The sequence below is a fragment of the Lissotriton vulgaris genome, chromosome 11 (genome assembly GCF_964263255.1).
Source record: "Lissotriton vulgaris chromosome 11, aLisVul1.2, whole genome shotgun sequence".
Taxonomy (NCBI): domain Eukaryota; kingdom Metazoa; phylum Chordata; class Amphibia; order Caudata; family Salamandridae; genus Lissotriton; species Lissotriton vulgaris.
The window spans coordinates 710,629,259-710,701,347 of record NC_141699.1 but is presented as its reverse complement, the minus strand read 5'-3'; the positions used below and the strand labels follow the sequence as shown (position 1 = coordinate 710,701,347).

The following is a 72,089-nucleotide window of genomic DNA, read 5'->3' as shown; positions in this document are numbered from 1 at the left end:
TAGTCAGGCTTGTGGACATGAGCAGACAGGCATGACAATGGTGTGCCAAAGGTGTGCAAGTGATGCAACAGCGCCGCAAACACTACTGAATATGCTCGGGAGGGAGGAGCAGCAGTGAGGCTATGTAATACACATTGATGCCGTTCATTAGCAACAAGCTGGACATGTCATACAGGAATCACTAAGTCACACATATATCACACACCAATGACCCAGTGAGCCTGCCAACACATCATGCAGTACGAAGTTTTGACTCATGTCTCTCTGCACTGTCACAGGTGAACAAGGCTATGCACTCTGTGTTTGGATGATGACACCCCTCCAAGCCCTGAACACTCAGACCCAGAGGCAGTACAATGTTGCCCACAAACGCACCAGGGGCATCGTGGAATGCACATTTGGCTGGTTGAAGTCACATTTCAGGTGCCTGGACATCACAGGTGGAAGGCTCCTATACAGCCCAGACATTGTGTGCAAGATGATTGTTGCATGTTGTGTGTTGCACAACATATGTGTACGCAGCAATGCCCCATGGATACAAGTGCCAGATGCACCGGACGACGCTGATGATGATGAGGCTGGTGGACCACACCCCACTGCAGCCGCAGCAGGAATAGCCCGTAGGAACACCATCATTGACAATTTCTTCTCATGTTAACGTTGCATTGTGACAGTCCTTATCGATCATGGGACAGTACGATGAATGACCACAGGCACAGCATGTGCAAATAAATGATTTCCAAGACATATTCCCTGCAAGCATGTCACTCATCTGTACAGGCACATCACTCAGACAAGCGTGAGTGCGACATGTGGAGCTAGTAATTTTTCAATTTGTTAATGGATGGTGGGTGTGTCTCCTCTGTGCAGAGAGGCTGTTTAGGGTGTCATGTATTCGAACTGCCAGTTCTGTGTGTCACAGTTAGTATGGTATTCCACTTTTTGGCCTTTACCATGTGTCCCAAATCATTCAATTTTGGTTGTCATTTGTGGCCTACAAGTGACAACAGGGCTTCTTTTGGGCTCAGATATGTGGCACCGTGATGCAGGGATGCACCCTGTGACTCAATTCCCAAGACATGGGCAACATGTATGTAAGGGGGAGTCACTGCCCCTACATTCGTCCATTCTTTCATAATTGTTTGATCATGGACATGGCACTGACTGTGTGCAGGAGGTGTTGATTGTCCCTCTGCAAAGTGAAGGGGAGATGCGGTTTCTCAGTGTGTTCCATGTATGTTTCCACATTGGCGCTGTTTAGATACGGCATGCATGTCAATGTACATTGTGACTGTTTGTGAGGAGATGCCTATCTGATGCGGGACAATGGTCATTTGTTCTACGTCACGGCTGAGGGGTTGTGCTTGTAAGTTGTCATCTCACCGATTTTTTACTCTGCTTATATGGAGCATTTTCCCGCATGACGTGTGGGAATCGCAGGCCTGTCACTGGTTATCGCTGAAGTTTGTATCGCGATTGGCCTCATCGCTCCTATTTTTTGCGTTAGTGTTTCGCGTTTTATCGGCAGTGTGTAGGTTTTAACAAGGACATTTGACGTGTTATCGTGAGCCTATTGCATGGTACCGCCGTGTTGAGAATGCTACGTCAGCACAGCATTATTTTCCCACGATAGATAGCGATGTGTAAAGTTGCAGTAAACTAATTTTGCGATGTTTATCACACGTTCTTGTGAATATCCCCATTATTTGTAAAAATAACAAACATTTTTTAAGACTTTTAAAACATACTTCATTAATACATCGTGATTATATGTAGTGAAGAGCTATGAACAAAAGCGATGACGCTTCCAAAAGATTCATGAAATAACCACAGCAAGACAGTGCTCTCAGGAGTAATAAAAATGATGGCATTGCATCAGTTTTCTCAAGCCACTATGAATTATCAGTCAAATACCAGATTCCAATGTATTCTGGGAATGCAGACATTCTGTCATCTAACACCAGTTTGTCTTCTGAAAATACACTGATTTTTTACTTAAATATCAGCTTGCTATTTTACTGACTTCACTTATATAGTGTTCTGATACTGACAATAGGTATCCAGGTGTCAGTGGCCTAATAGCTTCACCTTTGGAAGAGGTGTGCCTTGAAAAGGTGTTATTGCTGGTCAAATCGGTGCTACCTACTTATTAATTGACAGACTATTTCAGATCAAACTGGGCAGGTTTGAAAAGCAGTGCTCATCCTTGGGAGTTTGTTTCAAAGGAATCTCAGAAGTGAAGCATCTGTGGGAGATCCTCTGGGTTTTTTGGGAAAATTAAGCTCCCCAATTTTGGAAGCCTGATAGCCTGGTGCCATACCACAGAGACATCTTCTGCTCAATCACGATTTCTCAAATCTGATCCTAAGCTTCATCGAGCGCCAGTGGAATAAATTCTTGGCTCCAATCACCTAGGGCTAGATGTAGGTAAAATAGATTTACCGATTTTTAATTACCGAATTCTACCGAATCGGTAATTAAAAATCGGTAAATCTAAGCTGTGGACATGTAGGTATTCCAGATGTGCTGGAATACCGAATCGGAAGTAATCTGTATTTACTGATTCGGAAGCCCATAGGAATGAATGGGCATTACCGATTCGGTATTTACCGAATCGGTAAATACCGATTTCCACAAGGGTGCAGGGGGTGTCACTTTGACACCCTCTGGCACCCCCAAAACAGGCTCGGTGCCATGTGGCAGGCATACATGCCCTAAGGGCAGGTCTGCCTGTCACATGGCATAGGTGTGCATGCACACATGTGCATGCACACCGGAATCGGTATTTTACCATCAAATTGGATTTGATGGTAAAATACCGATTCTGTAAGGCCTCTGGGACTCAGAAGAGTCCCACCTACATCTGGGAGCCTCAGATTCGGTAAATTTACCGAATTTTTATTTTACCGATTCGGTAAAATTACCGATTCAGTAATTTTACTGAATCAGTAAAAAAATGCCCCCTACATACCTGTCACCCATTTACCGATCGGTAACGGCCAAAATCGGCCGTTACCGATCGGTAAATGGCCTGAAACGGCCACCTACATCTGGCCCTTATTCTCTACCTGAGCTCACAGAAAACCCATAAAGCAGCATCTCGGCTTTTAGAAAGACCAGCATGAAAAGCGTTTGCATACTCTAGAAGATCATTTGTTGCTTCATCCAAATCTACGGCTGTGTAAGACTGCAAGAGAAAGGGAAAAATAGTTTTGGAAACTCGTAACTCACAGTAGAAACATCGGATGTCACAAATCTGCCCTATTTACTTGTTGAGCCACGATGAGCTTCACTCTGAGGAGTTGCAAATTTAAATTTCACACAGGAAAAACCATACCCTGGTAGACAGTTAGAAGTTGTCTCTGTGGAGAAAAATCTGTTTAAGAGGATGTCATGATCCACAGTATCGAATGCTACCGAGAGGTCCAGCGTAACCAGTAGAAGAACGTGCTCCTCATATGCACAATTTAAGGCACCACCAGGGCTAGAAATCCAGCACCAATAATTAACGTAGACTCAGATTGTAATGGGGAGAGACACTAATGCCAATGGAAGAAGGACTTCTAATGACCAATATCTATTTCTACAACAAATTTGACTATGATAGATCATGTGGTCGTTGTAATATAATTAGCAAAAGTGTGGGGGTCTGCATTTTGTTTCTTCAGAAGTGGGATCATCTGTTTGCAGTAGGACAGAAGGAAAAGAGATATCATATGGAGAAGCCATTAAGTGTACTGATCACAGATAGTTGTAGAATGTTCTTTTAAAAACCATGCTAGAGTAGAGTTTAGAACTAAGTAGACTCAAATGATGATAGTAAGAGAAGAATAAACAAATTATTTACAAGTTGGAGCTCTGTTTTTTGGTGAAGAGTGTTTTGCTCTTGAAGAATAACTACGTACTTAGCAGGCATTCAAATATTTTGTCTTATAGATGATATTTAAACAGGAAACAATAATTTAAGGTCTTTGCAAACTTACTGGGATCTGTAGGAGGGTGTATACCTGACTATGGTTACCCCAGATTGTTCTGCCTAGTGTTTAGCTGGTTTTCGACTTAGTTGGCCTGGGATCCTGCTAATCAGGGTCCCAGGCTATCTGCTCTCCCTGTAAAATGGACACCATGCACCCTAGGTGCATAAGCAATCTGGTACTGGACACCTTATCAGCCCCTGTACAATGCACAATAGGTGCCCAGGGCATAGGTGCATCCAAGGCCTACCAGGGGCTGCAGCATATCTTTTGCCACCCCTTGCTGGTCCTTAAATTGACACAACTGGCGGATCACTCAGCTGGGGCAAGGTGGTGTAATCACCCCTTGCTTAGATATAGTATACCTATATCTAAACCTATATCTGGGCACATATATACCAATAAGTCACTCCTATGGCAGGCCTTAACAATCCTGGAGGCAGAGTGCTTGGTTTTATATGAGATGGTGCTCTAGCATGAGCTGAGCCTGTCTGCAGCTGTCGGGACCAACTCCCTTAGCTGTTCCGGGATATTGCCATACCATATACTCTTAAGTGCATTATAATCCTTGCGGTTATGTGCTAACTTTGGTTTGACTTTATCAAAACATGTCGTGTAAGGTGTCATATGATTTGGAATATTACCCCCTCGCCAGTCCTAGCGACGGGGGTAGCATTCCACCCTTCAAGAGGGAGAAGACATGTTACTTTGCTAAAACGCGGTTAATTCTAACCAGAGCCTCAGCATCACAAAATGGATGCTGCTGCCACCGATGCAAGTCTGACCTCCTGCTGCTGACCGAAACTTGGCAGAGGAGGCCTGGACAAAGGGTTTCCTGTCGCAGGGAGGTGCTACACCTCCCCAGACAGGAGATAGTGGATTGGGGCAGGGTGGGCTGAAAGAAACTAGACACTGCCTGGGAAGCACAAGGCTTCCCTTGCATAATCCAGTGAAACCGGTTCTGGGGCACACCAGCCCCAGTCCTGGTGCGAAACTGGACAAAGGGAAAGGGGTGTAACCACCCCCTTCCCTGGTCCCACCCATAGGAGGGACCTTACAGGTGATCCAGCCCACAGATTGGAATAAAGGTGGGAACAGTGCTCACGCACTCAGATTATCCTGACTGAAACTTTTGAAACAAACTCTGGACCCTTCGACATCCCACTCGACGTGGAAGACTGAAGAATCTCCCTTGTGGTCAAGGAGTGACCACCCTGTGCAAACAGGCACCATCAAGCGCCTCACCGTTTGCTTTTTGCAGTTCCCGCCGGAACGAGAGCAACAAAGATCAACAAGACCCAGCTTTCCCGCCTTCCAACAGCCCAATTCACAGTTCCAGCGAACCTGAGACCCTTGGAGGCGACTTGAAGCGTGGGGCCGGCCATCTTGGAAAAACCACGAAGTGCTGTCCGTGCAGCTCCCGAGGCTCCCTCGACGCTGTGCATTGGGGTTCGAGAAGCCCCAGCCCCGAACAGCTTTTGCACCAAAGCTCACCCCTTCACACTCACCGAGTGCTGCGTGGAGCCCTTCTGCATTTTCCTGCTCAACGCGTTGGTCCAGTTGCTTGCCCGTTGGCTAGTGGCCCCAGTACCAACAAATCTTTAAATTTACACTATTAGTCTGGTTGCTCCAGAAAAGCTTCACGACAACCACCTGATTGCGCCCGACATTGCCTGGTTCCTTCCTGGATCCGTCTTAGTCACTGCTGAGTGACCCAGACTCTGTCCCCTCTGCTTTCAGGTACTCTACATCTTCGATCCACCCTTGGATCCAACCGGACACTTCTCTTCCGGACGCCTGCAGCATCTTCATCTCCAGGCACCATCAGACTGCGTGACGAAACCCGACACACTTTGGCACCTGTGCACCCGCTTCCTGTGGGTGATGTAACTCGTGAACGCCAGTGCTCCTGCATTGGTATACACCTCTAGTGTCTAAGTATAAAGTTTGGTAATTCTAGTCCAGTCAGAAGACTCCTAAAACAGTAACTTTGTAACTTTTATGCACCATTGACTTTGCATTGGTGCATGCGTGTGCTTTTAGTGCTGCACCCAAGTCCCGCGGGCTTTTCCCGACTACACCACTGTTAGTTCCGGATATCCCCAGCGATTCCCAAGGCCCCGGGCCTTACCACTGTTCGATTAGTGATACTTATACCACTATTTTAGTATATGGTTTGAGTGGCCCCCCGGCCTCATGCATAATTGTGCAACTTTCATATGTTTTACTATGCTTTTGTTTAAACGCTTGTGCTTCTAGACTCATAAAGAGTATAGAGGATTATTCTGAGAATAAGTACATATATTTTTATAATATATAACTTGTGTGGTGTCCTTTCATTTGATATTACAGGATTGCATTTGATAAAACAGCTGACTTCACATGCCCTCTTGAGTTTAGCCTAAAGGCTGCTTAGTCCATGTTACCCCTAGGATAGCTTGTCTTTTTAAGGTTGACTTACAACTACCACCATAAGGGATTGTTTGGACTGATACAAGGTGCCCACAGAATTGTGGACATCATATACCAGGCCAACTTCTCACATTGGTGTGCAGCGGTTGGGATTTGAGCTTGCTGTTGTTTTACCATTGCAATCTTTTTATCAAATTGAAAGATCACATTAAGTACCTAGGTACATATAAACAAAGCTTACATATTTTAGTTCTACTGAACTTAGTAGTTGTAGATCAAAGGGCTTAGCACACCCTGCCTACAACTCACTAGCAAGGTACAGTAGGAAAACACTTAGTGTAGGTAAGTGCACCACTTACACCTCACTGGAATCATGTCTGGCACAGGTGAGCAACCCATTGCTCTGCCTGTGGATGGTGAACTTGCCAAGGCACCCTCCAGCTATGACAAACTCAGCCATAAGGACTTGAGTACCTTGTGTACTGCAAGGAGGCTGAAAAAGGGTCACAACCCTACCATTCCCATCCTGATAGCCATCCTGAAGAAGGATGATCTTGAGAAAGCTAGTGTAGTTCCCTCAGGGTCAGGAGATGGAGTGAATTCCCCGGAGACTGTGAACACCACCCCAGAGGTAGAAAATGAGGAAGTGAGCCCTGAATCAGAAGGTGAAGAGTCAGATCAGGATCAAGGGGATACACAGGTACCAGTTGGGAGGCTTAGCCAAGTCAACTTGTTCCTACATGGAAATGAAGAGGGCTAGCACCTCCCCAGAGTACATAACAGAATAGTTCCAGGCAATAGAAGAGTGCGATCTCCCTCAAGGGATTCTCACATTTCTAGTGCCTCAAGAGAATCTCAAAGGGGAATGACTTTCCCCCAGAGAAAAGAGCATAGGGCCAGAATGAGGGCTGTCCAACTCCAGATAGAGAGGGAAGAGGTAGCCTTGGCCCAAGCTAAACTTGCTTTAGCAAGGGAACACAAATTGAGTGGATTAGATTCCACTGGTGGCAGCAACATAACTCCTAAAGAGAAAGACAGGTCCTATGATCATAGAAACCTGAGCAAGATTGTGCCCCCCTACAGAGATGGGGATGACATCCACAAGTGGATAACTGCTCTTGGGAGAGCCTGCATGGTACTGCAGGTTCCTCAAGACCAGTGGGCTGCAATCTTATGGCTCTCCTTTTCTGAGAAAGGGAGAGATAAGCTCCTCACTGTTAGACAGGAGGATGCTAAAAACTACACTGTCCTGAAGAGTGCTCTAATTGATGGGTTTGGCTTAACCACTGAACAGTACAGGTTAATGTTCAGAGATACCCAGAAGACAAAGACTCAGGACTGGACTGATTTTGTAGATTGTGCTACTAAGGCTCTGGAAGGTTGGCTACTTGGCAGCAAAGTACATGACTATACAGGATTGTATAATTTGATTATGAGGGAGCAGATCCTTAGTAATTGTCAAAACCAGCTTTTGCACCAGTACCTGGTGGACTCAGATCTGGCCTCTCCACAAGAATTGGGTAAGAGGGCAGACAAATGGGTCAGAACCAGGATTAGGCCTAAGAATCAGGGTAATGACCAAAAGAAGGATACTTCCAAGGCTCAAGAGAAGGGTGGGGCTAAATCTAAAGACAAGTCTCCCACAGGGCCCCAAAACTCCAAGGATGGGGGTGGGTCCCAAAACAACTCCTCTAAACAGATGAAACCGTACTGCCATGCCTGTAAACAGACTGGCCACTGGAAAACAGACAGCTGTTGTCCAAAGAATAGCAATAAAGAAAATATACATCCAAGTAACACTCCAACACCTCCTGTTACTGTTAGCAGTAATCCCCCAGGTGGTGGGAGCACCCCCAAGAATTTGGTTGGGTTTACTTTTGGAACTCAGGTGGACTCTGGCCTCACCAGGTCCCCTACTACAGCTACTCTTGTCTGTGACAATGGCATGGGGTTTGCCAATTTCACTGATTGCCCAAACACTTTGAGCAAGTATAGACAAGAGCCCCTCATCAATGGTCTGAAAGTTGAGGCCTTTAGAGACACAGGGGCTAGCATCCCTATGGTGGCTGAGTGTCTAGTCCTCTCAAGGCAACTTTTACCTGGTGCCACATACCAGGTGACCAATATTGATGGAATACAAACCAATCATCCCATGGCAGTAGTAAATCTCAGCTTGGGAGGTGTCACTGGTCCAAAGAGAGTGGCAGCGTCAGCAAACTTGCCTGTAGATTGTCTACTTGGAAATGATTTGGAAATCTCAGCCTGGGCTGAGGTGGAACAGAAAATCCATTCTACAATGATAAATGTCCATGGAAAGGTTAATGGGGCTGTAATGGCTACAGCCCCAATCCAAGATGTCCTTCCTGAAAAGGTTGGTAGGGCTGTGCAAGACTCAGCCCCATCTTCAGCAGAATCCCTTCCTGAACAAGTTAGCAGAGCTTTTATGGTAACAGCCCATACCCAAACTAAGTCCCTTCCTGAAAAGGTTGGTGGGGCTGTGATGGCCGCAGCCCAAACTCAAACGGATTCATGTGTTGTGAAGCCTGAAACTATGGATCACTCCACACAAACAGAGAGCATTGAGGAGGAAGAGAAATCTCCCTCCCACCAGACATTAGGAAAGGGTCAGCCTCCTTAGGGAGCTGATCTTACCCCTGATGAAGGAACTGCCCCAAAGGTGGTTAGGCCTAGCCTGACAGAGCCCCTGATGGCAGTGGACCCTTCTCAGGTGGGACTCAGTCTGAAGCAGGTAACCTGCCCCTCTCTACCTTGCCTTAGCCAGCCCAGGGCTGCAGAGGTCAAGAAGGTCAGTGAGCCCCAAAGGGTCCCCTGTCAAATAAAGCACCCCCATCAGCAGATTAGGGGCACCAAAGCTAGCAGCCCTAGCAAGGTGAAAACTTAAAAAACTTCTGAGGGATACCCCTTAAAACTAGTTAGGGACCTCCCCCAAATGGGCACTGTTGGGCACAGCCAAACCTGGGACCCCAAGGCCCCAAACCTGACCTGTCCCTCCAGTAAGCCAACCAAAGGGACCCAGCCTCCAGCTTTAGGTAGCCAGAGGTTGACCCTGAGAGCACAGTGCAACTTAGTCAAGGAAAGAAAGGCACACATGGTGGAAGATGATTGGAGGAAGCTGAGCCCTACATTAGTGGAGCATCACTTCAGTACTCCATATCAACACCAGCCTTTTACTTTGCCAAAACACACCACAGATAGTAATTCCCCATGGTGGAGACCCTCTGATACTCCTGATGCAACCACCACTATAAGGGATTGTTTGGACTGATACAAGGTGCCCACAGAATTGTGGACATCATATACCAGGCCAACTTCTCACATTGATGTGCAGCGGTTGGGATTTGAGCTTGCTGTTGTTTTACCATTGCAATCTTTTTATCAAATTGAAAGATCACATTAAGTACCTAGGTACATATAAACAAAGCTTACATATTTAAGTTCTACTGAACTTAGTAGTTGTAGATCAAAGGGCTTAGCACACCCTGCCTACAACTCACTAGCAAGGTACAGTAGGAAAACACTTAGTGTAGGTAAGTGCACCACTTACACCTCACTAGAATCATGTCTGGCACAGGTGAGCAACCCATTGCTCTGCCTGTGGATGGTGACCTTGCCAAGGCACCCTTCAGCTATGACAAACTCAGCCATAAGGACTTGAGTACCTTGTGTACTGCAAGGAGGCTGAAAAAGGGTCACAACCCTACCATTCCCATCCTGATAGCCATCCTGGAGAAGGATGATCTTAAGAAACCTAGTGTAGTTCCCTCAGGGTCAGGAGATGGAGTGAATCCCCCAGAGACTGAGAACACCACCCCAGGGGTAGAAAATGAGGAGGTGGGCCCTGAATCAGAAGGTGAAGAGTCAGATCAGGATCAAGGGGATACACAGGTACCAGTTGGGAGGCTTAGCCAAGCCAACTTGTTTCTACATGGAAATGAAGAGGGCTAGCACCTCCCCAGAGTACATAACAAAATAGTTCCAGGCAATAGAAGAGTGAGATCTCCCTCAAGGGATTCTCACATTTTTAGTACCTCAAGAGAATCTCAAAGGGGATTGACTTCCCCCCAGAGAAAAGAGCATAGGGCCAGAATGAGGGCTGTCCAACTCCAGATAGAGAGGGAAGAGGTAGCCTTGGCCCAAGCTAAACTTGCTTTAGCAAGGGAACACAAATTGAGTGGATTAGATTCCACTGGTGGCAGCAACATAACTCCTAAAGAGAAATACAGGTCCTATGATCATAGAAACCTGAGCAAGATTGTGCCCCCCTACAGAGATGGGGATGACATCCTCAAGTGGATAACTGCTCTTGAGAGAGCCTGCATGGTACAGCAGTTCCTCGAGACTAGTGGGCTGCAATCTTATGGCTCTCCTTTTCTGAGAAAGGGAGAGGTAAGCTCCTCACTGTTAGACAGGAGGATGCTAAAAACTACACTGCCCTGAAGAGTGCTCTAATTGATGGGTTTGGCTTAACCACTGAACAGTACAGGCTAATGTTCAGAGATACCCAGAAGACAAAGACTCAGGACTGGACTGATTTTGTAGATTGTGCTACTAAGGCTCTGGAAGGTAGGCTACTTGGCAGCAAAGTACATGACTATACAGGATTGTATAATTTGATTATGAGGGAGTAGATCCTTAGTAATTGTCAAAACCAGCTTTTGCACCAGTACCTGGTGGACTCAGATCTGGCCTCTCCACAAGAATTGGGTAAGAGGGCAGACAAATGGGTCAGAACCAGGATTAGGCCTAAGAATCAGGGTAATGACCAAAAGAAGGATACTTCCAAGGCTCAAGAGAAGGGTGGGGATAAATCTAAAGACAAGTCTCCCACAGGGCCCCAAAACTCCAAGGATGGGGGTGGGTCCCAAAACAACTCCTCTAACCAGAGGAAACCTTACTGCCATGCCTGTAAACAGACTGGCCACTGGAAAACAGACAGCTTTTGTCCAAAGAATAGCAATAAAGAAAATATACATCCAAGTAACACTCCAACACCTCCTGTTACTGTTAGCAGTAATCCCCAGGTGGTGGGAGCACCCACAAGAATTTGGTTGGGTTTACTTTTGGAACTCAGGTGGACTCTGGCCTAACCAGGTCCCCTACTACAGCTACTCTTGTCTGTGACAATGGCATGGGGTTTGCCAATTTCACTGATTGCCCAAACACTTTGAGCAAGTATAGACAAGAGCCCCTCATCAATGGTCTGAAAGTTGAGGCCTTTAGAGACACAGGTGCTAGCATCACTATGGTGGCTGAGTGTCTAGTCCCCTCAAGGCAACTTTTACCTGGTGCCACATACCAGGTGACCAATATTGATGGAATACAAACCAATCATCCCATGGCAGTAGTAAATCTCAGCTTGGGAGGTGTCACTGGTCCAAAGAGAGTGGCAGCGTCAGCAAACTTGCCTGTAGATTGTCTACTTGGAAATGATTTGGAAATTTCAGCCTGGGCTGAGGTGAAACAGAAAATCCATTCTAGAATGATAAATGTCCATGGAAAGGTTAGTGGGGCTGTAATGGCTACAGCCCCAATCCAAGATGTCCTTCCTGAAAAGGTTGGTAGGGCTGTGCAAGACTCAGCCCCATCTTCAGCATAATCCCTTCCTGAACCAGTTAGCAGAGCTGTTATGGTAACAGCCCATACCCAAACTAAGTCCCTTCCTGTAAAGGTTGGTGGGGCTGAGATAGCCGCAGCCCAAACTCAAACGGATTCATGTGTTGTGAAGCCTGAAACTATGGATCACTCCACACAAACAGAGAGCATTGAGGAGGAAGAGAAATCTCCCTCCCACCAGACATTAGGAAAGGATCAGCCTCCCTAGGGAGCTGATCTTACCCCTGATGAAGGAACTGCCCCAGAGGTGGTTAGGCCTAGCCTGACAGAGCCCCTGATGGCAGTGGACCCTTCTCAGGTGGGACCCAGCCTGAAGCAGGAAACCTGCCCCTCTCTACCTTGCCTTAGCCAGCCCAGGGCTGCAGAGGTCAAGAAGGCCAGTGAGCCCCAAAGGGTCCCTTGTCAAATAAAGCACCCCCATCAGCAGATTAGGGGCACCAAAGCTAGCAGCCCTAGCAAGGTAAAAACTTAAAAAACTTCTGAGGGATCCCCCTTACAACTAGTTAGGGACCTCCCCCAAATGGACACTGTTGGGCACAGCCAAACCTGGGACCCCAAGGCCCCAAACCTGACCTGTCCCTCCAGTAAGCCAACCAAAGGGACCCAGCCTCCAGCTTTAGGTAGCCAGAGGTTGACCCTGAGAGCACAGTGCAACTCAGTCAAGGAAAGAAAGGCACACATGGTGGAAGATGATTGGAGGAAGCTGAGCCCTACATTAGTGGAGCCTCACTTCAGTACTCCATATCAACACCAGCCTTTTACTTTGCCAAAACACATCACAGGTAGTAATTCCCCATGGTGGAGACCCTCTGATATCCCTAGGGTGAGGGATTACTTGGTGGACCATGACACAGGGGGTAACCATGCCAGTGCATGTTCCTCCTTATATGGCCACTCAGGTAATGTAGGCTTACCTGGCCAAGGATAGCCTTATCTCCTTTCGTTTGGGGGGGGGGGGGGTATGTAGAAGGGTGGATACCTGGCTATGGTTTCCCCAGATTTTTTGCCTAGTGTTTAGCTGGTTTTTGACTTAGTTGGCCTGGGATCCTGCTAATCAGGGTCCCATGCTATCTGCTCTCTCTGTAAAATGGACTCCATGCACCCTAGGTGCATAACCAATCTGGTACTGGACACCTTATCATCCCCTGTACAGTGCACTATAGGTGCCCAGGGCATAGGTGCATCCAAGGCCTACCAGGGGCTGCAGCATATCTTTTGCACCCCTGGCTGGTACTTAAAGTGACACAACTGGTTGATCACTCAGCTGGGGCAAGGTGGTGTTATCACCCCTTGCTTAGATATAGTATACCTATATCTAAACCTATGTCTGGACACATATATACCTATAAGTCACTCCTATGGCAGGCCTTAACAATCCTGGAGGCAGAGTGCTTGGTTTTATGTGAGATGGTGCTCTAGCATGAGCTGAGCCTGTCTGCAGCTGTCGGGACCACCTCCCTTAGCTGCTTCGGGATATTGCCATACCACATACTCTTAAGTGCATTATAATCCTCGCGGTTATGTGCTAACTTTCGTTTGGCTTTATCAAAACATGTCGTGTAAGGTGTCATACGATTTGGAATACTACCCCCTCACCAGTCCTGGTGACGGGGGTAGCATTCCACCCTTCTAGAGGGAGAAGACATCTTACTTTGCTAAAACGCGGTTAATTCTAACCAGAGCCTCAGCATCACAAAATGGATGCTGCTGCCACCGACACAAGTCTGACCTCCTGCTGCTGACCAAAACTTGACAGAGGAGGCCTGGACAAAGGGTTTCCTGTCCCAGGGAGGTGCTACACCTCCCCAGAAAGGAGATAGTGGATTGGGGCAGGGTGGGCTGAAAGAAACTCAACACTGCCTGGGGAGCACAAGGCTTCCCTTGCGTAATCCATTCAAACCGGTTCTGGGTCACACCAGCCCCAGTCCTGGTGCAAAACTGGACAAAGGGAAAGGGGTGTAACCACCCCCTTCCCTGGTCCCACCCATAGGAGGGACCTTACAGGTGATCCAGACCACAGATTTGGAATAAAGGTGGGATCAGTGCTCACTCACTCAGATTATCCTGACTGTAACTTATGAAACAAAACTCTGGACCCTTCAACATCCCGCTCGACGTGGAAGACTAAAGAATCTCCCTTGTGGTCAAGGAGTGACCACCCTGTGCAAACAGGCACCATCCAGCACCTCACCATTTGCTTTGTTGCAGTTCCTGCCAGAACTCGAGCAACGGAGATCAACAAGACCCAGCTTTCCCGCTTTTCAACAGCCCGATCCACAGTCCCAGCGAATATGAGACCCGTGGATGCGACCTGAAGCGTGGGGCCGGCCATCTTGGAAAAATCACAAAGGGCTGACCGTGCAGCTCCCGAGGCTCCCTCGACGCTGTGCTTTGGGGTTTCAGGAGCCCTAGCCCCGAGCAGCTTTTGCGTCAAAGCTCATTCCTCCACACTCACCGAGTGCTGCGTGGGGCCCTTCTGCATTTTCCTGCTCAAGGCGTTGGTCTGGTCGCTTGCCCGTTGGCTAGTGGCCCCAGTACCAACAAACCTTTAAATTTACACTGCTAGTCTGGTTGCTCCAGACTGGTCCTTGCTCCCCTGTAAAGGAGCACCCGCTCTGACCTTGCTGGTCAGAGTAAGAAGCGATCTTCGACTCCTGTGTGGGTTGCATTTGCCAAGGTCTGTTTGCTCCGATCCGGAAGCCGACACCGCCGCCAGCGAGAGCCTTTATGGGACAGCTTGTGAGCACTCCTGGACATCCTCGGTGCCCCAGTCCACGTGGCAGCGGAGACAAGCTTCACAACAACCACCTGATTGCGCCCGACATTGCCTGGTTCCTTCCTGGTTCCACCCTGGTCACTGCTGAGTGACCCAGACTCTGTCCCCTTTGCTTTCAGGTACTCTACATTTTCGATCCACCCTTGGATCCAACCGGACACTTCTCTTCTGGACGCCTGCAGCATCTTCATCTTCAGGCACCATTAGACTGCGTGACGAAACCCGACACACTTTGGCATCTGTGCACCCGCTTCCTGTGGGTGAGGTAACTCGTGAACGCCGGTGCTCCTGCATTGGTATACACCTCTAGTGTCTTAGTCTAAAGTTTGGTAATTCTAGTCCAGTCGGAAGACTCCTAAAACAGTAACTTTTTAACTTTTACGCACCATTGACTTTGCATTGGTGCATGTGTGTGCTTTTAGCTCTGCACCCGAGTCCTTCGGGCTTTTCCCGACTTCACCACTGTTAGTTCCGAATAGCCCCAGCAGTTCCCAAGGCCCTGGGCCTTACCACTGTTCAATTAGTGATACTTATACCACTATTTTAGTATATGGTTTGAGTGGCCCCCGGCCTCATCCATAATTGTGCAACTTTCATATGTTTTACTATGCTTTTGTTTAAACGCTTGTGCTTCTAGACTCATAAAGAGTATAGAGGATTATACTGAGAATAAATTCATATATTTTTATAATATATAACTTGTGTGGTGTCCTTTCATTTGATATTACAGGATTGCATTTGGTAAAACAGCTGGCTTCACATGCCCTCTTGAGTTTAGCCTGAAGGCTGCTTAGTCCATGCTACCCCAAGGATAGCTTGTCTTTTTAAGGTTGACTTACAACCACCACCATAAGGGATTGTTTGGACTGATACAAGGTGCCCACAGAATTGTGGACATCATATACCACACCAACTTCTCACAGGATCCTATTCTGGGACATAGGAAATCTTGAGTACTCCATGATTGTACTGACTAAGTGCACCTTTGACTCATTAGTAAGCATGGGCGAATTTTGCGACTCTGGCGTTCGCGAATTTTGCGAATTTGCGAACTCGCAATCCTCAAAATCCGCGAATTTTCGCGAATTTGCGGATTTTTTATTTTGTGTTCGCAAGGATTTCTGCCAGTTTGCAAGGATTTCTGACAGTTCGCGAGGGTTTTGTAACAGTTCGCAATTGCAAACTTACATGTCGGCTCGCAACGGTCACGATTATGTTGTTTCTACGTCTGGTTCATCATCACAGGTTCCCAGCACCCTCTGTTTCACCCCTGCCTCCTCTGTTTCACCCATGCCACTCTCTGGTACATCAATGCCTTATGCCACCCTCTGGTTCATCATCACTGTAGATTATGGGGGGAGAAAGCAAGCACACCTGCCTGCTTCAACTGACATGAATTAATTTGGGGTTGATTTATTAATGTGTCACTGTTTTAAAATTCCAGTCTGGCACCTGCTTCCTTATCTGTAATTTGCTTTCTGTTGCAGTGCAATTTTTTTTTTCAGGACCTTTGTGGCCTACTTGTAGCTATTCTATGAGCCTGCTGTGAGGGTCAGAGCAGGGTCATACAATTGTTGCAACTAGCAACTGAACTCTGGAGGGGCCCTTGTCAGGAAGCACTATAGGGAACGGTTACTAATGATGAGTTTGAACTTTTGAACCTGCTTTCACTTTTGCAAAACTCTTTTCTGCAGAACAGCATTACAGCAACTGTAATGCCCCACCAAGCTTATATGAGAAAGTTGATTTCTAATCTAAAAGTTATCCAAAGAAAATCAAAAGGCCTCAAATCCAAAAAGGTGCAGGCAAATGTCAACCTGAGGAGTTATTCTGATAAAAATCATCATTTTCAGAAGGTCTATGCTGCTTGCTAGTAGATTTCTTGTGCAGAATTGCAATTTTTGTAATTTCGCGAGTGCAAGATTGTTGCTGCCCGCCGCACCTACATGTTCGCAATTGCGAACTTACACCGCAAAGAAAAAAAATCCGCTGCGTGCGAATTTGCGGATTTTGCGGGAAATTTGCGGATCTCGCGGATTGCGAATTTACCGAAAATCCGCAAAATCCGCGAGCGTAACGGATTTTCCGCCCATGCTTACTCATTAGCATCATCATCATCAACGATTTTAGCCCCAAACTGCTTTTTGGCTGAGCGAATGGTGGCTTAATACGATTTCAATTGGGCAGAATATAGTAATTTATTACTACGCTTTCACTATCTGATTCACCATGCCTCAGTTCTTCAATTTACTTCTTGGTTTTTGTTAAGCACAAAGAGAGACAAGATGCCAAATGTGACTAGGTAAAGCTGTTGAACAAAAAAGTAATACGTTTCCACTTAACTAAAAGACACTTATCCACAGCGGCAGAGGGGAAGGGAACATGTATAAGTTAAAGGGAGAGTAGTTCAGATAGATTTGCTCTCTGAGAACATTTCCACACCAGGATTACAAATGAATGGGAAACTGGGCAGCATTTATTGTAATTCAATAAGGGCTCCACAGGAAAATGGCCAGACCAGATACAAGGTAAGGAACTGATCAGGGATAGAGGAGTCATTTTAAAGAATATTGTTGGACTTGGTACTATCTGCAGGGCCATCACCAATTTTTTTTCTTTTATCCATATGTTTTCTGACCCTTTTTTGTTGGCTTATAGGACTCTGCACACTCTACAACTGCCAACCAGTGCTAAAGTATTTGTGCATTCTCCTTAACAAAGATAGGGTACGAAGTTCCTAGGTGATGTGGTGATCACCATTAAAGTGCCATAGCTAGTGAAGTCAGTCAGTGTGTAACACGAGGCCAAGGAGGGGAATTCCTACTTTTGGAACTAGGGCTCTCACACACCCAGCAAGCTAGGTGTCATGCTTCATCATTTGAGCCTGCTCCTCGTCGGGCCGGTGATGCAATGCCCGACGGGCACCCTTAAAGGGGTTCTTTATCGGAGATCTTTTGTTCCTTGCCGTAAGGGCGCAGTGGGTGTGAGGGGCCTAGTTAGATGTAGATGTGCCTAGTGGTGTTAAAACAGGTAAGTGAATCCTCTTAAAGGCTTTATTCTGTGAGGGACCCTGCCTGATTAAAATAATAAGGGAGGGGTAGCCAATTTCGTTCTTAATACGACCAATTGCATACTCTACTCCCAGATGGTCGACATGTTTCTCGCCCTAGAAATGTCATGCAATGATCAATGGCAAATCTTAAGGACCGTGAAAAATATTAACAATTAAATATGGAAAACTATCTACAAATGTGTGGAAAGGTGCTTTGCTACCTACCACTGGCTTGCACTAGTAAACTGTCTACTAGCATAGTGAGGCAACATCTAAAAGTACAAGATATGGCCTCATTAGGTGCTGCAGAGAAAATGCACACCCAAAGAGTGGAGTCTCTGTTCCTCGTTGGGAACCCGGCACTGGACCTACCCCGTTCCGCTGCTTCCTAGTGCAAACCAGTTGCTTGGCACAACCCCAAGCAGAACTAATTAATTGCCTCTGCTGCAATAATATTCTCAGTGCAAAAGGACTCCACATTGACCTTGCAGCTCAGATCAGAACCTCCGCTCTGCTAATCTTCACTGACGGGGCCCTCACATCGCAGCTCTCTCGTCAATGGCAGCATCAACGACGACTCGTTTTTTTTTGCATCGCAGTATCACAGCTCGTTTAAAAAAAATGATGCATTGCATCGACTACGTGACTCATCCTCGATGCTGGACTTCGCATTGCAAGCCCTCGTCGACGGGATTCTTGATGACAATGCAGGACCTTGCATCGGAGCTTCACAGCCCCTCAGAACCGATGCATCTCCTCCGCTGAGTGTCACATCCTCGATGTGGGACGTGCAAGATTCCGCTAACAGGATTTAAGGTACTCTTGTTTAGCTGGCGTAACTGGGTCCCTGCAGCTGGCCCATGCTCCATTGCAGTAGGTTTTCACTTCTGACTTTGTTCTGGTCCGGCACGACCGAATAGCCATAGTTGGCACTATGTGCTTTTTGGAATTTTTTCGGTGAAATCTCTAAACTTGCATATTCACGGTTCTGCTGATCAGATTTTTGTCATTTTTGTCATATTTAATAAAATATGTTCAATTTTTCTAAACTGGTATGGGATTTTTCTTGTGTTGTGTTATTACTTTATTACTGTTTGTGTGGTGCGTCTAAGTCAAACCTTACAGCTTAGTGCCCATCTACCAGAGGGTTGGGAACTAGTCAATTTGGGTTTTGCTTGTGGCTCACCCTACAAGGTTTCACCTTCCTCAACCAGTAACTCCCATTTCTCAGAAATATGTTGTGAAGTAGAAAATGTTGTGAGAAAGGAGTGTTCTGGTGCAGGCGCCGAAGAGCACAAAAATTAGAAAGCCGAAAAATAATCAGGCTTCTAGCTACAAAAACTGAGATTACTCTATATAGTGAACGAAAACAAAAAACATAAAATCAGTGTGGCAGCGTTAATAAACCATTGGAGAGTTTGCAGTTTTCTCCCAGGTTAGTAACCACAGCTAATTTAGCCCAAGAAGAGGCGGCAATGCAAACCACCAAATATTGCCACCCGGACCAATATCCACATGCATCACTTTATGAACAGTAATGGTTTTGCCAACATTTTCTACTACTCCTCTCCTTGTCCCCCTTCTCTGTTGTAATATATTAGCTTGTAACCGAGAAGTACTAGAAAATTAATGATCACATTGCGGATAAGTTGAACCCTCTTTCAATAAACCACACTATACCCACTTATTTGTCTGGCTCATCTGGATCATCCCTATGATCTTTGATAGTTAAGCGGGTGTTCAACGCATATTTCATCCTCCGGGTGTGTATGTGGAAAGGATGCCTGGGACCAAGCATGGATATGTTGTTTCTTACTGAACATGCACTCTAACCTCAGTTTCAAACCTATATTAGTTATACGGCAATTCCTATACCTTTCATAAACATAGGGGTAAAGGTAAATTGGCCTGGGAACAACTGTCAGTTAACACTAAAGAAAGGGAGTTAGAGGAAAAATAGCTAGGCTCGCCCTCCAAAAACTATAGTTAAACAAATGGTCTCTGTTACCAGATCCCTGAGAGCCTTGCTAGTTACCATAAATCACAACCAATACACAATGGGGTCGATCATGAAAAAATGATACTGTGTACAAAAAAGGAGAAATTGCTCCTTTTTTAGGTGTCCCCTCACTCACCAGGGTTGCCCCATGGTGACATGCTTCATCATTGGGGCCATCCCAGTCCTCTACGGGCTGGGGCGTGCTACGACTTGCGACAGTTACGCAGGAGCACTTTTTTAAGGCTATGTGTGGTGCATGTGTATTTGAGGAGTGGACTATGTGATGTATCTTAAAAATACCTGCCCAGTAGTATCCCAGCAGACCGGAGGGACACCGTAGGTGCCTATAAGAGGGAGGTATCTAATGCAGAAATCTGCTGGGATACTGATACCCCTCCGAATCCATGGGGCCCAGTTAGGTCTCATGACATGAACCACGTGTTTGGATTAAATACATAGGTATCATTGCATGCACTTATTAGAGTTTGCTGCAAGTTCACTTTAATCTTATTATTATACCTAAAGAACTCATTTGAGAACTAAGGAGTGGCGAACACAGGGCTGGTCCCTGTGTAGTCCCGAAGAAGTGCTTGGGGTATGCACGAAACATGTCGACGATAGGAGTTGATAGGTACACCACGACACATTACGTTTAGGGCGCCCTATCTATCCACCCCGTTTTTAATATTACCACCTAGAGGCAAGAATAAAGTTTATTGTCAACCTACTGGGCAGGTATTTTTAAGATACATCACATAGTCCACTCCTCAAATACAAATGCACCACACATAGCCTTAAAAAAGTGCTCCTACGTAACTGTCGCAAGTCGTAGCACGCCCCAGCCCGTAGAGGACTGGGATGGCCCCAATGATGAAGCATGTCACCATGGGGCAACCCTGGTGAGTGAGGGGACACCTAAAAAAGGAGCAATTTCTCCTTTTTTGTACACAATATCATTTTTTCATGATCGACCCCATTGTGTGTTGGTTGTGATTTATGGTAACTAGCAAGGCTCTCAGGGATCTGGTAACAGAGACCATTTGTTTAACAACTGTCAGTTACCACAGACTGCTGCGCTGTTTGCACATCAAGGAATTTTGGAAGTTCACTAACCTTTCAAGCTGGCGGTGTTTCTTTACTCCTCACTCATGGATAAATGTCAGCAACAGGATTAACTTTCATCAACCTTCTGTTTTGCCAGCCAGCCCTTTCATTCATCTTTGGACACCCAGTAGCACCAAAGGCAGGCATCCGAGGACCCCAGGTTGCCTCATAATCACAGGAAACCAGAGGTCATCCTTTCCTGTCAAACCCTTCCCCCTGTAGCGGCTACAATGTTGCTCAGTTTACAGGACACATACACTCAGAGCCCAAACTGTGCATTATCAGGCCTAAATAAATGTTGCTCTGTGAAAGTCAAAACAATTGTAAATCAGTCTTGGACTATTCTCGACATTTCTTAAGCCAACGAGAGATACTTGCATTGATTTTTCTTAGAAGTCTGCTACCTACTTACTTATCCAAACTCCATTGTGTTTTTGCTTTTTGCTGTGGTTGTATTTTCCATTTGCACTTTGTTTCACAAGAGCACTGCGTCTTTACTCTGCTATGCCACAGTAGCACGGCTGTCTGCTCCAATGAGGTGCTACTTTTTTGACAAACACATATGATATTAAAATAATTCTGCTTCTATGTTATTTGACTACCTCAGTCTTCACTATTTCGGATTCTTATTGCTGGTTAGGTAGGATTTCATTGCCTTAAGATCTATAAATACTTTAAAAAGATTCTTTCTTGAGCAGCATTGTATTGAGTAGTGGAGTATTGTGGCTCACTGGTTAGAGGCGGTAGACCCGGGAGCAGAAGTCGGCCCGGGACCAGGGTTCAATTCCCGACGTGGCAGGGTCGTGGACCTGGGTCAGCGGACTCGATAATTCTCGCTTCGGTGCCTACTCTAATCAGGGGTCCCACTCGGCAACTCTGGGCATTACATTAGCTTGCCTAATCTCCACAATGGCCCCATCAACGCCGGGGATGCCTGGCTCCACCTTGGGGACTCCCAGCAGGGACACTCCCACAGGGAAAGCCAGGACGGGTTCCCCAGCATTATACAGCGCCAGGAAACCTTCGGGTAGCAGTGCACTTTACAAGCTAAAATACAAATACATTTGATATGGCCTCTGATTCTGAATTGTGTTATATTGTCCCAAAGGAACCATTTGTTCCATTTATGGTTTCATTCCATGACCAGGCCCCTAATTTAAAAATAGGGCTTCTTTCGTTATAGGTGAGGTGCAAGCATTAGAACAGCAGATGCTGATACTCCTAGAGCTCATTTGCATCAACAAATTAGAATCGAGCCCTAAGGTGACGTTCATCAACAAGGCCCATATAGTCTAATCTCTCTTGCAGAATGATGCCTGTTTGTGATAGTGTGAATAATAAATAAATAAATTCATGCATTAGTGAGCCACCCTGAACTACTGAGGATCATTTTCCAGTGCAAGACCAAATGTGCTGCGTGGGGGATTCAACATAAAGAATTCCCCGGCTCTGTGAACAAACATGAGGAAATCACCAGAGCCTAACTTAGATTTTAAAATTTGGAAAGAGCTTAGAAAATCGTTGCTAAATATCTCGGTTTGCCCTCACCACAGCAACTTTCGCTTCAAATATAACATAATGCCCTCCAAGCATCATCAAATCTGGCAAAAACTTGCAGATTCTCAGTCTATTGCCTCTGACATAGTCTTACAGACTGTCTCTGTGAGAAGCTGGCTTAGTATGTGGTGCACATTAATGTAAGTGGGCACCCTGCACTAATACAGACAACCCTTATGGTGATTTTAGTTGTCTTAGACAACCTTCGAAAGCTCTCTAAGTGGTAGCTGTAGGAAGCAGACTTGAAGCTTAGTCCAGAAGGAGTGTAAAGTAGATTGCTTTACCAGAGCATAATATTATTGGTATAGATTAAGTGAAAAAGAACCACACGGTGTATTTATAAAAATATGTATTTATTATAACACACTCAGTAACACATACAGATATCTCCTACGCGAAGATATGCACAATGCACACAAAACTTTGCAATAAAAACAGGTAAGTAGCACTGATACACAGTGGTCGCCAGGGGGTGACCAAACCGCATACTAAAATAGTCGTATGAGAACAACGACTCAAGTCAAGACTATATCCAAAAGATGTAGTAGTGCTGGGGACCCAAGGAGCCACCCGAGATAAGTAACCAGGAACCCCACGGAGGCCGTATGCAAAGTGGGAACATGACAGCGGGCTCAATACAAGTCAAAGGGTAAGTTGTAGATGCAATTTTAAAGAAGAAGGACCCTTTCTAGTGGACCATGAAGAAACCTCGTGGAAGACAGAAGTTTGGAGAGCCATCCCACCCGTGGCTACCCTAGGAACCAGGATATCTATACCAGGGAAGCCTGGTGCATAGCTGTGAAGTGGCATCGGAAACCTCTGTCAAACTCATTGGAGGACTTTAGGAAGAAGCCGCTGCTGGAGAAGGCAAAAGTGTCCGGTGGAACCCAAAGGTGGATTCAAGATGAGAAGTACCTGCAAACATAGGGGACAGAGTCTATGCCACTCAGGAGTGACCAGGAAGCACAGAAGATGAATGCCCACTGATGTCAGGTGTTGCAGGAGAGTTGACGTGACCTTGGAGTTGCAGCTGTGCGGACCCGGCGATGCTGTGGAAAACCAGGAGCTGTTAATGAGCTATCCCATGCTGGATGTCGAGAGTTGAGGGGTCGGTGTCCGTCGGGAGCCCCAATAAGCATTGGCAACTGCAAACAAGGTGGAAAGCAAAGAAGGTGCAGTGTCTGGACCAGCAAGGTCCAGGTAACTCACCACAAGCAGGGGAGTCATGGTAGGGCTCGAGCAATCAGGGGAGCACACAGAAATCAAAGAAGACCCTCAATAGGACCCACAGGGTGGAGGCACTGGAATCGCAAGAGGGCCTTGAGCAGCTCACTAAAGATGCAAGCCCACGATGCAAGTGATGTGGTGAGGACAACGATATTGGTCACGGGAAATGCTTGAGGTTGGGTCTAATTGGAGCCCAATGATCTTGAAGGAAAGGAGCCTTTACTCGGAAAGGAGGAACTTTACTCGTTCTTACACACTCATTCAATCCAGTATTCCCCAATATGTGAAAAACTAAATAAGAAAATACTAATGAATAAATTGCCTTGCCAGTAACATATCTCATTCTTTATTGAAAGTTGCTACTTACAAAGTTAATGTTCTGTTGTACACCAAGTTAAAAACAAAACACTCTCCTTAACAATTATGCTTATTTCATGAATGATAGAGACAACATCTCATCTACTGTATCCTTGTATGTCTGCGATATTAGATGAAAAATGGTGCATCACATTTTGTTATGTACCTATTCATTCACAAAGAATATTTTTCCAAAATGTCAATCATAAGCATGTATATTATCATATATTTAAACACATCCAGAGTCAAAACACAATATAAAAACAGGAACACGTCCCAACCGTTAGATACTGGATCCTTGATTGAGAAGGGCCGTCTGTTACTTTTCTGGTCATACAGCCGATATAAGAGGCATTCCCAAAGAAAAACGTGATTGAGTAGTATATATTCAAAAGGATAAATAAAATCGCTAGTACGTAAAAGGAAGCAAATAATTATATCCAAAGTATACCATAGAGGAATTGATAAATCTCTATGTAAACATTCACCCTGTATCTAAAGATCATTGAAGGTGTATTGAAGACACCAAGAAACACTCTTTCATCATATCAAGATAAAGATTGAATATGACTGCACATGAACCTTTATTTTAGATTTGGCAATAGTGTTTTTAATCTGTTCTGAAGAAGGTGGTGTAAACCAGCACTATCCCACCGAAACGCCGTGTCAACTTGTTTTGAGTGTTGTTTTTATATTGTGGACGTGTTCCTGTTTACATATTGTGTTTTCACTCTGGATGTGTTTAAGTATATGATATTATACATGCTTATGATTAACATTTGGAAAAATAGTCTTTGTGAATGAATAGTTACACAACAAAATGTGATGTGCTATTTGTCATCTAATATCAAAGACATACACGGATATACTAGATGAGATGTTGTCTCTGTCATTCATGAAATAGGCATAATCCTTTTTAAGGAGAGTGTATTGTTTTTAACGTTGTGTAGAATAGAACATTAACTTTGTAAGTAACAACTTTAAATAAAGAAGGAGATATTTTTATGTTACTGGCAAGGCAATGTATTCATTAGTATTTTCTTATTTCGTTTTTCACATATTGGGGCATACTGGATTGAATGAGTGTGTAAGAACGAGTAAAGTTTAACGAGCCACGAATACCAAAGAGAACAGTTTATTATTTCCTTACCTCTATGCCTCCACTGTGTGCCGTTTCTGCCAAGTACATGCCCCCTCTCCTATGCCATGTTTGTGCTATGTCCCCATCCGCTCTGATTAGTTATACTATCTTTGGCCCTGTGTTGCCATAGCCCTCCACTACTGCCACCCTATTCTCTGTGCGAATGCTTCTGCACTGCATTTTCTTTTGCCACCCCCCCTCCACCCTGACATGGCCCTAGGGGTGCCCACCCTGCCCCCTAGGGCTTTAAAAAAAATAGAAAAATTCAGGACTTGTGAATTTAGTCCCAGAGTCATATACTGGTACCCACAATATTCTGGTAGTAGTTGCAGTCAACTAATCAAAACCTTCAGTATCATCGGACCATTCTGAGCCCTGCGATACCAAAAAGGTCCAATGTCTACCTCTTCAAATGTAAATATCTAAAAAATAGCTGAATACATTTACAATAATAATCAAAAAGCACACTTTCTGAGTAAAATTCTAACTTTCTGCCTGATTTGGCATAATTCTGTTCAACCATTTTTTCCGTATTTCTTCCCTAATTGTCTTTTGGGATTTAACATGGGAAATCAACATTTTGGGAACCACCATCTTTCTTGCCCTATGCTTGATGGATCAGTGCAACACTTTCCATGAATAAACAGAGGTAGCTGAAATTTGTTTTTTGCAAAGCTTTGTGCAGATTCATCAACTGGTGCCAAAGTTATTAGCAAACACAACAAGATGATGGATGGAGTGCTGAAACATTTCAACAACTCACTGCCAGTCATGAGATCTGGGTTGAATCCATTGCTCTTTTGCTCACTATGGGCCAGATGTAGGTAGCCCTTTACCGATCGGAATCGGCCGAAAATACCGATTTTCGGCCGTTTCCGATCGGTAAAGGGCTATCGAGATGTAGGGGCACATTTTCGGTAATTTTACCGAATCGATATCATTACTGAATCGGTAAATTTACCGATTCGGTAATATGTACCGAATCGGTAAAATAATTACCGATTCGGTAATATTTACTGATTCGGTAAAATTACCGAAAATGCAATGTAGGCAGCCAATTTACCATTGGCACATGGCTTACAGAATCGGTATTTTACCATGGAATACAAATCCATGGTAAAATACTGATTCCTGTGTAAATGCACATCTGTGCATGTACACATGTGCCTTGTGACAGACAGACGTGCCCTTAGGGCATGTCTGTGTGCCACATTGCACACATGCCCGTTTTGGGGGTGCTAGAGGGTGTCAAAGTGACACCCCCTGCACCCTTGACAAAATCGGTATTTACCGATTCAGTAAATACCGATTCGGTATTTGAATTGAATCCTATGGGCTTCAAAGGCCCATAGGATTCAATAGCAAATACCGATTCGGTATTTACCGAATCGGTAAATACCGAATTTGTAAGGAATCGGTAACGATTCCAGATGTTGGGACCTACATCCCATTTACCGATTTTGAAATACCGAATCAGTAGCATTCGGTATTTCAAAATCGGTAAATGGGATTTACCTACATCGGGCCCCATACCACCACAGTTCGGATCCAGCCATATGCAAATCAGTCTTGACCCTTTCTCCTCATGGGAACAGTCCAGCCAGAACTGCCAGGCTAGGTGTTCCCTGGACTAGAAACAAGCATCCTGGGATCAGTTTTGGGGCATCACCCATCAACAGCCAGGCTAGCTTGAATCCAGTGGCACAGCAAGTGAGAGACCCATGTCTGGGCATACTCTTGCCCACTTACAACAAACATAGCAAACACAACAAGATAATGGATGGAGTGCTAAAACTTTTCAACCACTCATCCCCAGTCAAGAGACCTAGGTTGAATCAATCGTTCTTTTCCTCACCGTGCCACCCCAGTGCGAACCCAGCTATGTGCAAATCAGCTTTGACCCTGCTCGTCATGGCAACAGTCCAGCCCGAACTGCCTGGTCAAGGTCCTCCCTGGGCTGGAAAAAAAGCTTCCTTGGACCGGTTTTGTGCTCAGTGTGCCACAGATCAGTGATAGGGGGTGAATGCTTGCATCGTCTGTTTTTTATTGCTTTGGTCGCCCTAAGTGGGATGGGTACACCCAGATGTGGGTACCGTGCTCACTATGCCACTGGATTCTAGGTAGCCTGGCTAATGAGGGGTGATACCTGGAAACCAGTTTCAGGATGCTTGTTTCCGGTCCAGGAAGGACCTGTCTAGGAATTTCGGGCTGGACTGTTCCCATGAGGAGCAGGGCTAAGACTAATTTGCATATGGCTGCATCCAAACTGGGATGGGATAATGAGCAACAGAATGATGGATTCAAACCATATCTCTTGACTATGCGTGAGTGGTTGAAAAGTTTCAACACTGCATCCATAATTTTTTTGTGTTTGCTATGTTTGCCCTAACTGACATATTGCTGGGTTCAAACTGGGGTGGCGTGGTGAGCAAAAAAATGATGGAAATAACTAAGATCAGTGACCGGGGTGAATATTTGCATCGTTCAGCATTCCCTCCATCATCTCGTCCTTTTGGCTAAGATCAAGTTTAGCATCTGTTGTTATCAGTTTGAAAGCACAATTTTTGCACTAGTAAAATTTTGATTTTGACAGTATTACGACTTTGACTTGGAAGTGAGTAAATTAGCTTTATGCTAATTTATGCAAATGTTGCGATCGGCACAGCGAGCTCTTGACCGAGCAGGAGGAGGGGGACCAGCGTGCTGGTGTGTGTTTGTTTCTTAGGAACACAAAATGGAACCCCAAAGGACCTGTGGTCAGCGTTAGAGCACCGGTAATGTACGCTCCCTACAACTCTCTTTTTCCTGGCCTTTGGGTGGACTAATGCTGGACACTTAAAACACCTCCTAACACCCTTCACAGGCCTGTACAACATCCAGACCTCTGGCAAGGGGATACATGCTTAGGTGGCAAAACCTATAACCCTTGCCTTAGCTCTAGGGTGTGACTGGACAGTGTTTCATGCACTGAAGACTATTGTGGTCTGCTGGGTGACACCCCAGGTACCCAGGCGGAGGACCTCAGGTGAAAACGATAAACAGGTGGTAACCCCAAAAATTACCGGTAAGCCCCTAATCCCCCAAATGGAAGACAAAATGGACACTAGAGCCCAAGTGACCATCCCAGATGGCATCCTACCACCGGACGACCAGAAACCCAATGCTCAGGCCCCTGAGGTGGGCTGCAAGGTGGCAAGAAAGGCTGCACCTGCAGAACCAAGCATCAACGCTGGGAAGGTTGGTGCACCTGGAAACCCCAATGCTGCCAAACCAGGGAGTGGGGGGAAGAGTGAGGTCAGGGATCAGGCAATGGACCGCCTTCGAACCCTTCAAATGGTACAATGTCTCCCACCAGCATGCCCAGGTCTTGTGGTGGGAGGTAAAAGACAAGGAAGGGCCCAGACTGGACAGGGACTTGTTCTTGAACAAGGTCCTCAAGCCAGCAAGGGTTCCCGTGGCAGAGATGCTGAGCTGCCAGCCGTCCGCATCAGGCATGATTTTCCTCCTCAGCTTCATCACCCAGGCCCTCTTCAGGAAATATTGGGACTTCTTCAGAGGGAAAGAAGAAGGAAACACCCTACAGCACCTTCAGCCTGACGACAGGATGGGCGCTGGCGACAATGGAGAAGAGGGTTACAGTTAGATGACCAACCCCCACATCCCAGACATAGACATTGTGTCGCTTCTCCAGAGGTACGGCACCATCATGAACTGACCCGCCAAGGTCAGACATGTCAACGAAATATGGAACATGACCTGGCAAGCAACCATCAACCTCCACAAAGACCCTACAGGGAGAGACAGAATGAAACAACCACTGGCAAGTTTCTACCTAGGAGCCGACGAAGTGAGGATCAGGTACCCGGGACAACCATTCACCTGCAGGAAGTGCGAGGCCATGGGCCACTTTGGAAAAGACTGCACAAAGAAGTTCTGCAGGATCTGCAAGTGGGGTGGGCACAACACGACCCAGTGCACAGGTAAGAAGATGTGCAACTTCTGTGGGGGGAAGGCTAAAACTACTACCAGTGCCCGAATTCAGAGAAGCCAAAGACATATGCCGAGGCAGCGGGAGACATCCCAAACACGAAGAGCACAAGACCAATGGTGGACCCCTACCACCAACACCAAGATAAAAGACCTCCTGACAACCGCCAAGAACAAAGGGACAAGAAACCAGAACCAACCAGGAAGGTCAAGCAGAAGGACCCAGCCCTGAAGTTGACGCCACCCCAAGGACCCGGCACAGCACAAGCCCAAGATGAGCCTGCTGCGTAACCCACTACAGTGGAGGAAGGAGCTCAATAAGCCCAACCAACGGAGAACCAGAGGGACCAGGACCCAGAGCCAGACGCAGGAGTCAAGGAAGAAGGAGAAGGAGAGGAGAAGACCCCAGCCAAGGCAAAGGGCAAAAAGAAGAAGAAGAAGTACAACAATAAGAGTAAAAAGTCCCACCCAGATGACAGCAGCAGCAGCAGCGACCAGGAGAGGTATGGGATCAAATACGATCACAAAGGCTGCGGGACAAAGGGAAGGAGAAGGAAGAGAAGAAGGAAGAAAAGAGATAGATTAGGCTCAGGTGGAAGACAGGAACTGCACTACCACCACCAGCCACTAGAGCCGACCCCGAGAACAACAAGGGAGGAAATGGAGTCCAAGCCCCCCACCCCGACCTGGCTCGTGGGCCAGTGAGCCTGTTAGGCTTATCAATGTCTATGCCCCCCAGAGAAGAATGAGCAACTCAACATAGTCAGGGTGCTCAGGATGCAACTTGTGACCTCCAGAACCATTGTGATGGGTGGTGATTTCAACTACATAGTAGAGTTAGATGGACTTACTGGGTCAGGCTCTGCAGGGATGGATGTGACGTCCTGGCTGTTGGTGGAGATGATAGGTGAGGTGTCCCTTCAGGATGTCATTGGGATCATGGGGCAGAATGGCAGGAATTTTTTCTGGAGTAGTCAGGGCAGATCTGTGCTTTTACAGATCGACTTCCTATTCACCTCTCCAACAGTAAAGCCTGGACAAAGCTCCATGGTCGCCGTCCACTTCTCTGACCACAGAGCAGTCAGTTTTGAGGGGGAATTTACAGGGAAGTTCCCCGCTGGCCCGAGATCGTGGAGTCTGAACTGCTCGTTGCTGGAAAATGAGGAGTTAGTGGCGAACCGCAGAACCTCGACGGTGTTGCAGAGAAGACATGGGAAGAAAGACTGGTGAAGATGAGGCAGAAGCTGGGACTCACAAGCCTCCAGAATCTAACAATCTAAGGGAAGTCCTTGGTCCTGCAGAACAAGACCCTGCCAGTGCTCCAGTACGTCTCTCAAGTGTGGCCTGTGCAGACCCGAACGGCCAAGGCCATCACAAGAATGATCTTCTACTTCATCTGGAGCTCGAAGATGGACAGAGTGAAGAGGGCAGTGATGTTCAAGACTCACAACAAGGGAGGCAAGGGAGTGCCGTACATCGCAATCATCCTGAGGGGAATCTTCGTGCAGGACTGCATGAGGAACACCCTGAGGACTGAAGATGACAGCCATTTCGGCTTTCTTATGGCGTGCTTCTTCCTGTTGCCAAAATGGAGGCACCTCGGATGGGCAAAGTGGGTGAGCACCATACCGTACAACTTGAGACCCTGTGATTCTACATGGAAGTGGAGAAGTTTGTGAAGGAGTTTGAGGTGGAGGCTGCCGCCCCAGCCTCATGGACCCCGAAGCTTGTCCAAAAGCCAGATACGTGCAAGAGACATCAGCGAGCCGATCGGCACCCTCCCCTCTGCCACAGCGGACCACATGTGGGGAAACATTGCATCCAAGCGCCTGACGAACCAGCACAAAGATATCTCCTCGATGACCATCCAAGGAGGACTTCCAGTGAGAGCCTTCATGCATGAAAGAGGACTCAAACAATACAAGTCCTGCCCGAGAGGTTGCACCGTGGACGAAACGACATACCATCTCTTCTGGGTGCGCACGTACGCACAGGACCTGCTGAAGGCCCTTGGCACGGAGCTTAGGCCTGGATTCCTACTTCGTGCATCACCACAGACTCTGTGATGTATGGTTTGTTCCCAGGAACACATGCACTAGGTGACCTTCAGGGCTGCTGGAGGCTCTTGTGCTGTTATAAAGATGTTCTTCTGTTTTCCAGAAACTGCCTGGTAGTAGGGAAGAAGGAGACATCGACCTTGGTGTGTTGTAAGATGATCCACTGCCTCTTGCGTGGCTACGCTACACTGGAAGGATCAGATGATGACGACAAAGACGATAGAGGACCCAAAGGGGTTCCCTGTACCATGGCACGGGGGGGGGGACCCTGCAGGGGCATTAACCGTTTTTCTCCATTTTCTTTTAACCCAGGCACCAGTTGGCGACTGGGGAGAGGAGAAGGCTGATGAAGACAGGTGGAGTAAATGTAGGTATTTACTGTATGTATTTGACTAACGCAACCTTTTTGCTTCACAGATAAAAGGTCAATGGGATAGCTTGCGCACCTGTTGCCAAGTTCGTTACCAATGACTGACGAATAAATAGGGTATTGTGGAAGTTGACGATTGGTGTATCTGAACCAGAAACGACGCCCTGACAAGAGAAAGAAAAAAAAAATCTGTTCTTTTTGCCAACGTTTTTAGCGGCAATCTTCCTATGGAAACTCTGACCTAACTATAATTACATAGTGTTTACTGCCACTGTCTAATGGCAATAGGGCTCACAAACAGTTAACAAACACCTGAATATGTCTATGCATACACTGAACTGAAAAAGAGTCTTGCTTCAAATAATTACACATTCAAAAATCCACACTTATCTGCATTGTTTTCGCCCACACTCCCGATGCGCACTGTCTACAGTCACACATTCCACTCAGCTCACACCATTGGGTTTTTGAATCATGTATTCTAGTTCCTGAAACCCGTACACCTGTCTCACACTTTCATTTTGAAAGTAAACCTTTGGTGTCATAATATATACTTTGAAGGGCCAACATTTAGGAGCAATGAAAGGATTTTTTCAAATGCATTAAAAATTGAAGCATTTTTGACTGTATTTCACAAATAATAAAGTCTAAATCTTTAAAAGCAACACACAGGCAATTACCCCTCTTTCTTCACACATCCCAAAGTACACATATGGTCTGTGTGGGTGTACCTGACTGCCCCCGTGAGTGGATGTTATGTGTTTTGTGCACAGTTGAATATTTGTATGGTTGATTTAAGAATTTGAGTGAGAAAATGTCAGTGCATATTTGCCTGGTTTATAAGTGTGTTGCATTTATAGAAACCATTGACTATGAAGAAGGTGTTTAGGTTTGTGTTTATGGCTGAAGAAGCTTTTGCAAGGGCATTTTTATTTGTAATAACTATGTCCGCGCACCTGAATGAATGATTTCTGAAAGTGAATGTTCATATGTGTGTTGTTGTTTGTGTGTTTGACAAGCCCTGTACATTGGTGGTTGGTTTGTGTGTATGAAGGGTTAGCCGGGATAAGAGACAGGGCGGCATTTGTGAAAGACGTTCTTTGTATATATGGATTGCTGTTTGACCTACTGGTTTTAGGCTGGCTGGGACTCTTCAAAGCCGGTCAGAATCCGCCATTCCAGATAGGATGAGTATGTTACACATGTCCAATAACCTATGCTCACGCTTTAGTAGCTTGGCATAGAGCAGTCAGGCTTATCCACAGGGTCCAAGTGTAAAGTATTGGCGAACACCACTCTTTAAAAACAATGAATAAGCCCTAAAAAGACTCCACACCGTATGTATAAACACTTGTTTTTGTATTACACACACTCACTCTGAATCAAAAGGAGATACACATTGTATACACACTTTACAGTTATATGAGATTATTAAACTTCTCTAATGAAATTACACACCCACACTAAAAACAAAATGAGATACACATTGTATATACACTTCATAGTTAAATGCAATTGTCAAACTTCCCCATTAACAGAATTTCTCAAACAGTCATAGGTCTTTGACTATGCCTTGTGACCCAGTCCCTCAGCCACTCACCTACAGCAGCCAATGATACTTGTGGAGTGTGGAGTGCCGCAGGGATCTGCACTGTCACCCACACTGTTCAATGTATACGTTGCTCCACTTGCTGCACTCATCAGGGAGTTTGGTTTTTCGCAGGTTTCTTATGCAGACGACTCACAGATTGTCATCTCCATATCCAAACAGTCTGAGGCCACTGCTGTCAATTTCCATGCCTGTAGGACTCATATCATGAGATGGATGAGTTGTAATTATCTCAAGATCAATACCGATAAGACCGAAGTGTTGGACTTTGGCAATGGGCCATCCCTATGGAATTCAACATGGTGACTGGCAGAGGCAGGTCAATTCCTGTTCCATCTAAACAAGTTAAAAACCTTGGCGTTATTTTTGATGACCAGCTTAACTTCTTGGGCAAGATCAACAGTGTTACCTCGTCCTGCTTCTTCACACTGAAGCTTCTTAGGAAGATATTTCCTTTTATCCCAAGTATCTGAAGAAATCAGTGGTAGTTGCTCTCGTCCTCTCGCAGCTCAACTATTATAATGCACTTTATAAAGGCATTGATATAGCCTAGAGGTTAAAACTACAGTCAATACAAAATGCTGCTGCTCGACTATTGTTAAATATCCCTAGAAGGCATTCCACCTCTGATGCTGTTAGGTCATTGCATTGGATTCCGATCCAACAAAGGACTGAGTTGAAAGCCCTGTGCCTGATTCATAAGACATTATTCGGCGGAGGGGCTGTGGATTTTCGGAATCTCTTCTCCTGGTATACCCCAACCAGAAACCTTAGATCTACCAATGCAGGTTTCATTTGTATTTCCAAGATTCGCAAAGTCAGATGGGGAGGCAGAAGTCTGTCACACTGTGCAGCCAAATTGTGAAATCAGCTGCCTACTCTCCATAAGATTAATGTTTAACATGCTTTTTTTCAAGAAGGCCCTAAAAACACGCCTGCTTCCACCTCCTTAAAAATCAGTCATAGCTGCTACGATCCCACCTCTTAGCGCCAAGATGCCTCAGTATTTGAGGGCTCTATAAAAATATATCCTATTCTATCCTATCCTACTTGTTGCCACTGCTAGTTCCCTGTTGACTTGACAGACAGAACCGTCTAACACAGAAAGAAACGGTTATTTAGTTTTGTCCATCCGGGTTAGACCTCCAGGCACCCGGCAGCACCTGCACGAGTGCGGGATCGCTAACCCCTGTATACAAAATATTGTGACTCTGGAGAAATGTTTTCCCCTCAAGCGGAGGTGTGAACTGCCGTAACCCTGACAGTCATCTGTAGGGCCCATAAGACACACAAAATCCCTCTGGCCATCTCACAATGTTTTCCACAACAAAGAACCTTGTGTTGTAGGTTCAGGGAGAGGGAACCAGTGACCTTGGACAGAGGCTGTGATGAAAGGCACTATCATCTGCCCAATCTGGAGATCGAAGACAGTCTCAGCTCCAGGCTCAGGTTCCCCAAATACCCCTCGGATAGCACACGCTCCAGAGTGCAAGCTAGTGCAGGTCTCCTTGGTTGCAAGCACGGGTCCCTCGGACTTGCCAAGTTTCAGCCGCATTCCTTGAACTACTCCTGTCCTGGCTCCTCAGATGCCTGCTGATCATTATGAGCACCCTCCACTGCACAGTGTGATGACGGTGTATGTCAGGACGGACCTTGTCCCAACCAACGATCAATTCCATCCGTTTCTGCCTTACCAATTAAGGAACATATGATCTTGTGGATACAGAGAGATCCTTTGTGTCTCTGGGATCTACTGGACATGAGGCTAGCTAACCGGCCCTTGGAGATTACTTAGGGATCCAGTCCATGACATTTAGCACTTAGCGGCAGGCCAGCATGTCCTGGAAAAATCCACCAAGTGATAGTTCCCTTTCTGGAAAACAACAAGCTCCAAGTCACCACAAGTCTGCGGATAGTCAAGTTGCAGACCCTCCTGCTCTAATGATTCCTTGTGTCGATGTCCCAGTGTCAAACTAGCTCAGTATGGTGCCAAATTCAAAAGCCCCTCTACATTTGGAGGCCAGACCCCCAGTAGTAGTACCCACATTGGCCATTGAAGATCCAATCAGTTCTAAAGGTCACCTTTGAAATGCGTAGGCCCTCTCTCTAAATGTTGTCCTGTCTGCCAACTTACCCGGCAAGTTTGATCAATATCTTTAGTGGGGCCAAGACCATGTCCCTTAGAATGCAAGTGCCAATTCCACCCCCACATAACCATCCCAGAGAGGTCCCTTAGAGTCAGAGAACCGCAGTTTCCCTTAAGCCCCTAGTTTACACACTTCTATCGGGAATGCACAGATGTAGCTGTCCCCCTAGTACCCAAATATGAACTGGAGAAAGGATGACAGGCACAAAGAACCATAAGCATCAAAATGCCTGCTTATCCAAGTGACATATTCACCACTGTAATGTCGAATCCACTAGCTCTACCGCAGAGGATTCACCATTACAAACTCATCGATACCAAACACTATACTGCTACTATTATGCTCGTAGGTAAACATGTTTATTAAACAAAACAAACCGTTAGGGAAGGGTCCTAGGGAATATTTTGAGACCTAGCATGGACACAGCCCCCAATTCTAACTACACTACATATAAAATGTCCACGGGTCTAGAAACAAAAAACGACCTCAATAAAAATGCAATCCTAAAAACCAGCAAAACTGAAGAATCTAAGTGTATGTGAGCAAAGTATTCTCTTTCAAGGTAAGGATACCCATCAGTCACCACTCGGTGACTGATGGGTATATTTGAAGGTCCTGAGGAAGGCAAGGACAGGAGTTTCCATTTATATTATTGAAATATGTCGACCTAATAATAATTCCGGCAGGTATTTGTTGAAACTGCCTTTTTTTGCTCTGTTTTTAAACTTGGGCAATTGAGTGAAAAGAATAAAATATTATGTCTCTCTCACTTACCCAATTTTAATTCACTTTTTCAACACATCTCGTATGCACTGCAATCTTTTCCTACCCATCACATATCACTACCAGCTAACATCTAGAGGACCATCCAGTGATCCAGAATTTGACGTAGGACATTTTCATCAGGTCCTATCTTCATCATTTATGTTTCAAGATAGTAATGCCAAAAGGAGTCCCAGATGATGACTAGGGCGGTACAGAGTGGTGACTGATGGGCATCCTTACTTTGAAGGAGAATCCTTTGCTCACAATCACTTGAATTCATCAGTTTAGCTGGACTTTAGGATCGAATTTTTATTGAGGTCGTTTTTTGTTTCTAGACCCGTGGACATTTCATATGTAGTGTAAAAATGTTTAATAGCCTTTACATACATTCCCCCCAGGCTACTCCAATGCGGAAAGCAGGCCCTGTCTAACCAAACACACCACCCAGTGCCACTCATGACCATTGCGTGCAACGCTCACACACACATGCCCTACCTCTTCCCAACACTTTACGCGGTCACCATTGAACTACGATATAGCAAGAGACATGCACAACATTGGCACATAGATTTTAAAATGCCAAACCGAGTAACAGTAACTTGTGCAGACAGGCCCCCCCAGGGCAAACCTGTGGCACAATCGATGATATACCTTCGTGGAGGCACATCCAGTGCTCCCGGCCCATGAGGAGCTTTCGAGAGGCATGCCCTGGGTAATTGTCTTACCCATTGACAAGAAACTTACAGCTAACACGAATCAGCCCATCATGCATATACCAATTGCCGCTATGTATACGGTGAGCACAGTGCTTTGCACTGAATGGCAGTGTCAAATGCGCTCAAAGGCGTAAGCTAAAAAAACAAGGTCAAAACATGAGGTCAGCAGCAAAGAAAGTCCGGGGTGACCACGCCAACAGATGCCAGGACTAGCAATCGCCTATTTGTATTTTTGTAAGATTCTGACAGAAGGTGTGCATTTTTGGGAATGTGTCAGAGTGAAACGTTTATAAAGTTTGTACAGTGTCTCCTATCAAATCTTTATGTGCATGAGTGCTGTGTGTTAATGAGTGTCAATGAATAGTTCTAGGAAGTAAATGTTCAAGTATGTAAGCTGTGGTGCTTAAAACAGAAATATAAAAGTGCATGTGCTTACTATCACAAGGTACCTGTTTACTACTAAGAAGTGTTGGTACTTGCCCAATAGAAGTATTCAACCCACGCTGAGAAGTGCCTGAGAGTACCTAAATGTTCATAGGAGTGGAATCTCCCTCCATACAACTAAGCCACAGTAGATGGCCAAGCCCCTACTACACAAAGGCATTGCCCTGTATCGAACCCTTCACAAGCAGCCAACCTTTTGTGGGCTATTAACCAGACGTGGGTTGGCAAGTTACTGCTGCAAACATTGTTTGCCCTGTGCACAACTATTCAGTCCCTTCAGACACCCAAGACCCACTACAAAGCCAAGCATGTTTCAAAAGCTTACATTCATTAGAAGTACATAGGCTATGGAAAATGTGGTCAAATATGTAGTTTGCTAATAGTATAATTAGTATACTTAGCTTGCTGTACTATAACTTGTGAATTTGAACTTCCTCTCGCCCCTATCCAACTCAAAACACCATTCTCCTGCAATTCACATAATCCAATTATTTCTCATCACAGCAACTATCAACCCTCTTAGTCCCAGGAGGACCAGTCACTCATCATATTGTTGCCTCATATATTGACTCCATAATGACAGACTTGCCTTTTATTCTGCCAGGCATTTCCCTGGTGGGCTGGAGCCCTTGGAGGTCAGTTTTCAAAGCCCATGGCCCTTCTGGTGCCTATGTCACTTTACCCAAGGTCCCTAAGATTGTTAGTAATAGGAACACAGAGGCTTCTGGATAGAGAGAGAGCGAGGGTAAGATAGAGATAAAGTGATGAGAGAGAGAGAAGAGCAGAGAGAGAAGGGATGGATGGATGGAAAGAGAGTGTGAGGAGAAAAAGGGAGAGCGTCTAGTTTGAGCATTTTTGCTAGTGCTGCTTTTGGTTCCCCAGACCATCTCTGATCTGTGCACATCAGCAGAGGCTGATGGTGAAAGCGCTGAGGTGATCTGGGGAAAACTAGGGCGTATTTTCTTTCTTCCTTACAGAAACTGTGCAAATAAGATTCAGAAATGTCAGAATTCAGAAACCACCTCAGTGACTCCATTAAAAATGACCCTTCGACCAATGACAGCTTTCCCCAGATGAGCCCTTACAAATTCACACCTTACGCCATAGCTAGTATAAGGCTCATCACTATATGCTTGCTAGAAAAGGAAATTTTGAAGAAGGTCATTAAGAGTCCATGCAACCCTCTGATCATGGCCTTACAAAAATAAAATAAGAAATGGAGGATTGTCCAGGACCTACGAAAAATAAACACAATTGTTGTTCCATGCTATCCTGAGGTACTGAACCCAGCAGTGATCCTGTTCCAGATTCCCCAAAAAGCTGAGTGGTTCACTCACAGTCATTGACTTGTGTCAGGCACATTCCCCTAAACAGAGTCAATACCTCTCTGTGTTCCGTTTCCAAGATAGAACTTGTGTGTGATGTTGCACCCCTCAAATGTATACAGGGTCCCTCACATTTTAACCAGGTCTTGAAAAGAATTTAGAGACTCTATAGCCCCCTTCCTATTCTCTTTGTATACCAACGGCCTCGAGGAAGAGATCCTGAGGGGGGCACAGGACCTCCCACAGGTAAAAAGCGCCTGATTCCCGCTCTAATCTATGCAGACGACGCCGTCATCTTGGCACGCACTCCGCGTGAACTGCAGAAGTCCCTGAATAGATACACTGACTACATGACCAAGTTGGATCTACATGTGAACGTTAAAAAAACGTTTGTCATGATAGCAGGGACAGGAAAAAACAAGTTAGGAGCATTCATCTCAACAACCAAAAACTCGAGATAACTGATCAATATCCGTATTTGGGCATTATGATTGATAGGAAACTGAATTGGCGGGCAGCAGTGGACGCAAGGTGTCATCTATTTAAAAGAGCCACAGCGGCGTTGATCAGTTTCTCACAGAGATTAGGGAAAAGTGCTCCAGTAGAGCTATTAAAAATCTATAGTGCAAAGTGCCAGTCGATTGCACTATATGGGGCCGGTCTCTGGGGCCATGTAGACACAACTACCCTTCAGATTGCAGAACATTCTTTTTTCAGATTCCTCCTAGCAATACCAAGTTCCACCTCTATATACGCAATTCACGTGGAACTTGGTGTCCCCTATTTAGAGGATCTCATAAAGATTCAGCCGCTATTGCTGTGGAGGCGTATTTGGACCTCCGAAAAAAATCTACTTACACAGTCAATCGTAGCAGAGTTGATGACTCTCGATAGAACAGATAATATCCCATGGCTCCGGTATGTCAAAAAAAATTTCAAAGACCTAGGCAAGGAGAATTACTATCTCCAACCTGAAAACATCATTGACATACCGAAGAAAACACTGAAACAATTGGCATTAAGTCATCTAGAGTCACTAAGGCTGGCCGCTGAGTCTCTAAAACCCTCGGTCCTCCATGCTAATATGGTCCAAGCCACAGAAAGCATTCAGCCCTATTTAACACTACAAATTAGTTCTTATGAGAGAAGGCTGCTGACAAGATTTTGGCTAGACCTTTTATTCAGGCTAGTAGTCTTTTATGTAGGAAATAGGTGGGAACAAACTCTTCCTGTCTGTCAGTGTGATGAAAACTCAAAACAAACTAATCTACACACTATATTGTTTTGTAAATTCCATCTTTCACATCAAAAATATGGTTATTGCCATTGTTGAGGCAATGGGGTTTGAGACAATGCCGTCCCGCAATGCTTCGCCTACAAATGTTGGAATCTGAATCTGTTTGTTATCATGTTATGAATTTTTTTAAATGTGTCATAAGGCATAGAAAAAATCTGTAATAATACATCTTGGTTGCGGCCCTAGAAAATATAATGAATTAACAACCTCTAGTTTTTTAAAATGTATTGACTTATTCTGGATCAAATATTTGTATGTAACATGTAGATTTTATATATTTTTTAGATTGTATTTTCAAAAATGTGCTTTTATGGTTTGCCAACGTGTTAAACCGAATAAAGGAATTTATATATATATATAGCTACCATGTGGATCCGCTCTAGAACAGTACATCAATGGCTCGGTTGTAGCATCGATTACAAAAGAGACTTGCAGGCAGGACATTATAACTCTGCTAAGCCACCTTGCTCAGAATGGGCATAAGCTATCCCCCGAAAAATTACAATGCTGCCAAAAAGAGTTTAAATACTTGGGACATCAGAGTGAGAAGGGAGCCAGGAGGATGTCTCATGTGTGTACTGAAATTGTCTTTAAGATGAAATTCCCGACCAGGTAGGGATGATGGATGAGAAGCAGCATGTTTTGGGGCACAGTTGGCAGTAAACAATGGATTTCCAAAATGACAACTATGTCAGTCAGCCGGTATGAAAGAATGACAAGAGCGTGTAAGCCTTTCAAGGAGAACAACAATTTTCTCTGCATTGCACCTGAACTTGGAATGCCAGGGTAAACCAAAGATTTTATGCTGTTTCCGTCATGAACGCGATGTTGAGAGGTTGGATTAATGGCCCTTGCAAGAGCCTGTTGTATCTCCGAACAATTGAGAGTCATCAGCCAATACAGATTCTGGATTGTGAATGGCTTTGGCCAATTGTGGTCCCAGAGAGGTTTCTTAACTTAATCTGCCTTGCCTATATGAAATAGTTTGTACATTCTGAATCTTTTGAATGCATTGCAATTGCCACGCTAGATTGCCGTAGTGAAATGTGTTGTGCATAAAAGACCTTGTTGCCTGCGTGAGTCGATATGCAGATTTATGGCCTGCTATTGAGCCCTGAAGACCGGCATGTTCCACTTAGGCATGGCATGTTGAGAGGGCAAGACTGTCATGAATATGCTTTTGAACTCTGTGCAAACAATCAGTTAATTGAGGGAATTGTAACATGAAACACCACTAACTGAGAGTGACAAATACAAAAAGGCAGGATGCACGAAGGATGCTAGTGACATTTGGGCATCCAAGGAAGATAACCCTGTCTTACCTGATTCTATGTTGCCCACCATCGTGAGACACATGCATGGTCCAACCCATGTAGAATTGGATGCATGGTTTCAACATATATACAATACTGGTTCACCCCTATTTCCGAAATCAGGCTGAGAATCTGTGCTAGAGGTGTCAGAAGCAGAATGTAGGTAAAAAGGCTGTGGTGACTATGAGTTACATAGAAGAGTTTGATGGCCCTTTCAATCAATCAATCAGGGAATTGTAAGCGCACAACACACCCATGAGGGTCTCAAGGCGCTGGGGGGTGAGGGAGGGGTCCGCAGAACTGTTTAGCCGAAGAGCCAGGTCTTAAGGGTCTTCCTGAAGGTGTTCAGGGAGGGGACGGGTCTGATGTCTGCCTGCAGCTCATTCCAGGTCTTGGCTGCAATGTGAGAAAAGGATATTTCACCTGCTCTGGCTCTGTGGATGGGCAGGGTTTCAACCAGTACGAGGTTGGAAGATCGGAGGTTTCTTTTCGATACGTTGAAGTTGATTCTGTCGTTGAGGTATTTGGGTCCATTGTTGTGTAGGCATTTGTAGGCGTGAGTGAGGATATTGAAAGTGAATCTTTTCTCCAAGGGGAGCCAGTGGAGACTTTGTAGGTGTTGACTGATGTGTTCGTGTCGGGGATGCAGAGGATGAGTCTGGCGGCGGTGTTCTTTATTGTCTGGAGTTTGCGGAGCAGGGACTTGTTGATGCCGTCGTAGAGTGCGTTTCCATAGTTTGGTCTGCTGGTGATGAGTGCGTGGGTGACTGTCCTCCTTGTCTCAGGGGGGATCCACTTGAAGGTCTTGCGGAAGATGCGGTGGTTCTTGAAGCAGCTGGAGGTGACGGTGTTGACCTGTCGGTTCATGGTGAGTGATGAGTCGAGTATGATGCCGAGGTTCTTGGCGTGGTCTGAGGGGGTAGGTGGGCTTCCTAGGGCGGTCCGCCACCAGGTGCTGTCCCATGCAGAAGGGGTTGAGCTTCAGGCAGCTGCAACGTCTTGCATTCCTTTCTGGAAGTTGAGTTTGGCAGTGTTGGGGTCTTTGGTGAGGGAGAGTATGAGCTGGGTATCGTCAGCATAGGATACAATGTTGAGGCCCTGTTAACGGGTGATGCCTGCGAGTAGGCCATGTAGATGTTGAAGAGGGTGGGGCTCAGGGATGGACTCCACAGGTGAGGAGGGAAGGGTGGGAGTCTGATCCTTTGGCTTCTTCCGGTGAGGTCTATTTCCTGGAGATACCTTGATGCAACCAGTTACAGTACATAATGGTCACTGTTTGCCTATTCCCTTGTTGTGTCAAAGTGTATCCCACCAGAAGATGCAATAGTTTGACAATTGCCAAGAAGCTCTTGAAGGGATTGATCCCTCAAGGCGGCATGCCAGTTCATCTTGAATCAGATCAAGGGAGTCACTTCAAGAATGAAGCAATGCAGTTGCTATGTCTCATACTAGGGATTTATATGAGATTTGATTGTAGCTACAGACCGGAAGCGTCAGGAGTAGTAGAGAGGGTTAACAGTATGATGAAAGCAAAGTTGGCCAAGGCATGCTCCTCCACATCTTTCAAATGGCCAGACACTCTTCCCTTGGTACTCGTGAGTATATGAAGTACTCTGTGTACGAGAACTGGAGTCTCCTCCCACAAAGTCCTGATGGGGAGAGCCATGAGAATCCCTTCAGCTCCAGTGCCTGCCCTTGTGAACATTACAGATGACTTGGTGCTTCAATATTGCAAAGGCCTGCCACACCATCAGTGTTGGAGAGCGGAGTTGGAGAGACTGAGACAGAGAGCTCTGCCTTTGAAGGCAATCCAGTTGCTCATGAATCAAAGATAACCAGTACCTTTGAGGAAAGAGCATGGCCTGAAGACAGATGACCCAAAAAACAGACTTAGACCAAAATGACTGCTACCCAAGACTAAAAGACCATAGCCCATTACTGACGTCAGTGAGACAGAAGAATTGGGGAAACCAAGAACCGTCCAAAGGCTGTGACACTGACTCATAATTGACAGGACTCAAGAGGTCTAAGTTGGAAAAGGAAGATAACTGGAAATGTACAGGTCCAGAATTGAATTACTGTGCACACGTTGATGACAGGTTCACTGAACTTGATAAGCCACTGAGACCTAAGAGACGCAATCATGGGACATTTTTTTGCAACATTTGGACAAATAACAAACCAGTAAGTTAGGGTAATGGTCAGAGTACCACAGACCTCAGGCACCAAGTTGACAAAACAACGGTCAGTATAGCTTTCAAGATAGGGCAGAGACTGAAGGATACAGGTTGAAAGAAAAACAAGCTTTGCTAAAGGGTACTAATTTTAATCTTGGTAGGCTATTTGCTATTTAATAAGTGGCTAGACCAATAAAATGCAGTCCTCTCTCTTAACTCGGATTGGCTGTTGCCAAACAATTAGTATGAGGGTTTGTTTTACAACATTGAAAGTGTTCTTCTTCCTCATCTTTTTGATGTCCCTTGCCCAGGTATGGGAGGGTAACTTGGGCAGAACCCCTTTATAATTTTCTAGTAATGAGAAGTAGGGCTGATAGATGGGGATGAAAAGTAGGAATGATAAAGGAGAAGTAGGGATGGCAAATGAGAAGTCGGGATGATGAATGAGAATAGGAATGATGGATGAGAAGAAGTGATGGAGTATGATAAGTAGGGATGATGGATGAGAAGCAGGGTTAAGAAGCAGGGATGTGAGATAAGAAGTAGGGATGATGGATGGGAAGTAGGGATGAGAAGAAAGGATGATAGATGAGAAGGAGGGATTATGGAGAAGCAGGTATGAAAGATGAGAAGTAGGGATGAGAAGCAGGAATGAGATAAAAGAAGTAGGGATAATGGATGAGAAGTAGTGATGATGATGGGTGAGAAGTAGGGATGAAGAAAGAGAAGTAGGTATGATTTATGAGAATAGAGATGAGAAGCAGGAATGATGGATGAGACGTAGGGATGAAAAGCAAGGATGAGAAGTAAGAATGATGGAGAAGCAGGTATGATGGATTAGAAGTGGGGATGATGGATGAGAATTAGGGATGAGAAGGGGGATGAGGCATGAGAAGTATGGATGATATAAGAGAAGCAGGGATGATGGATGAGAAGTAAGGATGATGAATGAGATATAGAGATGATGAAAGAAAAGTAGGGATGATGGATAGGAATAATTTTGTGTGTGTGACTGAGAAGCTCAAAGTACTTCATACCCCAACTGATATGGTCAATTGAAAGTTATTAGGCAGAGTATGGTCCCATATGAAAGTCATTGATCTCTGGAAAGGAGCTATAGACGGAGCACAGTCGTGTGCAAGGAGGACAGCTCATATGTCTTCTGGAATCTGTCACTGATCCCCTTATGTGCTGGACCATCCCAGGGCACTTTACAGACCCCACGCATCGTTCACTAGCTCTGCTCTTTTGGCAGCCTTTATCCTGTGCTCTATCTCCCAGTCCCTGTCTGTCTCCTGTACCTCATGCCCAGCTCAACAAAGTACTCTCCTCTTAAAGACTTTGTTCCCTACACCTTGCTCTTCACCTTGTTTGTACCCTCAGTCCCTGTTCCCTTCCTGGAGACCTCGTGCCTTGCTTCCTTCAGTCTGTGCTCCTTCACCCGGCACAGAGTCTTTGTAAATATTGGTGGTGTTGGAAGTCTCTGAGCCATGGCACTAGAGAAGTTGCTGCAGCCATTTGTTCATTTACCAATGCCAGGGAAAACACATGAAGGAGCTTAACGTCTTTGTGAACTCCTGCAATCAGGAGCTGTCAGGCGTATTTACTGTATATCGAGGGAGACTGGGAGCCGGCAAATGCCAAGTACTGGCCCAAGGCATGTGTAAACAAGCACAATCCTCAGCCTTATTCAAATTAGCCACCTCTGCTGTGAGCACCACTGTCCCTTTGGCGCACTGGGTGTCCGAGTTCTCTCCATTATTGGACACTGTCCTACTTTTCCATGTTGTCTTTGGCGCCCTTTCACCCTGGCAACCCTTTGTCTCCCTATGTCCCAAGCATCCTCCTAGCTTGTGGTGACCCTGGCAGTATTGAAGGAACAGAGAGGTGCAGGTGGAAAACCCAGGAGAGAGACCCAGTGGATGAAAGGGTCAAGCCTCACGTGAGGTTGTGCTTCCACCGTGGAAGCACAACCCCTCATCCTTTGTCATCCATGAAACTCAGAATCACAACCATTGACCGTGAGCCGCAAACAGCTTTGGGACTTGAAATGATGCAATACAATCCAACACAATATATCTGTACAGTCTACACAAAGGATTCATGTTGCTGGCACTGGGGTCATGTGAAGAGGACAGGTGAGTAGAATTTAAGAATCCCATCTCATTATGCACCCTGTGAAGAATTACATGGGGAAAAAACTATCAACACTGTGCTTTTGTACTTAAGCAACAGCTTAGCTATTCCACACAATGATAACTGATATTGGTCAAAGAAAACTATATCAGACATAATACCACAAAAGCTGCTCAAAATTGTGAAAAGCAAACTTTTTAGTTAATTTAAATCAGAAAACAAAAGACAAGTCATTCCTAACAATATAATGGGTACGCCTAGTTCATAAGACAAGAACAGTTACAACTATAAGAATGCAAGATGTGGTTCAAGAACCCCCCCCCCCCGAATACAAGGTGGCCAGATTTAGGTGCCGTGAGTGCATGTGGCCAGAAACAACCTTTTCTGTTGTTATTCTGGGCCCCCATTCAGTCTCTGCTTCTTGTACACCCTGCTTTGAGCAGACGCTAAATGAAAGCAGGGGAGTCCGTGAGGGGCGTTGCTTCTCGGGGCAGCAGTGGACAACAGAGGCAGTAGACTGGCAGGGAAAACATCCTGTGCTCCCACATGCCATAAGAGGGGGTGGGCTACACTGGCAGCTTAAACCTCGTGATTTTACCATCCATATTTTCTGAACACTCAGAAATCTTGTAACAATATACAATTTCGAAAAAAGAACGCACTGTGTGCTACATGTAGGGGTAGCTTTTGTACTGTTTGTTTCTGTAATGCAATTCACAGTGCTTAAGTTTGACAATTTTGATAGAATGAAAAGGAGAGATAAGTGAAATTTGAGTAGTTTGCTTTCTCTTAATTCCAGGAAATTTCAGAAAATTATGCAATTTACACAAAATTCAAATCCATCACTAAGCCTTATATTTTACTGTGAAATACAACCTACATCAATTTTTGATGCAAGGACATATTTTGCCTTAAAAAATAGCTTAAAAAACACAATTGCAGCAAACAACAGCTGCGCAGATTCTAGTTGTTCCCATGCTCCAGCACTATATTTTACCATGAACAGCAGTGTAATTACACAACGCGGAGTCATTTGAGGAATCTCACAGATAAAAATGTATGGCAAAATCCCTGAAAAGATGTGAATTACAGCAAGATAATTTACATTTCGCCCATCTTAAATGGAACCTACTCAATCCGCAGGCAAAAAAGAGTGGATCGTCTAGCAGTAAAAAAATGTCAGTGATGCACTGGTAGCCCTATGATAGTTTGGGTCTGCAGCGGCAAAGGAGTCATTGTTTGAGGCGGCTTCGTAGACTATAAAGAAGCCGTGGAAAGATGAAGATCTTTCATCTTAGCGTGGTAGCGTGCATACTGTATTAATGTTGTACTGTTCCAAGATGGCCAACGGATTGCTTGTAAATATGTTGCCCCTCTATTATAACAGTAAAACAATGCTAAACTATTGCAGCAGCATTCAAGGATAGCCGTTCTCTGGAGTGGCATAGCAAGGCCTTTTGCCGCCTGTGGCCGTCCCTTCATTTACTCCCCTTGATGGCTGCAAGTAAGACCGCAGGGGGGGGGGGGGGTCAGTGCTGGTCGTCCCTGTGATGACCACCCCTGTGACAGCCCCCCCTCCCCACCCCACCCAACCCTGCTACAGCACCGGTTCTCTGGTTATTTTGTTTTTTAATTTTACTTTGATTCTGCTGCCATTGACCTGAATCTCCTGCCTCCCTTCTTCCTTTGCAATGCTAACAAACAAAAGTAAAAACCAATGGCAAAGCCAATAGGTCTGGCATGTATTAGTGAACTAAAAGCCAGACCTAATGTCTTGTAAAGTTCTTTTAATGTTGCTCAAATATTATACTAGCATAAAAACACTCTGGAGTCCCTCCCTGCAACCCAGGATGGATGGGGATTCCCAGCCCAATAGGGACAAAGACTACTGCTCATGCAATATCTCAATTGGAGTTACGGACACACCTCTCTTTTTTTGTGAGGTGAGGACATAATATGGGTTTGGGGTAACTTGTGTAATTTGCTGTAGCATAACTAAGAAAAAATACAGCAAAATGACTTGAGATTATGCCGAATTACCAGAGGTAAGTCATCATTTAGCACTATTTTCCTAACACAGAATGCCCTACTGTGTAAAAAGTGGACTAAGGATGCATTTTGCGCTAAGAATATATTGCTAAAAGCGTACAGACATAAGCAGCCAGCATCCACCCGGGCTCACTAAGGTATCTGTTTCTGGACTTCTACAATAGGATTTCTAAGCCAAATTACTCAGTCATGGAAACAGGCATAATCACATAGGGCCCGATTCACAGAACTAATTTATGACAAAATCCTAAATTTACTACTTTTGGTATTCACAGAAGGCATTTATTAGTCTTAATTAGGATTTTCTCTTAAGTTAGGATTTTGTCCTAAATTAGTATTTTGTCTTAAATTAGGATTTTGTCCTAAATTACGATTTTGTCTTAAGTTTGTCTTAAATTTAATTTAAAACAAAATCCTAATTTAAGACAAAATCCTAATTTAGGACAAAATCCTAATTTATAACGAAATCCCAATTTAGGACAAAATCTTAATTTAAGACAAAATCCTAATTTAAGACAAAGACTACTAAATGCCTTCTGTGAATACCCAAAAAAGTAAGTTTAGGATTTTGTCGTAAATTAGTTCTGTGATTCGGCCCCCTTGTTTTTGGTGATTTAGTGTCAAAAGAGTAGGAAGAAATTACTCTGATTACTCCGGTGTAGTTATGCCCAAACCCAGACATAAGCCATATTGTTTTGTTTAATCATGTAATGGTAAACCACAGATGGTTTATTAAAGTAATACAATTAGGGGGAGATGTACTACAGTTTTTTGGGGTCGCAAACGGGGATTTGGCCCGCTTGTGACCGCAAAATTGGTCTGCCCCATGCACAAACCACATTTTGCGAGTCGCTAACCTATTGGCGACTCACAAGTTATGGTCTGCGACTCACTATTAGGAGGGGGCATGCCAAGGGCGTCCCTCCCTAATAGCGAGTCTAACACCAATGTATGATTGTTTTACGGCCGCATTCGCGGTCGCAAAACAATCACAATTTACCATCTATTTGAAGTAGTTGGTAAGTCACTCACAATTGGGAAGGGGTCCCCAGGGGACCCCTTCCCTTTTTGAATGGTTGTTGGAATATTTTTAAGAGCAGGTAGTGGTCCCAGGGACCACTGCATGCCCTTAAAAAATGAAGCTGAAATGTTTCATTTTTCATTTTTAAATGCATCCCGTTTTCCTTTAACAAAAATGGGCTGCATTTTTTTTTAAAACTGCTTTATTGTAAAAGCAGTTACAGACATGGTGGCCTGCTGACCCCAGCAGGCCACCATCCCTGGGAGTGCTAGCTATTCCCAATGGGATCACAAATTGCGCTTGCCTCATGAATATTGATGACACATGCAATTTGCAACCCCATTGTTAATCGCAAACAGTGTCTGAGACACTGTTGTCCATTCAGTTTAGCGAGTCTCAAATTGCAAATCGCCATTCTGCACAATTTGTGACTCGCTAAACTGAATGGTCGTACATCTGACTCTTAATGATCTTGAAGAGTGACAGAGAAGATACTGAAGGATGCTTTCTAACTGCCATTTACCCAGTGCCCACGAGTCAGAAACTCCCAAAGCTTTAAACTGTACTTACCTATGAATGGAATTCCGAACTGCTCTCTGGCATAGACATAAACCATTGAGAAGTATGTGCAATGTTTTTTTCAGAATGCAACTACTTTTTTACCTGTGTTCATCAACTGCGTATTACATCGTTTAGATTTGAAAAATCTTTAATGTATTCTTCTTGGTCCCAAATTCCAATGTTCATCTTGATCACGTTCGCTTGTTCATTCTCATTTCTGTCAGCACTTTAACCACAGCAAAAGGCCACCAGGTTGAATAAGCACCTGCACTGAATGCTTAGATTGGCCCATCCAATCTGCTTACTTAGAACACTGGCATTAGCTCGTGATGACTTCAAGAGTTTTAGGTTAAGTGGCATTGACACAAATCAGCCAGAGACAGTGTGGTTATTTCATTGTTTCTGGTGGGTGAGTTAAGGGGGTCGGTGGCAACAGCCTTATTTCCCAGGTGCTGTCAGCTGTTAATTGCCCAACCCTGCATGTTGTTATCCACCACTTTTCTCAGCCCTATGCCATAAATATATGGCAGGCAATTAACACCAGTTAATATACTCAGCAGAAGGTCTTCCCTACTAACTCCCTGAGCATAATTCAAACTGTGATTTGCTTTGTGGCATACTCTGGATGGAAGACATTTGAGATGTCAGATGTATCTACAGGAACAACTAAGAACGCTTCACAGTTCAAGTGGGAGGCCTGTAATTAACTGTTTCCTCTTTTGAGAAATTTGAAACCAAGCCATTTGATTTTGATTAGAAGAGAGAAAAAGATAAATGTAAATACAGTCCTAGGAACTTGGAGAGGTCAAAACCAAGCTCCAAACATAGTGCCAATCAATTCTAGCCTGGTGAGGTAGCGATCTAACTGTAGCATCAAGCTGGACACTGAAAATGGATAATGAACTAGTTTCATTAATCAGAAGGACTTCCACCATTTCTTGCCATGGCTTTACATGGAATTTGAATAACAAAATCATCAAGTCAATGTGGTTTATTTGTAATGTCAACACCTTTACCTCCTGGTTTTGGATAACTCAGAAAATGGGATAGTCCTCTATCATGGTATTATGCAGACCCAAGCAAGATTTCTGTTATATGGGCAATGTCTCGCATTACGGTTGTTTCATGAAATTCCCAAAATTACACTATTGAGCCATGGCATGTAATTTTAGTGCAATACCAAAGGCTCCTAGTGTGCTTCACTGTTCTTGCTTTATTTAAACAGCAGCAGTCAAGAATTAAATAAATAAAACTACAAATCCCTTGAAGCCTGGAGATAAACAGCCAATGGGAACACAACACGCAGTACAACAGTGCCAATAGCAGCACATCACTACCTAGAATGCTCAGCTTGACTGCGAACAGTCCTCTTTTCTTGTTTTATAGTTGTTTGGGCATACGTATTGCTGTTTACGTGCTTCATTCCTTTTATTTTTCCTCCAGTGTCACTTTGCCGCACTAGCTCTTGAGTGCTCCGTCTCCCGTACTCCAGCACGTCTCAGACCGCAGCTGCCATTTTGTTGCCGTCCAAGACGTACACTATCTCCTCAGTCTTTCCTGCCTAGTATTACAGTATTTCAATGCCTTTTTCAGTGGTCAATTAGCCTTCTCTGCCTCCACTTATCTCCGGTAGGTCTCTCTCCGACTCACTCGCTTGCCCCTCCCAGAATCACAGCCTCAGTTTCCGCCCATTAGCCTTCCTCTCACTCCTCTTTGCATTTGCCTCAGCGTTGTCATGACCATAAGGAGCAGCTTGGGTTTTTCTTCCATCCTCTCACTATTTTTTGTCAAAAATATTTTTATTAGAATATATGTAGGAGCATACAGTGCACAGGCATTCACGGCTACAGCAAATGGTCCCACGCAGGGGAGTATACAAACATGATGGAAGCTTGGCATACAAAGGAAGTAAAAAGAAAAAGAGAAAAACAAAAAGTCGGGGGAGGGAAGCTCCTCCTCAAAGTCCATTAACTAGTTGAGAGTCACAGATGCTAGGATAGCGGAGGAGTCCCCCTGTCAGCTGACCAGGCCTCGTAAAGCCAGATAAAAATCTACATTATCATGTTGTCTAAAACACGCTCCCCTAGTGCAGCCGAGTGGCGAAGGAGGCAGCTGTAGCTCAACAAGCTTGCCTCAACATGGGGCAAGCAGTAAAACAACTAATAAGAGAACAAGACCCCCCCCACACCCCAATCCGCTCCCACCCCCCGTGGATGCGGCAATATTCCTAAAAGAAAGGATGAAGAAATGAAAAGAGTGCTAGACACCAGTACATTGTTCAGAATTGAAAGAGGTGTAGAGCCCTAATGGTAGAAGGACAAACAGCAGAGGGGAGGCCTCGAGAGAGGAAAGTGACCAGCGGTCCCCATTTGAATTAAAAATTCTTGTAGTCGTCTCTGAAGATGTTAGCCATACGTTCAATGTAAAAACCACAGTTGATGGACAGAATGCAGAACAATGTCATACATTCACCCCAGTACAGAGATCTGGGCCTAAATCCATCATTTTTTTGCACTCCACACCACTCCAGTTCAGACATGGCCATATGCAAATCAGTCTGACCCTGTGCCTCATGGGAACAGTCCAGCCCGAACTGCCAAGCCATGCCTTCCCTGGACCGGAAACAAGCTTCCGAGGACCGGTTTCTGGCATTCCAGCCGTCTTCAGCCTGGCTTGCTTGAATCCAGTGGTGTGGAGTGCATGGGACTCACGTCTGAGCATACCCATCCCACTCGGGGTGACAAATGCAAAAAACACAGTTGATGGACAGAATGCAGAACAATGTCATACATTCACCCCAGTACAGTGATCTGGGCCTAAGTCCATCAACTGTGTTTTTTGCAATTTTCACCCCGAGTGGGCTGGGTATGCTCAGACGTGAGTCCCAGGCTCTCCACACTGGAGTCAAGCTATCCCGGCTGAAGTAGGCTGATAGCCAGAAACTGGTCCTTGGATGCTTGACAAAGAGGCAAAGAGTAAGGGGGAAAGAGGGCACCCCTGCCGAGTCCCCCGTGAGTGTTGGAATGTATCAGAGTGCACTCCATTGACTACCACTTTGGAGTTAGGAACGCAATAGTTCGCCCTTATCATATCAAGAAATTTTGAGGAAAATCAAAGGCAGCAAGCGCATGGAAAAGGAAAGACCAGTCGACCCGGTCAAAGGCCTTCTCCGCGTCGAGGCCCACAAGAATCGCAGGGATATGGCGCCTGTTAGCCTTTTCTATAAGGTGCATGATTCTGCGGGTGTTGTCGTGCATTTGCCTCCGTGTAATAAAGCCTGACTGGTCTGGATGAATGAGGAGTGGCATAGATATAGCATAGTTAGCAGTCTAGTAGTCAAGGTGGGCGGAGCTAGCAGGGCGAGGGGAAGAGGAGGAGTCGTACCGGATGAGAGGCAGTTAGAGTAGGGACAGGGTGAGAACGAGTTGTAAGTAATAAAGCTCTTGAGAGAAGATCTGTGTCTGTCCTCATTCCAATAGGGACATGACAACTGGTGACGGGGATGGGATGAGGCAAACTCACTACTCATAATACCCCACAAGAGCGCCCTGTCCCAGAAAGCCTTGAGGCGAAGAGAACGCTGCCCAAGTGAAACTGAGTTGCTGCCTAAGCAGAGAAGCTAGCAGCAGGTGACCCTACCCCTCCAGAAATTGAGAGGGACCCAAGAGGGAGCCGAAGCACCGAGAGCCAAACCGCTCGAAGAAGAGACGCTGTTCATGCCGAAACGCGACTCACGCGGGAAGCGTGCAAAACTGGTGAGCGCTGCACGAGCAGAAGTCGGGAGCCCACTCCGACTCTGCCAAGCCCCAGAGTGAAAGAAAAGTGCCTCAGTGTGGAGGACGCTGCTCCACGAAGGTCTGATGCCAAGCGCCGCTGAGCGCGTTGAAGTTGAAGCCCGAGTGATATCCGACGTCGGAAAACCTCACGCCTGATGCGTGAGTTTTGGCACGCTGTCGCCGAAGAAGCGCGGGACCCTGCAAAGTAAGGCGGGAGCCCACCCCAACCTCATCTGACTGTAGCAGCGACTGAAGGGAGCCGAATCTGGAGGGTGCTGCCCCTGAAAACGACAGCCGGTGAGTCCAAAGTGAAGGAGCTGGGCCGAGTGAGCAGGGAGAAAGTAGTGCATGCAGACAGCTACGGCGGCCATCTTGAAGTCAGGCAGACTCAAAGACAGACCCATTAGTCAATGTGGGGCGGCCATCTTAAGGTCAGGCAGAGTGTCTAACACTTGGGAACGAGACGCACGGATTACAGAGAGACCTCTACCAAACGTGAGACGACACAAGGGAACAATAATACTAATAAATAAGCATGAGCAAACTCAAACGAACCTAGAGAAGAAACGACTGCGATCAACACTCCCAAGCACCAGTGGGCAGATCAGTCCGAGGCATAAAAAGGCGGGAAGCGCGCACCACCAACATGTTGACTCCTGATAACTCTCCACAGCGAAATTAAGCCAAACCCATTGTGGCAGGAGGGTCACACCTGCGGGCCCCGGAACCGTTAACATTGACCACAGGAGGGGGCATGGGCCCCATGTGGCAAGAGTGGCTTGAAGATTTCGAAAATTACATGGAGGGATCTAAAGTGACTGTTGATAAAGAAAAACTAATCGCAGTTCGCAACTTGGCAGGTAGAGAAATAAACAAAATAATTAAGGACCTTCCTCCTGCAGACGCCGACACCTACGACAAAGTGCGTGAGGCATTGAACAAAAAATTTCTCCATAAGAGAAATGTGGACTACGAGCGTCATGCATTCCACCAAGCACGCCAAGGAAAGGACGAGGCGATGAGTGCCTTCATCACCCGACTGCGACGGCTATCAAGGCATTGTGAATTCAACACCTTTTCAACAGATGCTGCCATAAAATCGCAAATCATAGACGAGTGTCACTCAGAAACCCTTAGAAGGCGGCTGCTAAGAAAACCTCACAACATAGATGAGATTGAAGAAATGACGCGGATATATGATCAAGCAGAGGAACACGCCACCACCATTGAAACAGGGCGCCATGTGAGCCATGAACATGTACGTCGCGTCCAAGCTAAAGGCAATAGTCGAAGAAGCTCAAAAGATAAGCAGTGGAGGTCACAACCATCATCTTATCAAAGACACTTGGAGAATAAAAGGCGAGAACCGGGGCGGAGAGAAAGAAGGCCAGAAAAGACAAGAAAATGCTACAGATGTGGGTATGATTACCCTCACGTGGATGCTTGCCCTGCCATGGGTCAGAGATCTAGGAAGTGTGGGCGGACGAACCACTTCGAAGCCATGTGTGGGGACTATCACAAAGAGAGGCGAGGTGAACCGACCAGGTCGTCTCGCCCGGACACCAGAAAACACCACATAAGGGCTGTTCAAGGAAAATCCACTGTATCCTCAGGCTCATCTCACTCAAGCCGAGAATCGCGAAGATCCAGATGGGAACGTAGATCACCATCCCGAGACTCTAGATCTTCGTCCAGAGACTCCGTATATACAATTGAATACGTGAACATGATTGCGGACCCTGACCAACTAAAAAAATATTCACGTCCAGACATAAAGGTAGGGAATCATGACACCAAGTTTGTGCTAGATAGCAGGGCCTCACTGAACTATATCCCAGTAACGGAATATGAGAGGATGAGCCCTAAGCCGCCACTGACGTATGCACCAGTCCGAGTCTTCACTTGTTTGTCTAAAAGACCACTCCAATGCCTGGGAAAATTCCCAACGACACTACAACATGACGACATCACCATACCGGCAGTCATACAAGTCATCAAAGGTCCGGAAGCTGACTGTCTACTCAGCCTACCAACTGCAGAGCGTCTCCGCCTTGTCGAGATCCTCTTCAAAGTCAACGATAATCAAGACATTGTCAACACGTTCCCCAGGCTGTTTCAAGGGCTAGGGAAGATGAAAGATTGTCAAATACATCTACACATTAACAAACAGATCAGGCCAGTAGCCCAGCACCCTCGACGGGTACCATTTCCTCTCCAGAAAGCCGTCGAAGATGAACTTCATGACCTCCTGTCCGCTGACATCATTGAACGGACGGATGGTCTGACCCCATGGGTTTCGCCAGTGGTCATAGTGCCCAAGAAAGGCACCACCGGCAAGGTGAGACTGTGTGTGGACATGCGATTGCCCAACACCGCAATCGAGAGAGAACGTCACCCTGGGCCACACCTGAGCAACATGATCTCTGCTCTGAACGCGGCGAGGGTGTTCTCGAAATTGGATTTAAACAAAGGCTACCATCAGCTGGAGTTGGATGCCAAGTCCCGTTATATTACAACATTTGCAACTCACCTAGGACTCTTCAGATACAAGAGACTGAGCTTTGGGGTGTCATCGGCCGCAGATATTTTTCAGGAGGCGATTCGGCAAATTATTCAACATATCCCCAACACGCTAAATTACAGCGATGGCATCCTCGTATATGGCTCTGATGTCCGTGAACATGATATAGCACTTGATCGCGTCTGCCACACTCTGTTAGACGCAAACCTGACATTAAACAAAGACAAGTGTGAGTTCCATCAGTCCACTTTAAAATTCTTTGGCCACATCTTCTCAAGCGCCGGAATGAAGCCTGATCCAGACAAGATAGCGAACCTGAACAACACCAAGAGCCCTCAGCATGTCAGTGAACTAAGATCGTTCCTAGGGATGGCCAGCTACTGTGCCCGCTACATCCGGGATTACGCGACCATCAGCCATCCCCTTCGCATCCTCACTAAACAGGGTCAGCCGTTCGACTGGACCCCCCAGTGTGAACAGGCGTTCAGGGAGATCAAACATGCAGTGGAGTCCGCTAACAATCTCTCGTACTTCAATCCGAGACGGAAGACGGAAATCACTGTCGATGCTAGCCCCGTGGGGCTGGGGGCTATTTTAGCACAATATGACGATGACTCTGACCAGCGGCGCATCGTTGCATATGCCAGTCGCAGCTTGTCCGATCCTGAAAAGGCATACTCGCAACCCGAGAAGGAAAGCCTAGCTGTGGTATGGGCATGTGAACATTTTCATGTCTTCAATTACGGCAAACACTTTACCTTGATCACCGACCACCAGGCGCTAGTCACAATCTACGGCAACCCCAGATCCAAAATGCCTCCGAGGATTGAAAGGTGGGGCCTGAGACTTCAGGAGTATACCTTTACTATTGTCCACAAACCCGGGAAGGCTGAAAACCCAGCCGACTACATGTCTCGTCATCCTTATGCATCTTCGGATTCTGGCCCCTCCATTGCTGAGGAGTATATCCACTTTGTGGCTGACAGAGCATTGCCTCCCGCTATCCCGATGGAAGCTATCCGAGAAGCCACGGCACAAGATGCTATCCTGCAGAAAGTACTTCGCAGGATCCAATCCAATCGGTGGAGACATGATCCTCAAGAAGAAGACAATGACCTAGTGATCAAACAAGAAATGCAAGCATTCCGACACGTCTGTGACGAACTATCTGCCACCGCAGACGGAATAATACTAAGAGACCAACGGATCGTGGTCCCCAAACAATTGCGGCAAGGGGTCATCGATCTTGCACACGAAGGTCATCGAGGGATAGTAGCAACAAAGCGGGCCCTCAGGGAACGTGTATGGTTTCCTCTCCTCGACCAAATGGTAGAGTCCACTTTGAAAGACTGTCATTTGTGTCAGCTGACCAACAAAGGAGACCCACCAGCCCCACTGCAAATGACTGATCTACCTAAGGGAGTGTGGCAAGAACTCGCCATGGACTTCTATGGGCCACTATCTTCTGGCAAGTATGTGGTTGCCATAATTGATGAATACTCCAGATACCCCCATAGCGCAATTCGTACCGTCCACCAGCGCAGCTAGCACCCTCAAGGTGCTTGATGAAGTATTTGCGCAATGGGGCGTCCCTAGAGAGGTGAAAACGGACATTGGACCCCCCTTCAATGGGCAGGAATTCAGCGCATTTGCGAAACACATTGATTTCAATCACAGGAGGATTACGCCTCTCTGGCCTCAGGCGAATGGCACCATTGAAAGATTTATGGCCACAATCAAAAAGACATTTCAGCAGGCCACGGCTAAGAAGAGAGACCTGCAGGTAGCCCTCAACGAGGTCCTCCGAGCCTACAGAACAACTCACCACTCGACCACCGAAAAGTGCCCGGCAACACTCATGCTAGGACGTCCGATGAGAAATCGCATCCCAACCTGGGAAGGAGCCCTGCGAGCTGTGTCGCCAAGTCGCAATCATCAAGAGATAACAGTGACTGACAAACATAATAAAGACAAGATGAAATCATATGCGGACGTCAAGAGGAGAGCGCGGTCTTCATCCCTACATGAAGGAGATTACGTCCTTGTGAAACAGGAGCAACAATGGAAAACGGACTGTCGATTCCGAAATGAGCCCTTGCTGGTTACCCAACAGAAAGGCACCATGCTGACTGCGGAATCTGATCACCGCCGAATTACTAGAAACATTTCACACTTCAAGAAGTGCTCTCGAGACATGAGTGGACCCTTGAGAGATATGACCGACATGCCCACCTCCGAGGAGTCTGACCATGGTGTCCCGGAGAGCGGAAGTCAGTCAAGCGAACTGCTGGATGATGATCAGAGTGCAGACAGGTCCTTGCGGCCTCGCCGAGATATCAAGCCACCAAAGAGACTCATTGTAGAGATGGATTAAAGACTGTTTCTTTTGTTGTTAAGAAAGTGGGAGATATAGCATAGTTAGCAGTCTAGTAGTCAGGGTGGGCGGAGCTAGCAGGGCGAGGGGAAGAGGAGGAGTCGTACCGGATGAGAGGCAGTTAGAGTAGGGATAGAGTGAGAACGAGTTGTAAGTAATAAAGCTCTTGAGAGAAGATCTGTGTCTGTCCTCATTCCAATAGGGGCATGACAAGAAGGTCATTCAGTCTTTTAGCAATGATAGAGGAATCAAGTTTAGCATCTAAATTGAGCAATGCAATTGGCCTATATGAGGTGCAATTTTGAGGGTCTTTCCCTGGTTTAGGAATAACTGAGATCACTGCTTCTGACATGGTGCCAGATGCCCTCCCTTCCTCGGCCATCTTGTTGAAGAGGTAGACAAGGTGGGGAGAAAGCTCGGGGCGAATGTTTTATAAAAAAGAGCTGTATAGCCGTCGGGACCTGGGGCTTTATTAGTTTTTAAAGAGTTAATTGCTAGGGTAAGGTCTGCAATGGTGATGGGAGCGGTAAGTAGATCGTTCCATGCCTCAGAGACCTGTGGTAATGGCAGGGAATTGAGGAATGCCTGTTGTGCGCCTTCATCTAGTGAGTCCCCCACGTAGAGGTCCCTATAAAAGGATCCGAACCTAGCCGCCTTCTCCTCGTCCTTGTGGGTGACCCTTCCTGCTGAGTCTAGAATGACACTTATATATTCTCTCTCTCTTTTATCCCGCAGTTGGCGAGCTAAGTGTCTGCCTATCTTATTACCTTGCGTGTTGGAAAGATGTCGTAATTTAAGAAGAGTGTATTCTGTTCTGTTAGAGTAAATGACCCTGAGTTTACCTCTTAGAGCGGTGAGCTGACGTTGTGTTCGTCTTGTGGGGTTCGTTTTATGGGAAATGTAGGAAGGTAGATACCTGACTATGGTTACCCCAGATGTTTTGCCTAGTGTTTATCTGGTTTTCGGCTTAGTTGGCTTGGGATCCTGCTAATCAGGGCCCCAGGCTATCTGCTCTCACTGTAAAATGGACTCCATGTACTTTAGGTACATCTCCAATTGGATATTGGGTCCCCTTATGAGCCCCTGTATAGTGTACCTTAGGTACCCAGGGCATAGGTGCATCCAAGGCCTACCAGGGGCGGCAGCATGTATTATGCCACCCCTGGCTGGCCATCCAAATTACATAATCAAAAGGAATCCTACTCACAGTGGAAAGGGAAAAGTATCAGCCACAGGTGTGGGGACACTCAGTGTTTTGTAAAATACCCCTCACACACCAACAGGCCCCTTGGTGTCATGATTCATCATAGGGGTCTTCGCACCCCTCTAACGGAATGCTGCGTGCTGCGACCTACGACTACGCGGGAGCACTGAAAGTTAGACTATGTGTGGTGTGTGTGGTGGAAGTGGTAGGGGTATTAACATGTGAGTGGTGGGATATAGTGAAGGTTAAAAAGTACCTGGCTCGTGGGTGTACAGGAAAAAACTTTATTCACAACTCCGGGCTGGTACTGTTAAAAGAAGTGCAGTGTGAGGTAATTATCTGTCGTGACTATGGACAGTACCTCTGGTGTGCGTCGACATGTTTCGGAGCATATGCTCCTTCTTCAGGACGGGGGCACAACTTCCCCACCTTACTCACGTATCTCTATAGTTAGTGTAAATAACCAAAAGTGCAGGACTATTTACAGTGTCTTAATACTAAATAAAGGCTACTATAATGTGCCTACAGCGGTTTTTGACCATGCATTTGCATGACCTAGAAAAAGCAAAAAGGAAAATGAATATGGTTACCCTCAATAGGGTGGCTTATACAGGTGCAGTCACCTGGAACACCACATGGCATATTGTCCCTGTAAAGAAAAATGACAGACAGGACACACAACATAGATAACACACATAAAGTTTATTGGAAGCATATTGGCCATACTCATTGTAAAGAGATGTCTTGCTTCATGAGCATTCAAGAACGTCTGGGGTTGATTGCTAATTTTGCAATCTAGAAGGACAAAGGATCATTTTCAATATATTGTACTCACTTTTTGGATAGGAAATGGTGTTTTTGTTTACCCAATACTCACAGACTCGGGACGAGTTTGCCTCCGTGCTACCCCACACGCTGCTCCGCTGGTAGTGGCTGTGGCTGCATGCCGTGCGGTTTTTATGCTCCGATTCCCTAATTGGTTTGGCACTCATTGGGTAATTGTCGGAAGAGCCTAATGCCCATATATGGATAATCCGTCCACTTAATGGTTAGTAGACACACCTTATATGGTATATCCGGTGAGGCAAACAGCGTAAAAATTCAGCCTGGGTCCGTGGTGAAAGTTCACACATCGTGAATTAGATCTCTCTAAAACATTGCTGCCATTATCCACTACTCGCGGTACACTAAATTAGCATTGCTATAATAATCCCAATACGTATGCGCATCAAAACGAATATTCGCGCATGCGCCTGAAAGGCGCAGACGCTTCCCAATCGCGCATGCGCCTCTCAGAGAACAACACGCTGGCAAGACCAATTGCCATACGCGTGCGCACGTCTTAGAACTTTCGTACATGCGCGCCTTTAACCACCACTACCGCACCCAGGCTAAATTTTTACGCTGTTTACCTCACCGGACATACCATATAAGGTGTGTCTACTAACCATTAAGTGGACGGATTATCCATGTATGGGCATTGGGCGCTTCCGACAATTACCCTATGAGTGCCAAACCAATTAGGGAATCGGAGCATAAAAACCGCACGGCATGCATCCACAGCCACTACCAGTGGAGCAGCGTGTGGGGTAGCACGGAGGCAAACTCGTCCCGAGTCTGTGAGTATTGGGTAAACAAAAACACCATTTCCCATCCAAAAAGTGAGTACAATATATTGAAAATGATCCTTTGTCCTTCTAGATTGCAAAATTAGCAATCAACCCCAGACGTTCTTGAATGCTCATGAAGCAAGACATCTCTTTACAATGAGTATGACCAATATGCTTCCTATAAACTTTATGTGTGTTATCTATGTTGTGTGTCCTGTCTGTCATTTTTCTTTACAGGGCCAATATGCCATGTGGTGTTCCAGGTGACTGCACCTGTATGAGCCACCCTATTGAGGGTAACCATATTCATTTTCCTTTTTGCTTTTTCTAGGTCATGCAAATGCATGGTCAAAAACCGCTGTAGGCACATTATAGTAGCCTTTATTTAGTATTAAGACACTGTAAATAGTCCTGCACTTTTGGTTATTTACACTAACTATAGAGATACGTGAGTAAGGTGGGGAAGTTGTGCCCCCGTCCTGAAGAAGGAGCATATGCTCCGAAACATGTCGACGCACACCAGAGGTACTGTCCATAGTCACGACAGATAATTACCTCACACTGCACTTCTTTTAACAGTACCAGCCCGGGGTTGTGAATAAAGTTTTTTCCTGTACACCCACGAGCCAGGTACTTTTTAACCTTCACTATATCCCACCACTCACATGTTAATACCCCTACCAATTCCACCAGACACACCACACATAGTCTAACTTTCAGTGCTCCCGCGTAGTGGTAGGTCGCAGCACGCCGTATCCCGTTAGAGGGGTGCGAAGACCCCTATGATGAAGCATGACACCAAGGGGCCTGTTGGTGTGTGAGGGGTATTTTACAAAACACTGAGTGTCCCCACACATGTGGCTGACACTTTTCCCTTTCCACTGTGAGTAGGATTCCTTTTGTTTATGTAACAGTGCCCTGGAGTAAGAATCCTATCTCTGCACTCTACCTCCCTCCTATTGTTTTTTTGTGGCCATCCAAATTGACACAACTGGCTGATCACTCAGCTGGGTCAAGGTGGTGTAATCACCCTTTGCTTTAGATATAGTATACCTATATCTAACCTTATATATAAACACATATACACCTATAAGTCACTCCTATGGCAGGCCTTAACAATCCTGGAGGCAGAGTGCTTGGTTTTATGTGAGATGGTGCTCTAGCATGAGCTGAGCCTGTATGCAGCTTTCGGAACTATGTCCTTATAGCTGTTCTATGATATAGCCATACCATATACTCTTAAGTGCATTATCATCCTCGCGGTTGAATGCTAACTTTGGTTTGGTTTTATCAAAACATGTTGTGTAAGGTGTCATACGCTTTAGAATACTACCCCCTCGCCAGTTCTAAAATTCCACCCTTCTTGAGGGAGAAGACATGTTGTTCCTACTAAACCCGGTTAAAGTTAACCAGAGCCTCAGCATCACAAAATGGATGCTGCTGCCACAGACACAGGTCTGACCTCCTGCTGCTGGGAGTCCTTCCAGCGAGGGAGGCTTGGACAATAGGTTTCCTGTCTTGGGAGGTGCTAGCACCGCCCCAGACAGGCCATAGTGTATTGAGGGAGGGAGGGCTGAAAGAAATGAGACACTGACTGGGGCACACAAGGTGCTCCATGCATAGTCCAGTTCAAACCGGTTGCTGGGGCACTCCAGCCCCAGCTCTGGCGCGAAACTGGACAAAAGGGAAAGGGGTGTAACCACCCCCTTCCCTGGTCCCACCCATAGGAGGTACCTAGCAGGTAATCCAGCCCTTCAGATTCTTATATAGGTAGGAGATGAGTCTAGAGGCTTTAGATTTATCCTGACTGAAACTTGAAACGAAACTCTGGACCCCGACGTTCTACTTGAAGATAGAAGACTGAAGAATCTCCCTTGTGGTCAAGGAGTGACCACCCTGTGCAAGCAGGCACCATCAAGCGATCAACGGTTTGCTTTGTCGATGCTCCCGCCGGAGCCTAAGCACAGAGCTTGACAAGACCAGGACTTCCAGACTTCCTTCAGCCCGATCCACAGCCACAGAAAAGCTGAGACCCGTGGAGGCGACGAGAGACCGGGGACCGGCCATCTTGGAAAGCCTGCAAATTGCTTTTCGTGCAACTTCTGAGGCACCCTCGAAGTTGTGCATTGGGGACTGAGAAGGCCCAGCCCCGAGCATCATCTGCACAGATGCACAGAAGATCAGCCCTCCACACTCCACGAGTGCCGCATGGGGCCCTTCTGCATTTTCCTGCTCGACGCGTCTGTCCGGTCACTTGCCCTTTGGCTTCTGGCCTCTGTGACGATGAACCTACGAATTTCCACCGCTCTTCATCCTCGATCTGCCCTCGGATCCAACCGGACACTTATCTCCTGGTCACCTGCAGCATCTTTCTTCAAGGCTCCATAGGATTCAGCTACGAAATGCGACACACTTTGACACCTATGTACCCGCTTCCTGTGGGTGAGGTAACACGAGTACTCCGGTGCTCCTGTGGGTATACACTATCCTAGTGTCCTGATTTTCAGTAGCTTTCTTCTAGTCCATCCGGAAGTGACCTAAAAGAACTAGTTTCCATTTCTTTTGTTCCCATTCTAACTCTATGGTAACTCGCATGTGTGTAAAGACACTGCATACGCCTCCCATGGGCCTCCTACTTCCTATCCTTTGGTAGTACAGTGTAGTCCCAGTGATTCCCTAGGCCCTAGGCCAATCATGACGTGGTTCTTATAACACTATTTTAGTATATGGTTTGAAGTGCCCCTAGGGCTTTACTGTATATTGTGCAACTTATTGTATGATAATTAAGTATCTTGTTATCTGCTTGTGCCTCTGACCTCATAAAGAGTTCAGAAGGGTTGTGTTAGAAATAAATACATATATATTTTATATATAACCTGTGTGGTGTCCTTTCATTTGGTATTAAAGGGGTTACATATGGTAAAACAGCTGGCTTTACATGCCCTCTGAAGGTTTAGCCTAAGACTGCTTTGTCCATGCTACCTCTAGGATAGCTGGTCTATAAGGTTGACTTTACAACCATCACCATAAGGGTTGTTTGGACTGATACAGGGTGCCTACTAGAATAGTGGACATCACATATCAGGCCAACTTCTCACAGGAAAGCTCAACAGAAGCCAACTCAGCCACAAGAGCATGGCGCTCTCGGGCGCGCTGTTTGTTCAGGGCGGCACTAAGGGCAATGCATTCACCCCGGAGAACAGCCTTCAGGGTATCCCAATTAGTAAATTCAGAAGTATCTTCTGGAGGGTTAGACTTGTAGAAGTCTGCGATAGCAGTACATAGCTTAGTGCAGGATTCTTTATCACGCACGAGAGAAGGTGTAAAGTACCACTTAGGGGTAGCCGGAGCCGGCCCATGCCACTGCAGGCCCACGCCACTGCAGGCACACGCCACTGCAGGCAAACTGAATATAGGCTATGATCGGAAACCAAAATGGGAAAAATTTTAGCATCCTGAAGGATGCCCTGCAGTGTCTGGCTGATAAAGATGTAGTCCAAGCGGGAGTATGTTCCATGGACATGGGAGAAAAATGTGTAGTCACGGGTCTGCGGATAGAGTGTGCGCCAGGTGTCTAAGAGGCCGAGATCCCGAATGCGTTGTTGTGTCTCCCCCGTAAAGGGCCCCGCATGATGCATCCGATCTCTGTGAGTGTGTGCTATCTAAATCCTTTTGCCACATAAGATCAAAGTCACCCAGAAAATTAGGGGACCCTCTTCAATGTCTACAATCCTCCCCAACAGGTTGTGTAAGAAAGATGTTTGACCCGTATTGGGAGCATATAGAGCAACAAAGGTGCAGATCTTCCCCCTCAGGAGCCCCTTGACCATGACCCAGCGACCATCCTTATCACCCTGGACCCCCAGTGGCTGGAACTGAACCGCAGATCAGAAGAGCAAGGCAACTCCACTGTGTTTTGTAGTTGCCGAGGACCTGTAAATAAGTGGGAATTGTTTATGCTTGAGTCGCGCCTCCTTCGCTCTGGCTAAGTGGGTCTCCTGTAGAGCTACCACATTAAGCTGGTGGTCTATGATGTATTTCCACACCTTGAGACGCTTCTGCGGTGAGTTCAGGCCCTTAACATTCCACGTAGCTATGGTAATGGGTGCCATATCACTAATGGAGGAACGTCACTTTCTCCACAACAAAAGGGACACAACATACCGCTGCCTTGACCACTCAGCATGAGATACAAAATGGGTCAGACCATGACTGAAACCCACCCTGGTGTCTGTAAAGGTAAAGAAACCTAGGTTAAAAAGCCGCCACTACCCCTCCCCCCAACCAACCCATGAAGCCCCCCACAAAACCCATACAAACCTAGAATAACAAGAAATATAAGGAAAGAACAAACTAAAGTCATGGTCTCCACAAAGGACCTGAGAGGTCCGGGTACGACCATGGAGGACTTCGGGTCCAGGACCTGGTCCACGCCTGCCCGCAGGCCAGTGAGTCAGCAATTCAGCAGCATTGTGATAAGCAAAACATGAGGCAAGAAGAAAATCAATTGAACGGTGCATCCAAATCTACAGCTGGGCAGAAAGATACAGGCACCATACCGCTGTAGGCATAGTGCAAAGGTCTGGTTCGCTCCGAGCGCCCAAGGTGTACTTAGTCCCTAGAGAATAGCAATAGTAAGACAGAAAACAGAGACGGCTGCCTCGGTCTCACCCATGAGGCTCAGTATCAATGGAGGACCCTCGTCAAGAAGGGTGGACCAGCAAACACCAGTGCGTGGGCCTGCAGCGGGGCTAGAGGAACAACTTTCCCGGCTCACCCGGTAGATGCAGGCCCCCACCGCAGTTCAGTAGAGAGGTTCATAGGCTTCAGGAAGCAAAACAAACCATGGTTGAGATGTAAGCAGGGTCCTGGAGCTATATCAGGATACAACAGTCAGCGTTTCGAGCCCCGTGACCACATGAAAGGAGGAGCAGATCTCACCGGAGCTGGGCTCTTTGAAGATCCTGGCGCCGAGACCTCCGCACCAGAAGAAATGCCCAGCAGCTCCAGACATTCCTGGAGGTCCGTAATATAACGCCTCTTATTCTGGTACTCAAAGCTTAGCCCAAAGGGATAGGTCCAGCGATATCTGATTTTTTTGTCGCGCATTTTGGAGGTAATAGGTCGGAGTATTTGTCTCCTAGCCAGCGTGGCGGGCGTAACATCTTGGTAAATGGTGCAGAAGAAATTCTGAAACGTGACAGAGTCCTTAGCTCTTGCGGCCTGCAGGACAGCTTCCTTGATTTCGTAAGAGTGAAATTTGGCCAGGACGTTGCGTGGTCGCTTCTTCTCCCCATCTGCTGCAGAGATCCCACTTGCGACCGACTCTCAAGGTCCTCCGCTTTAAGCTGTGACTGGAGGAGTTGCTTTTTAAGTGCATGGACATCATCCTGGAGTTCCACAGCTGTTGTTCCTGGTTATGAGCTTCCAGGTCCAGGACTCTCGTGCTGACGGAATCCACATCATGCTGTAGAGATGAGAGGCGTTCCGATAGATCTGAGCGAAGTTGATCAAAAGAGGACTTAATGTCTTGACCGATGTCCTTGCGTAGATCCGTCTTGAAATCCTTAAGTATCAGCAGGAGCTGTTCTTTGGTGAGGGCCATCTCCGATGCACTCGTGTCTCCTCTCAGCGAGGCCCGTTTTTCAGCAGCGGAAAAAAAGTCCCACACCTAAGCAGTGGTCTTAGTTGTTGACTTCTTCGGAGGCATAAAGTGGCACCCCTGAAAGTAGCATTGGGAATAGGTGAGCGTTAGGACCCCAGTTCGCTGTGGAGGACAATGGGTCAGACTCCACTTCTGGACGGTCTCCCAATCAGCACTCAGCGTTGCAGAGGTTAATGCTCAATGCAGGTGCATGACCACGCCACTGGCATCAGGGTGCCTAGTAGAGATGCCCAGCAGAAGAGAGGAAGGTCCAGGTCGCTCCACAGGGGCTCTGAAGGTCATGAAAATTCATGGTGCAGGATCACCACATTTCCGCGCCTCTGCAGTCCTCAAGCCCGCTATCAGGTGGATGGGAGTCCACATATCTGGCCGCTATGCCAGCAGGCAGGTGGTCGGTGTTACATCGCCCAGATCCAAAGGGCAGATCCAGACAGCGGTGAAGAGCTTAGGGGATTCGTCCGTGGCAGCCTTCAACAGGGACAATTCAGGAGCCCAGGTAGAAAGAGGGGCCTCTAGGCGTGGGGGAGGCCTCCCCAACAGCATGCAGGTAGGCCCGGGGTGTCGGAGATGCCCTCGATCAAAAGCCAGCAATCAGTGTTTAAGCAGCTCTCCAGGTGGCACATCAAATCTGCAGATAGCTCAGCAGAGGTAGCAGCGTGATGACAGCCGACGAGCTGCTCCTCAAGGTCAGGTCAGACCTCCGAGCGCATCGCCATTTCGCACCGGAGGTGTCGCCATCTTGGGGTCAGGCACCAGCCGCCGACAGCAGGGGGAGCATCAAGCCTCGCGCCCCCCTCCATGATTGCGCCCCACTGCACCTGTGTTCTGGGGCGCGCCTCGGAAAGAGCGCCGAAGACTCTCCTCCAGGGAATCCGCCGCGGGGGATGTTGAAACTGCGGCTCGGCCGGGATCAGTCCGCTATTGTAATGCCCAGCATAAGTCAGCATTCTAGTGCTGAGCCTGTATCTACACTTAACACCCACCCACCACTGATGTCACTGGTCAGGTGACACAGCGTTACTAAAAGAGGCCGAGCGCACGTGCTCTGGGCCAGTTGCACCCAGTTACCAGAGTGTCTGTGTCAGAGGTTCTTTCCAGCATGAGGGCCTAAGGCCCGACCCTTACATTGGCGATGAGGCGGTAACGCTAGCCACGCGTGCCGCGGCTGAAGCACATCGAGGAAAAAGGAAAGGGGAGCTGCCAGCAGTGAAGGCACACCCCCCTAAAAGAAGCGCCGGCCGCCGAGAGGCCCGCGAGGCGTGTGACGAGCCCCGGGGCCAGATGAAGGAAAAGAGGTGACCGGGAGCCGACCCCGCACCTCCCGTGCCCAGCGTGTGTGCTCCCCCTGCCTGGGGTGTAGTGAGAGCCGTGCGGAGCCCACCCGCATCGACTGCCATCGAGGCGGACCTGAATGCCCCACAGATTCGGCAACCGAAGCGGAGCCACCCGCGATGACGTGAAAGACCCGTAGGCCGGAGGTGAGCCCTGGCGATAGACTGCCTGGGGGGCCGCGTGAGCCTGAAGCGACCCCCCCCATGACTGAACAACGTAGCGGTGCCTACCTGCATAGTTATGGCGGCCCCCGGGTGAACAGTGCAGAAAGCAGCGCCAGCGGAGCCCACCCGCGGCCTGCCTGTAGCGCCCCCTACCCCTGCAGCGCAGCATGGGTGATGCGCGGCTGCCGCTGCGAGGGTGAAAGAATGTGGAAGTGAAGCAGGACCAGCGGAGCCCACCCATGGCCTGCCGGCAGCGTCCCCCGCCGCGTGTGTGAAGTGCGGCGACGAGGGAATAAACTATGTGAAAGCAGGACCAGCGGAGCCCACCCGTGGCCTGCCTATAGCGACTCCTGTCCCCGGCAGCCCCGCAGCGGGACACTGAATGCAAGCGGAGCCCACCCGCTGTGAACATTACCTATCAGCCCATTAATTAAGCAAGGCCAGCGGAGCCCACCCGCGGCCTGCCTGCGGTGTCCCCCATCCCCCGCCGCACAGCGTGTGTGAAATGCGGCGGCGAGGCGAAGAATTTCAAAATAAAGCGCCCGCAGCGTGAGGGGAGCTGCCGGGCGCCCAGAGAAAAGAACTGAATCTTCAGCGGAGCCCACCCGCAGTGGAGCGCTAATCGCTCCCCACCCCGTGCCGCGTGTGAAGTGTGGCTGCGGCGGTGGGGGAGGGGAGGCGGTAATTTCGGCACCCAGCTGGCAGCCGGTAAAAATAACTTCAGCCGCCCCGGCCTGCAGTGCCGTGAAGAGACTCACCGGAAGGAAGGCCGTCCAGCGGTGACCGCCCGCCTTGCCCTGCTGTTCTGTACGAGTGTGCCTGAGAGCGGAGCGGCCCGGACTCCAGCGCGGACACCCCTCCCCCACCGCGCAGCAGGTAGAAAGTGAAGCCGCAGCGGCGGGGTGGCAACAGGAGAAAGGCACCACTCAGCCTAAGGACACTTGAAGGGAGCACGAGTGGCCTGAGAGCAATAGGGATGTTCTGGAAGTAGGAGCGGATTCCACCCCAAGCCGGGTGCACAGCTTAAATGTCCGCAGCATTCCATAAATGCCAGCAACTCAATTCTTTTATCCCAAAAATCTTTTTATTTTATCATAGTAATCCAAAATTCAACATTTCTTCATGCTTATGCGCAAATCACAAAGGAGACGTTTACAACTCCACTCAATTCTTAATGAGGCAGAAATGCTAATCCAAGCCTTATTCTGCACCACGAGAGTGTTCGTAAATTGTTATCCACATCCATAAAACTTGTTTTACCCAATGCATTTCGGGCCTTTAGTTTGGCCCTTCGTCAGGGGTTTGTGTATCTAAAATACAAAACACATTATTTTAGACAATGCTACACCCAATCCCACTCAGTGCCAAGATGTACAAAACAACTAATAACGCTATTTCGAATCAACGTTTTCCCGCTAGCAAATGTAGCTGAATGCTACTCGTTACAATGAGTGCCTTCCCTCACTTGTGTGTCTTTTACCCTTCGTGTCCCTCCCATTCCAACCTCCGTCCATATTCAACCTGACCCCTTCTTTTTCACATTTTACTTCTCTCACGTTACCCCTGTGCTCTAATCCCACCTATGTACTTGCTACATTACCCCACCTTTCAAATGGTTGTATGCTTTCAATTATACACACTTCCCTACTACATTCATCATGATAAGCTATTCATACCTTTCAAAATCTTCACGTTCAGCTCCTTTACCATCAGGCCGGTATTAACAAAATGTTCATCACCCTTTGAACCGCGCCTCTTATATCCAAGTTTGTATCCACCCCCCTACACCACCTGTTCACTATGAATTCCCTTATAATGCTCACCCTCGTTCCGTTTTCTACCCTCCCACTTAACCATGCCTACAATTCCCACAAAGCATCCAGTATGTAAACCTTTCTCTTTTATCTACAACACTATTTATACTTCCTTCTGGTAACTAAACTGCTACCTTTTTCTACGTCATCTCACTAGGTACCCATCACTAATGCCCCGTCCTCCCGCAGATGTAAAATCGAACTTTTTTTTTGTGTAAATTTTTTTATTATATTGAATGTCATTTGACCAGGATAATAATACAGTATGACAACTTAAGGTACAAACTTCGAGTTACAAATAGTGTACAGAGAGAAGATATACTATATCTACATCTGCGAAAGATATATTCATATTGACAATTCAACGTGAGTTCACCTCATAGATGAGCTGGATATACCAATTGCTCTTCCATCTTTTAACCCAACAATTTCAACTTGTCCTCCCTGTTAGAATTGGGGGTCTCTGGTTGGCGCAGGTATGTACTTGCAACAAGCAGGGACCCTCTCCTCTAAGTCAGGGCGAAGGATTACCCTCTAAAAATAACCCCTGCTTACCCTCTAGGTAGTGTGGCGCAAGCAGTCTAGGCTAAACTCTGGAGTACATAGGGTTAAACATTTGTAGTATCACACCCAATAATCATCAACCCCCCACACAATGACACCAAATTGTATTTTCTGTAAAAAAATATCTTCTTTATATATATTTTTAAAGCAGGCTTGTAAATACGGTCTTTGTACAAAAAATGGTTCCAGTTACTTGGTTCAGGTTGCCACAGTTCTTGTTCAGCTTCTTAAAGTCTCTAAAATGTAATCTTTGGGGCCTTCTGCCCAGTTTCTACCAATTACAGTGCTCCCTAGCGCTTCTGTGCGCTTCCCAGCGCCTCTGGACGCCTCTGGCGAATGAACCGGGCCCGGCCTGCCAAAGCTCACGCTTCTCGCGTGAGAAGCGTAAGGCACGGTCGGGTCTAACTTCAGGTGCGAGTCCCACTGCGGTATGCGACTCGATGCGAAAGGGGGCGCCGGCCACGGGGAGTGCTAGGGGGGGCCTCGGGGGGCCAAGAGCGGTGCGAGCCTCGCTGGAAGGGGGCGGCTCGTACCGCGGTGCAGGTTGCAGCTGCGAGGCTCCCGGTGGCATAGAAGGTCACAGAGCGGTGCGAGCCTCGCTGGAGTGGCGGCTCGTACCGCGGCTCTGGTTCACATGCTGCGGGGCTCCCGGGGACAACAGAGGGACACAGAGGGGTGCGAGCTTTGAAGGGAGGACGCTCGCACCGCGGGGACAACACAGTACCTGGGAGATCTTTAAAGGGATCGAGGCAGCGATGCAGGGTCGGCTGGTGGTGTCTTCCTGAGCTGATGAGAGCGACGGCTCGGCTCGGGTCAGGAGGTCAACGTTGTGGCGCGGGTCGGGTCAGCAGGTTACAGCGCCTCGGGTCCTAGAGAGAGGGGGCGGCGCCCCGGGCAGCAGAGTGAGGCACAACAAGCCTTGGCAAATGTAGTGACCCAGAGTCACAGTCAGCAGTCTAGTGTTTCGGTATGCCCTACACTAAACACCCACCCACCACTGATGTCACTGGTCAGGTCAGTTCTAATAAAAGAGGCCGAGCGCACGTGCTCTGGGCCAGTTGTACTATGTAGCTGATGGTGTCTGCGTCAGTCCTTTGCAGCATGAGGGCCCCCAACACAACATTGGCGACGAGGAGGGCGGACACTAGCCACGCGTGTCGCAGACAAAAGGAAAAAACCCCGTAAAGAAGAAGGGAAGTGCCCATGTGCAAGGCACCCCTCCGGGGAAGCGGCACCGGCCCGAGGGGCGTGTGCAGTGCCCCGGGCCTAGACATTCAGGAGGAGGTGACCGGGAGCCCGCCCCGCACCTCCATGTCCAGCGAGAGCCTCCCGGCGCGATGATAGAGTGCAGCGGACCGACCAGAGCCCACCTGTGCCGGCCGCAACTGAGCGCCACGTGGAGGCGCGGCTAGAAGTGCCTGGGAGGGAGAGGACCGATGCGGATCCCACCCACGATGTGAATAGGCGCGTTGGCCGAAGGTAGGCTCATGCCGTGACCAGCACCGAAAGCGGAGCCCACCCGCAATGGTCAAAACAGTGCAAATGGCGGCCGCCTGCTAGCGCCGACAGAGAACACATATTAAAGCAGAGCCGACGAAGCCCACCCGCGGTCATCCGCAAGGCCCCAGGTGAATGCTGCCAGAGCACCCCCAGCGAAGTGCGGCCGACCCTCCCCCGCCCCGCGCAGCGTGTGAATGGAGCGGCTGCTGCGGGCGGCGGGGAGAGCAGTGAACGATGTCCACATCGGGCAAGAAGGAGAGCCCACAGAGATGCGGACCGTAGTTGGTGGGCAGTGACTGTAATCAGAAGCGGAGCCCACCCACTACAAACATTGACTGTCCCCCCCTAAAGTGCTAGC

General features: G+C 46.8%; 1 pseudogene; it reads left to right on the top strand.

The window, feature by feature from the left end:
* Positions 1 to 27,729: 27,729 nt before the first annotated feature.
* LOC147683365 (U2 spliceosomal RNA) lies at positions 27,730 to 27,886 on the top strand (annotated as a pseudogene).
* The last annotated feature ends 44,203 nt before the right edge of the window (positions 27,887 to 72,089 follow it).